Source organism: Vipera ursinii (genome assembly GCF_947247035.1).
Source record: "Vipera ursinii genome assembly, chromosome: 9".
Taxonomy (NCBI): Eukaryota; Metazoa; Chordata; class Lepidosauria; order Squamata; family Viperidae; genus Vipera; species Vipera ursinii.
This window is the reverse complement of record NC_139523.1, coordinates 15,606,814-15,677,133: the sequence shown is the minus strand read 5'-3', so window position 1 is coordinate 15,677,133 and position 70,320 is coordinate 15,606,814. Positions and strand designations below refer to the sequence as shown.

General features: G+C 42.4%; 3 protein-coding genes and 1 long non-coding RNA gene across 9 annotated transcripts; 2 read left to right on the top strand and 2 right to left on the bottom strand.

The window, feature by feature from the left end:
- Positions 1–22,942: 22,942 nt before the first annotated feature.
- FABP3 (fatty acid binding protein 3) lies at positions 22,943–33,886 on the top strand. The gene is made up of 4 exons (XM_083370012.1): positions 22,943–23,142; positions 29,750–29,922; positions 32,718–32,819; positions 33,696–33,886. The coding sequence occupies exons 1-4, from the start codon at positions 23,070–23,072 to the stop codon at positions 33,747–33,749; spliced, it is 402 nt and encodes a 133-aa protein (XP_083226138.1). The 5' UTR covers positions 22,943–23,069; the 3' UTR covers positions 33,750–33,886.
- Positions 31,254–33,950, bottom strand: LOC310644726. The gene is made up of 3 exons (XR_014493363.1): positions 33,836–33,950; positions 32,838–32,929; positions 31,254–31,334 (listed from the first exon to the last, which is right to left on the bottom strand). It is a non-coding gene; the product is annotated as an uncharacterized lncRNA (long non-coding RNA).
- Positions 33,951–38,169: 4,219 nt separating this feature from the next.
- On the bottom strand, positions 38,170–44,603 carry ZCCHC17 (zinc finger CCHC-type containing 17). Of its 2 annotated transcripts, none has more exons than XM_083369727.1 (8): positions 44,523–44,603; positions 43,903–44,000; positions 43,124–43,181; positions 42,424–42,524; positions 41,800–41,891; positions 40,565–40,665; positions 40,142–40,266; positions 38,170–38,980 (listed from the first exon to the last, which is right to left on the bottom strand). In XM_083369727.1, exons 2-8 carry the CDS (start codon positions 43,942–43,944, stop codon positions 38,813–38,815), a joined length of 687 nt encoding a protein of 228 aa, XP_083225853.1. In that variant the 5' UTR covers positions 43,945–44,000; positions 44,523–44,603; the 3' UTR covers positions 38,170–38,812. The 2 variants fall into 2 exon arrangements, with proteins under 2 accessions (XP_083225853.1, XP_083225854.1); XM_083369728.1 differs by having other exon boundaries at positions 44,516–44,591.
- Positions 44,604–44,817: 214 nt separating this feature from the next.
- On the top strand, positions 44,818–69,814 carry SNRNP40 (small nuclear ribonucleoprotein U5 subunit 40). 5 transcript variants are annotated; one of them, XR_014493369.1, is made up of 14 exons: positions 44,818–44,999; positions 46,856–46,985; positions 47,439–47,532; positions 47,991–48,156; positions 49,255–49,377; positions 50,297–50,417; positions 52,185–52,267; positions 52,686–52,747; positions 53,437–53,540; positions 53,803–53,959; positions 54,597–54,644; positions 64,207–64,273; positions 65,462–65,701; positions 69,553–69,814. XR_014493369.1 is itself a non-coding variant. In XM_083370050.1 (10 exons), the coding sequence occupies exons 1-10, from the start codon at positions 44,853–44,855 to the stop codon at positions 53,850–53,852; spliced, it is 1,080 nt and encodes a 359-aa protein (XP_083226176.1). In that variant the 5' UTR covers positions 44,818–44,852; the 3' UTR covers positions 53,853–54,590. The 5 variants fall into 5 exon arrangements, 1 of the variants encoding a protein (XP_083226176.1); XR_014493370.1 differs by lacking the exons at positions 64,207–64,273; positions 69,553–69,814 and having other exon boundaries at positions 54,597–54,648; positions 65,462–65,967; XR_014493371.1 differs by lacking the exons at positions 64,207–64,273; positions 65,462–65,701; positions 69,553–69,814 and adding an exon at positions 57,123–58,182 and having other exon boundaries at positions 54,597–54,648.
- Positions 69,815–70,320: the final 506 nt, after the last annotated feature.

The window sequence follows — 70,320 nt, the reverse complement described above, 5'->3', positions numbered from 1 at the left end:
GGGCGACTGGGCGGGAGCCGGGCACACCTGGCTTCCAAGGGGCGGGGCGCCTAATTAAGGCAGTGGGGGTCACGTGACGAGCTTGAGCGGTGGCGAGGGCGGGGAGGGGGGGGATTCGGCTCCTTGGGATGCTTTTAATGTGTAGCGGCCCAGGGTTCTTCAAACTTGGCCCTTTTATGACTTGTGGACTTCAACTCCCAGAATTCTTCAGCCAGCGTGCCTGACTCTTCAGTCAATTCCTCAATTCTGGGAGTTGAAGTCCACAAGTCATAAAAGGGCCAAGTTTGAAGACCCCCCCCCTGGTGGTGTAGCCTGTCAGTCCGAGACACGTGGGAGGTGTGACGTCACTTGACTCGCCTTCCTTGTAGGGGCGGGGTATGGGTGATTGGTAACTATGAGCTTGTCGATCAGAAGGTCGGCAGTTTGGCGGGTCGAATCCCAAGTGCCGCATAACAGAGTAAGCGCCTGTTACTCGTCCCAGCTTCTGCCAACCTAGCAGTTCGAAAGCACGTAAAAACGCAAGTAGAAAAATAGGGACCACTACGGTGGGAAGGTAACAGCGTTCCGTGCGCCTTTGGCGTCTAGCCATGCCGGCCACATGACCACGGAGACGTCCTCGGACAAGCGCTGGCTCTTCGGCTTTGAAACGGAGATGAGCACCGGCCCCTAGAGTCGGAAACGACTAGCACGCATGTGCTGGAGAACCTTTACCTTTACCTTTAGGCAACCTCGGCTCTTTTATGACTCATGGACTTCAACTCCAGCTGGCTCAGGAATTCTGGGAGTTGAAGTCCATGAGTCATAAAAGAGCCGAGGTTGCCTACCCTTGGTTTAGACTAAGCTATAACCAGGATTGATGCTCTTCACCACCATGTCGGGGATTTCCCCCCCCCCTTTCACCCTTGGCACCATCGGATAAAATCGTGCTTTTTCAAAGCTAGACTATCCGTTGCATGAGCAAGTGGCGTAGGATAGGATACCTGCACATGAGAACACAGGTCCTGGGGAGATTTGAGGTTACTGGATGTCTTCCAGCACTGTTTCCCCTGTTTTTTGGATATCAAAATAAAAGGACTGTGAATGCTATTTTATCCTGGAGAAATAGCAGGATGAATGGGTAATAAAAATAATAAAAGTGGAAAGAGAAACACGGGTCTGACTCTACTCAAACCTATGTTGCAAATCGGCCGGGTTCACACATCATGCTACGTCATGGCTTGGCCCATCAGATTCTACCACCCCAAAGGTGGGACTATTTCAGTACAGTATATATATCTTTGGTTGTACATAGAGAGGCAGTTCGGTGTGCGGTGAAGGCACCAGGCTAGAAACCAGGAGACTGTCAGTTCTAACCCCACCTTATATACAAAGACAGCTGAGTGGCCTTAAGTCAGTCACTCTCTATCAGTCTTAGGAAGAAGGCAATAAGCAACGTCTGAAAAACCTTGCCAAGGAAACTGCAGGCTTTAGTCCAGGCCAGGGGTGTCAAACTCAATTTCATTGAGGGCCGCATCAGCATTGCGGTTGCCCTCAAGGGGCCGGGTGGGTATGGCCAGGGTGGGTGTGGCCTACTGGGTGGGCGTGGCTAGAGTGTGTATGACCTACTGGGTGGGCGTGGCCAGGGTGGGCATGGCCTACTGGGTGGGCGTGGCTAGAGTGTGTATGACCTACTGGGTGGGCGTGGCCAGGGTGGGCATGGCCTACTGGGTGGGCGTGGCCAGCTCTACATCGTTTGCATCAAGGGTGCCTATGGGGGCCTGGGCAGGAGTGGGACAGATCTGAGGGTCTCTGGCAGGAGGAGGGTCTCTGGGCCAGGGCCAAGGCAGTGGGGGCCGTTCCCTCACTTTTTCCAGGATGGCTTTGCGGGCCGCATGAAACCACTTCGCGGGCTGGATCCGGCCCCCGGGCCTTGTGTTTGACATGTCTGGTCCAGGCAATCACTAGGAGTCAACCCTGACTTAAAGGAACCTAAAAGAAAACCATGACAACGAAGGAGCTAACAGGTACAAACTGCCCTGCCACAAGAGAGAGAAGCACCTTTATCCTTTTTCCAATAGGAATGTTTATGCTGCAAAAGAATCCCTATCCCATCTATCCTTGGGCTGGGTCCCCTTGCTTTCAAAATTTCACAAACCATTTGTCTCTGTGTATAACAAAAACAATTTCAAACAAGAAGATAAAAACTAGCACAAACTGATAAAAGGGTAAAAGAAAAAAAGTGCAAGAAAAAATAAAATAAAAATAGAAAAGAAAGTATAAAATGGCTTCTGATATTTTTCACAGAAGTTATAAGTATTTTTTATTTTATTTTTTATTTTAATTCCATTTATATCCCGCCCTTCTCCGAAGACTCAGGGCGGCTTACAAGCTTAGCAGTAGCCTTCCTTCTATGTATATGCCTGCTTATTAGGGCTTTCACACACACCCCCAAGCGGCATTATTACAAAGTCAGCTTAATTGCCCCCAACAATCTGGGTCCTCATTTTACCTACCTCGGAAGGATGGAAGGCTGAGTCAACCTTGAGCCTGGTGGGACTCGAACCTGCACTAATTGCAGACAGCTGGTGTTACTTAAGGAGGCATTAGCCCACTGCTCCACCAAGGCCAAGTATGTTTTGACCCCACTTTCTAAAGTTACATCTTGACTCTCTTCTTTCTATAATCTATCCTGTCTAATCATCAGAACCATGAGTTAAAAGTTGATTTTTTATTTTTTACACAAAACAGTCATAAAAGGCTCCCAGTCACCAATAAATTCTCTAATCAAAGAAATCAATTTATTCATTTCAGTAAAATCTGTCAACCTCACCAACCATCCATCCCTCCAGGGTGGGTAGTCTCAAATCTTTCCATCTCTGTACATACAGTAATCTCACTGCTGTGATCATATATTGAATTAATCTTCTGATGCTTTTTTTTCTAACCGTTTATCCAATAATCCCAAAAAGGAAAAGTTCTATATATAATTTGTTGGGCAAGTCCTGATGCACACAGATTGCTCAACCCAGTTGGCAAAACAAAGGGGCTGAGTTTACATACTGCACAGAACCAAAAGCAAACAAACCCCATAATAATGTAGCATAAAGGCTACATCGTTTATGGTTCAAATACATAATGTAGGTGGGTTTTGTACAGTTCACAAACCAAGCCATTGTCTGGATTTGCAGAGCCAGGATTATTCTTAGCATATTGTATGAACTTAATTGCAAGCTGTTTGCTATTAAACCCAGCAAAGAAGTATGCAAAATCAGTTGCAGTCAGAATGAGCAACGGGGGGACTCACGTCAGAAACAGCAAAATTGATATAACAAGAAGAAATGCCAGGCTGGAGGGGAGGGGGGAGGGAGCAAGCAAAGATTTCATGAGCAATGTGAGTTGCTGAACCTGAAATCAGACTACAGTAGAAATAAGACTGTAATAGAAATGGTTGGGGGGGGGCTGGTCAACCTCAAATGCAAGTTATTTTTTCTCTCTCTTGCCAACTGCCCTCAAGATCTGTTCCACAACCACCCAGCTAAGTGAATTCTGCTTAGCTGCCGGGACTATATTTAGAGTCCTATGAAAGGAGTTAGTGAGTTGCCTGGAGCCGGCACAGTATCTAAAGAGGATGTCAATATAACAGCAGTCAGGGATGAAAAATAACCAAGAGCTTTAAGTAAATCCTTTGGAATGAACTGGGTTTTACCCTGAAAAAATTGCCACCAGGGCTAGAAGAGTGGGCAGTGGGCTGACTTCTGTGAAATGAGGGTGAAAAGATATGTGTGGATGGGTCAGGGAGAAGGAGAAGTCGTTGTCTTAGGATTGTTCATTTAACAATCATTCAAAGTTGTAACAGTGCTGAAAAAATGACTTACGGCTGGTCCTCAGGCTTATAACCATCATAGTGTCCCCGAGGTCACATGATTGCGACTTGAATGCTTGGCAACTAGCGTGTATTTACAATGGCTGCAGCATCCCGGGATCCTGGGATCACCATTTGTGACATTCTCAGGGGTTTTCCAACAAGCAAACTCAAAGGGGGAAACCAAATTTGCTTCATTACTATGTGATTTGCTTACCAACTGTGACAAAAAGTCATACAATGGGTCATGATTCACTTAACAACTGCACTGCTTAGTGACAGAAGATCCAGTCCCATCTGTGGTGATAAGCTGAGGACTTCCCTGTATCTTGCAGGATGCACAGCTAATGGGGGGGGGGCGAACAGATTTGAACCAATCTAGATTTGGTAAGGGAAAGAACTGCTGACTTTAAGAAAATCACTTTTTAATCTGTCACTTTTTCATAAACCCTACTAGGAGTTTTTAAAATATTGCTGGAGGAGAGTCATGTAAGACTATAGTAGCCAAAAATCATGAGTCTGGTAGCTCCTTTTCAGATTAACAAATTCCTTAAAAGTTATACTCCCGAAAGCTTATGCCTCTTAATAAAATTTATTAAACTGAAAAGGTGCTATTTGGCTCCTTTTGATTTTAGGACTTTAAAAAAGATTTTAAAACAGGTTTAAACATTTAATACTCGCATTTTGGAAATAATAACAGACACAGGATAGCCTTTCTCACTAACAACACTATTTATAACTAGTGTGAATTCATGCATAAAAATACCCAGAAAGGCCAAGGAGAAAAAAGTAGCATTAACATTTTACCAAACACTACAGAATATTAAGAAGCCAATAGCTGAAAAGTGAGATAACTTTCAATATTGCTCAACACTTGTGCATTGATTCCTTTGTGTCTTGAATATGGTATACATAAGACTTCTTCAGAGGTATCTGGGTCATTGATCCTTAAACTTTCATCCAGATGTTTCTGCTGGCTGCAAGTTTTGCATATTACAGTCTCTCCCCCTCCCCTCCCAAGTCTGGAAAGGACCACACCTGGGAAACTTTGTTAGATTTGCATATATAGCTTGGCTATAGTTGAGTTTAACCTTCTTTTGTTGAATAAACTATTGCAATATCGATAAACCACACTTTACAAATTACAAGGGTAGGTTCACACACAAGGTGCTAAGCGAAAAACCAACAAACCATGTGGCAATATAGCATCATGTGTGAAGTGAGAAATGCAGATATGTTTGGGATTTCAGTTACCATCAACCACAGGTAGAAGGGCCAAAGGCAAAGAACTGTGGGAAGCGGTGGTCCAGAAAATCTTGAGACTGTCTGCCCTTCTTCTAAAGGTAAAGTTTTCCTTCAGGACCTTGGACAGTCCCATCAAGCCAGTAACTAGCTTTACCAAATGGCCAATTTGATTGTACCTTCAGGGTCTGTTCCTTTCATGGAGTGTAGGTACTTTAAAGGTAACCCTCTTTAAGAAGGTAGGAAATGCTACTTGGCTGAATGCTACTTGACCGATTACATTGCCTGGATTCATTTAGGCCCAGGAAGTTATGGTGAGTGTGTCATAGACAAGGTAAAGATAAAGGTTCCCCCACACATGCGTGCTAGTCGTTTCCGACTCTAGGGGCCGGTGCTCATCTCCGTTTCAAAGCCGAAGAGCCAGCGCTTGTCTGAGGATGTCTCCATGGTCATGTGGCCGGCATGACTAGACGCCAAAGGCTCACGGAACGCTGTTACCTTCCCACCGTAGTGGTCCCTATTTTTCTACTTGCATTTTTATGTGCTTTTGAACTGCTAGGTTGGCAGAAGCTGGGACGAGTAACAGGCGCTCACTCTGTTACGCGGCACTCGGGATTCGACCCGCCAAACTGCCGACCTTCTGATCGACAAGCTCAGCATCCTAACCCACTGAGCCACCGCGTCCCTTGTCATAGACAAGGAGCCCTTTGATTGCACGAACTTCCTGCTGGTTCTAGCCCAGAGCCTTGGACATGGAAATCTCTAGTCTGAGGGCCCATGTCTAGCGCAACTAAAATTTCTTCTTGGTAACTATGATGCCTCTGTCCTTCTAAATCAGGATTTCCCCCCCCCCCCGGGAAGCCTAAGTCATGGCAAGTCCCATTTTATTTGTTTGATATTCAACCAAGGGTGCACAGTGCACAGTGGCACACATTATGCTTTTTTCTCCTATTTTTCCTTATGGCAGCCCATAAGAGAGAGCATCTGGCCTAGAGTCGCCCTGTGAGTTTCTGTGATTAAGGATGGACTTAACCCTTACCTCCCTGTCTCTTAAAGGTGATGCATCCTCTGAAAAGTCTGAGGAAGACTATCAGGCCTGTCAAAGGCCATGCAGACTCTGCAGAACAACCCTCTAGGTAAGCTAGAAGAGCTAGAAACAAATATTACAACTGTGAGTTCCAACAGAAGTCAAGGTTTCCTGGGTCCAAGTCTGATGAAGACAATTCTTTTTTTTTTCAGTTAGTGAGTGGGGATGAAAATGTCTACTAACCCTTGGCACTTGTTTGGCTTGAAGACTTTTGATACAAGATTTTGATATATGTGATTAAACACAATCAATTGACTGTGTGATGGCTTAGTTGGAGCCTATCTGGAAAGCCATATTGTGGCTCTTTAGGTTTGACTAAGCATTTTCTGTAAATCCATCTGCTGTGGATAAGAAACCAGCATTTTTTTTAAAAAAAACAAAAAACTTCTCAATGCAATAATCAACCCAGCCTTAACATATTGTGCAAACCCAGGCATTCCATACAGTGTCAAGAACAGATTTCCATTTCCTGTCTCTCTAAATGTACTTTTGCTTCACTCCTGAAGACCAGATTACCTAGAAGGCGTAAGAATCAAACCCTTCTCTTAAACAGAACTGTCAGGAATGCCATCTTATTGAATATGCTGCTTGGGATTCCTTCACCTTACAATCAAAACTGGTTTGTTAAAAAAAAAAGTCACCCATTCTTTTATTCTGAAGAATGAAGTTAGGTTTGCAGCCATCCTATCTGTCATTTTGATTCGGCATCCATTTCTCTAATTTAAGAGCCCAGTCCTACTGCCTCTCTTGGAACCCATTAACTTCAACGCCAACCCATGTTCTTCTCGGTGTGTGTTTTCCTTTGTTTAAAGCTTAGCAGCCCCAAGGACAGTTCTCAAAACCTTGAATGGGCAAAGATTCAACCTTGGAACCTGGAAAACTCACCAGCATCCTTCCAGGAAATTGCTCCTAAGAAATATTTGTTTTCTGCTCCACCCGAGAACAATTTCGGAGTAGCCATGGGGCCATCCCATAGCTGCTGTGGGGTGCCTATGTGGAAAAGAACCGGGATGTGCAAAAATAAATAATCGATAACCTGTTGCTCAGAAATGACAGTGGGGGGGAAAGCAGGGAGTGGGGATGCTGGGGAGAGAAGAGAACTAAACACAGCCTTGCTCGGCAGGGAGGCGAATCTAACAACGCTCCCCCACCCCACCCCAGCAGCTGATAACAACCATGTGTAGCAGAGGCAGGCTCCCAGAGTTGTGCCAACTGAGAGGCAGGGCAGGAGGAAGACGAGAAAGGAGAAAAGGGGGAGATTTATGCAAGGCTGATGGGAAACAAGGAATTCAGCTTTCTTCCTTTGAATTAGGAGAGACGGAAAAGGCAGAGGGGGGGAGGAGGGGTAGCCCAGCTTACCTGGCCAAGGAGAGCCACAAAATGTATGCCAGCTTCCCTCCTGCACCCCCTTCGAAGCAGTTGGTAGATCCGGCAGGCGTTCCAGGCAAGCAACTCACAGTCTGCTGATACCCAAAGCATCTTGCAAATTGAGGAAGAGGGATGCTCCGGGAGACCATGGAGACCGATTAGAGACAGGGGGTCCACAGGCTTCGAGGCAGATTCCATGACTTGGTTGCTCTTCTCTTGCTCCCCGACCTCGCCTTGAGAGCCCTCCTTGGAGATCAGCCCTTCCATTTTTCCACAATTCCCTTGGTAAGTATGCCAGCTTACTGCTTCTCTCGTTGGAGTAGAAGGAGGAGGGGGTTGCACTTTCTATATAGGAAGGGAGGGAGGGAGGGTGGACTGTGGTAGGGCAGGGTATAGGTAACTGTCAACATTATTCAGCTGCTTGGCCGGATGCAGGGAGGAAGCAATCTGTTGATGAGCCAGTTGGTTAGAACACTAGCCTCCTTAAGGACAGAAGAACAAAAGAAGATGAGGAGGCAAGGTGGGAAAGAATAGGAAGGGCAGGGGTGTGTAACACAAGGTGAGGAAACTTTCCACAATGCAGCATTTGACTGCCCAGCTGCTTCCATCTCTCTGGGTGCATTAGGAGTTTTCATGAGATTCTCTGCCAAGATTCCAAGCAAGCATGTTGCAATTCCCAAAAGAGAGGCAGGGAAGGGCTGCAAAGCTCTTCAAGGATGAGAGGGAGGGGTTGGAAGGTTTGGGTGTGGTGTGGAGGTTGGCTTAGCAATGCTCATCTGTTGCTGCTAGAGAAGGGCTCTTGTGACACCCCCCCCCTTAAAGGCTAACCATTTCCAGTGCCACGAGGATGGTTTAAGAGCATCAGATGGGCAAGGCTGGGGCTTGCTTGGCACATAATTACAGATTATCCTGGATGGCTTGATGTGGAAAATGTGTCCCTGGATGCTTTGGTTTCACTTCAATGGGCTTTTATGCAATTGGGTGTTTGATATTAACCAAGGCTTGGAAAGTCCAGGGCATATTGAGAGAGGCCATTGTGCAAGTCCCCAAAATTAGGCAAGGTAGCAGAATTCCATCTACCAAGCCCAGGATGTTTCGTGACAATATGTAAAAAGATAATGCAGCCAACCAACAAAAACTACTCCTTTAAATCCCATTTATTTCACATGCATACAGTATGCGGGGTGGGTTTACACATTGGAGTAAGCCCATTCTTTCTTGGCTTGGCGTGTTGTGTGATCTCAACCATAGTCTCTTGTTCTTTTACCAAAAGCCAGCCTCTTAGAGGCTGAAATGAATCCAACAGCCAGCTCCTTTCATACTATAAATGTGCATGTCAGAAATCCACCTTCCACCCACTCTTGCCCTATTTAAGCATTTCCAATTTCTTCCTCTCACTTTTCTGCTCTGGATCTGGAGGGAAGCTTAGAACCGTGCTGACATACCTTAGTCTCACCTTCTGCAAAGGAATTTTCCTCCTCATTGTCCTGCTCCTAAGCTTTCTGAAATTGAAGCCCACCAACTGAATTGCATAATCCAAATATGTGACTGTGCTGCCTGGGTCATAGGTAATAGGTTTCATCTCTGGCAGATTAGTTTTTTTAATATGCAGGCAGGCTATGTTTTTTTCCCCTTTTTTAAATGTCTGTTTGCATGAACTGCAAGCATTTTGCTGCCCCCAAGGACCTTATGTCAATATACAACTTTAAAACCAATCAGTTGCGGGCTGCTCAGACAGCAGAATCAAACAATAGCTAATAAAAATGAAATACCTTGCTTTGTTCACAGAAATTTGACAAGCACGCCAGATGATGCTGCCTTTCATTTTTGCCCTGTTGTATTTCCCATAACTTCTCCCTTTTTTAACTTTTGTTGTCCTTATCGGAAAAGTCAAATTAAAAAGAGAAAGATGGATCAGCAGCCCAACCCTTTTTGACTGCTGGCACTAAGGGCTACCAGTAGGAAAATGCCAGCAATTTTTGCACCCCTGCTAAGCTTAGACCAAAATGAGCTAAAATTACCTCTCCAAATTAATTTTCCTTCAAGGCTCACATCCACAACCAGGTTGCTGACATAGAAAAGGGGGTGATCTACCAGCTTTGGCTGCAAGGGCCTATGCAGCATAAGAAGGTAGCGGTATCTAATTGTCTTTGGCTTTTCTAGAAAACTAAATGGATTGAACCTGGTTAATATTTGAAGGAGAGACCACTAAAAATTGGAAAGTTGGGGGGAAAATATCCTGGAAGAAGAGAGTGACAAACCACTTCCAAAACATTGCTAGGAATACTGTATGATGTGCCCCAAGGAAATCACCAAGAGTCAAGCTCAATTTGAAGACATTTTTTCCCCTATAGGGAAAGATTTCCCACTCATCTTACAAAGGATGTGCAGTTTTATAAAGAAGAATTGGCATATTGAACAGAGCTCTGAAAGAACTTGTAAATGCAAAAGCTACTTGGCTCAACTGCCTGCTGATGTAGGAAATCAGGTGGATACACCATCTGGGATAACGAGGGATCACCTGGCCCCTAAGCTTTAGAGAACGAAAACCCCACAAAAGAGTGACTGAGTTGACAGATTGCATGAAGCCTTACGTGACACTAGGATTTCCCCCCCCTTTGGCTTAGCTTGGGTTAAGCCAGTTATAGTGGCTGGGGACCATGGATTATACTTTAATGGGGGGGGTTGGGGGGGAGGTTGTGCCTTCAAGTCCGTTTTTAACTCCTGGTGATTACCTGGACGAAGGGTCTTCAAACCTGGCCCTTTTACAACTTGTGGACTTCAACTCCCAGAATTCCTCAGCCAGCAAGTATGAAAACCCCTGGCCTGGACTAATCCCTGCAGTTTCCTTGGCAAGGTTTTTCAGAAGTTGCTTACCATTGCCTCCTTCTTAGGGCTGATAGAGAGTAACTGATTCAAGGCTACCCAACTGGCTTTGTATATAAGGTGAGATTAGAACTGACAGTCTCCTGGTTTCTAGCCTGGTGCCTTCACCGCACACCGAATTGCCTCTCTATGTACAACCAAAGATATATATATACTGTACTGAAATAGTCCCACCTTTGGGGTGGTAGAATCTGATGGGCCAAGCCATGACGTAGCATGATGTGTGAACCCGGCCAATTTGCAACGTAAGTGTGAGTAGAGTCAGACCCGTGTTTCTCTTTCCAAAAATGTTATTGGCTGCCTGGACTAGTCCCTGCGGTGTTGTTGGCAAGATTTTTCAGAAATTATTTGCCACTGCCTCCTTCTTAGGGCTGAGTGAAAGTGACTGGCTCAAGGTCATCCATCTGGCTTTGTATCTAAGGTGGAATTAGAACTCATGGTCTCCTAGTTTGCTGTCTTAACCATTCCAAACTGGCTTTCATACTTTATTATTACATGGAAATCACACCCCTATGGCTTTCTCAGCAAAACAAGGTTAAAAGCAAACATTATTGCTTAGTATAAAATGTAATGCCAGCTATTTATTCTCCTACTTATATCCTGGAAATCTCTTCCCTTCTGTTTGGTTTACATACCGTTTCTTGCTATTTGACTCTTGAAGACATACAGTATAGGGCTTGTGATTAATCAACATTTCACAACATTTCACCAAACGTGTGAGTTCTTTCCATTGACACCATGTCATGTGAAACATCTATCCATATATATTCATCTCAGCTGACTTGTTCACTCACTGTAAAGGATGTAGAGAAAGAATCAGTTCAGAAAAAAGCCAATAAGGATGATCTGAAGTATGAGGAGAAAACCCTATGGCCTGAAAGAGAGGGAAAAACCTGACCATATTCTTCTGAAAACCCACCAGATGTCACCTAGAAGTAGGTAGTGATTGTAATAATAATAATAATAATAATAATAATAATAATAATAATAATAATAATAATAATAATAATAATCCTTTGTCAAAGTACAACATGTGTATATTGAGATTAGCTGACCCTCCCCCCCTTGTGCTCTCTCCCCCCAACACACAGTGACAACAAACCCTCCATCCCACCACACCATGTGAACCAACTACACCACACACCGGCCTCCAAGTCAATTCTGCATAAGATTATGTCCCATTTAAAAGCCTAACAGCCCACGGGTAAAAGCTATTTTTCAGCCTGTTGGTACGGCTGGCTATACTCCTATATCTCCTACCGGATGGTAGGAGAGTAACGAGATACCTTTTACAACTTGTCACTTATTCTTTCCACTTTCCACAGACAACTGGCAATCAAATGGGTGATCGAATAACAATAAGAAGAAGAAGAAGGGGACCTTGGAGGTCATCTAGTCCAGAGGTCCCCAACCCCTGGGCCGTGGACCGGTACTGGGTCACAGCATACCAGAAACTAGGCTGCACAAGTGAAGCCCCATCCATGGGATGCAGGCAGCACATGAAGCCACGCCCCCTCCGGTCCATGAAAAAACCTCTCCCCACAGAACCAGTCCCTGGTGCCTAAAAGGTTGGGGGCCTCTGATCTAGTCCAACCCCCTGCTCAGGCAGGAAACCCTATACCATTTCAGACAAATGGTTGTCCAGCCTCTTCTTAAAAACTTCCAATGTTGGAGTATTCACAACTTCTGGAGGCAGGTTGTTGCACTGATTAATTGTTCTGTCAGGAAATTTCTGCTTAGTTCTAGATTGGTTCCCTCCTTGATTAGTTCCCATCCATTGCTTCTTGTCCTGCCTTCAGGCGCTTTGGAGAATAGCTTTGACTCCATCTTCTTTATGGCAGCCCGAGATATTGGAACACTGCTATCATGTCTCCCTTCGTCCTTGTCTTCATTAAACTAGACATACCCAATTCCAGTGACCGTTCCTTATATGTTTTAGCCTCTGGTTCCCTAATCTATTTCTCTTTACTGCCACAATTACTTCCAGGGCCGCAATTAAGGAAAGAGGAACAGGTAGGCTTCATTCAAGAAGAGAATAAACAAGTCCATCTTATATTTCCTATGGTGAATTCTTGATGCCCACTGAGCTTGATTATATTTTTGCAGACATTTTATTACCCAACTAGGTAACCTTGCACTCCTGATGTTACCTAGTTGGGTAAAGAAACATTGAAAGCAAACAACCTGAGCTGAGAGACCACCAAAAACTTCATAATTCACTCCTGAGTTACAAATATTCACTTCAATTTCCCAGAGTGCTCAGATTGTCCAATGAAGCATCACTCATGGAACAGTTTTTTTTAACTGGTAACTTTTACAGGTGCAAGGATCTGAAAGAAACTCCAGCAGAAGCAGGCCCTGTTCAAACATGAGGACTTAAGAGCTGCTTGGGTAAACCAAAATGCTGGTGCGGACTTTGGCTGGGATCTCAAATAGTTTTGATTTAAAAAGATTTCTTAAAAAATAACTATACATTGGGAAAGTGAGTATTATTTTTTTTTAACTGGACACTGGGATGGAAAATCTCAGAAAAGGCACCAGTGATCTATCGACTTCTCCCTCCTGTGGCACAGTCACTTTTCATGTGACTTCCTTCATCAAGAGAAAAGGGGAAAGCTTCCTTAGAACACAAGTTTGCAGACTACAGTTAGTAGGAGGGCTTCAACAGCATGCCAAAAGCAGATGGTGAAGTGCCTAGAAAAGCAGGGCGAGCATCTGGAGAAAGAACAGCTGAGCAGGATCTTCTTTGAATTGGTGGGTGGCGGCAGCTGGCAGAGTGATCCTTCAAGGTTTTTCCTTCAGCTGACTACCCCAATTATCTCGTCTGGGAATAGCAATAAGAACGCCAGCCTGCATCCACGAAGATGTGCACACATACCAAGAGACACACTTAATAGGATTGTATCACAGAAGCTCCCATTTTCTGGGTCTATCTGTGCCCTCATCATCTAGATCAGGGGTAGGCAACCTTGGCTCTTTTATGACTCGTGGACTTCCAAGCTGAGCCAGGCTGGCTCAGGAATTCTAGGAGTTGAAGTCCACGAGTCATAAAAGAGCCAAGGCTGCCTACCCCTGATCTAGAACAATGTCCCTCAACCTGGCCCACTCTGTGATGTGTGGATTTCAACTCCCAGAATCCCCCAACCAGCATAGCCATTATTAAGAATTCTAGGAATTGAAGCCACACCTTTAAGTTCTCTAGGTTGTCTATCCTGATCTACGTAAAGGTTGAGGAACTCTTGGGTCTCCCGATATAGTTGACTCCTAGTTCCAACACAACAGGTGGCTTCAAAGACTGGGTGTTTTTCGCTTCTATTTGGGGATGTTGCTGCCATTAGAAGAAAAGAATTAGGTTTGATCATAGATGAATAAGTTCCAGAATAGAAAGATCTTTTTTATTTTCATTAAGATCCAGAACTGGCCAGAACTAAGAGCAAGAAGAAACACGGGAAGGCAAGCATACATTATAGGAAGCCATAATTTGCTTACAAAGTTTTACTACAGTCGATGCAGAAGTCAGGTCCAATCCATATAAGGTAGCCAGCCTCGTTCATAAAATTTATTCAGTTCCTATCAACCCACTTCACGAGTCATTTGTTTTGATTAAATAAAAGAAATCATCAATCCATATCAGAATGTTGATTCAATCTGATCAAATTGCTTTTCCAATAAATGTCCCTGAAGGAAAGGCTTTCCACTGTCTTGGCTTTTGAAATAAATTAATGTTGGCTGTCATTTCAGGGGAAGTATGACTGAAGTGGAGCCTGTGCTGGATTTTGCATCATCAGGGCGCACTGGCCGAAGAAACGCCTTGCCGGATATCCTGGGTTCACCGGCTGGCGTCAGCCCCACCGACTTGCCCCTGAAACTGGCAGAAATGTCTATTAACTCAGGTAGACATCCTCCTTATTTGCCTCATTTCCTTCATCGCTGGAGCTCTTTGCCAATGGAGTAGTTCCTTGTTTCTTCATGTCCTCTGTCCTGGATTGGGAGGCCTTGCTCATTGCTCATTCACACTTTGATCACTTCCCGTTTGGATAACTGCAATGCACTCCACATGGGGCTGCCCCCTGGTAACCCAGAAGCTCCAACTGGTACAGAATGCAATGACACACACGGTGTTGGCTTCTATAGTTTGTGCACAGTGCTCTCCGGTTCCAAAAGCGGCACTGAATTCCAGTTGCTATTGGTGCAGGGGAGCATCCTCATAAAAGAATCTTCATCTCATTACCAGCGTGTTGCCGAGGCAGTGAAACATGCCCAGAGTGTTCTGGCTTGACAGTAATTATTTATCTGAGAGAAGAATACCTCCCAAACAGAGTAGATCACATGGAAGAGTCAATTCTGGACATCAAAGGCTCGCTGGACTCTAGCAGGCCTGCTGCAAGGCCACTCTCTCCCTTCCATGGCTGGCAATGGGCCTTTGTGGCTGTTTGTGCTTTGGCTGCTGGACATTTACCCAGCTGTAACTTATTTGTGGCTGTGAGATTTGGCAAAAAGATGATTAACTTTATGAAAGACTGAATATGGTCTTCCGTGGGTATGGCTTCCCTTTCGTAAGGAGAAAGCAGTGGCTGATTTGCTCTATCCCAGACATGTCAAACACAAGGCCCGGGGGCCGGATCTGGCCCACGAAGTGGTTTCATGCGGCTCGTGAAGCCATCCTGGAAACAGTGAGGGAACAGCCCCCACTGCCTTGGCCCTGGCCCAGAGACCCTCCTTCTGCCAGAGACCCCCCCGATCTGTCCCACTCCTGCCCAGGCCCCCATAGGCACCCTTGATGCGAACGATGTAGAGCTGGCCACGCCCACCCAGTAGGCCTTATGCACTCTAGCCATGCCCACCCAGTAGGCCACGCCCACCCAGGCCATACCCACTCGGTCCCCTTGAGGGCAACTGCAATGCTGATGCGGCCCTCAATGAAATTAAGTTTGACACCCCTGCTCTATCCCATCCATGCTTAAGACTAACAAACTGAGATCTGTGGTCGAGGCTCAGTGGAAGAGCGCTTTTGGGGGAACTTCACCAATTTGTCAATAAATCACAAGGCATGGCTTAGCACAATGTGTGGATCTCATCCATGGTGTCATTTTCTAGTCACCTATTGACAGATGCTTTCTTTATATTTCTCTGCTTTTCTTTCTCCAGACAGATCACAAGAAATACAGTCACCAGTCACAGAGGTGCCTCCACCACCATCCCAAAGTCCAGAGTTGAAAGATACCTCTTAACCCATCCTCTTGGAAGTCAACTGAAGAAGGAGAAACTTCCTAACATCCAAAGAAGTTTGCCTGGAGTTTGCTGGAGTTACCTGGCGAAACTTGTCTTAACATCCCGTGGCATGAAGGAGAAACACAGGAGGATGGAACAAATAAGCAACCACACACTTTATAAAGACCTGGGTGGGACTTTAGGGACTTCTTCTTCAGAGGGCACTTGAAGAACTGCAAGACAAAATGGAAGGGGTTGTTAGAGATTTAAGTTTGTTTCCACAGCTCTGATGCAGAGAGCAATCATGAAGTCCCATCAAGTTGTTTTGGGGTCACCTAGTTCAGAATTGTCTTGGTTGAAAGCTGCAGGATCCCAGAGTTTCAGCCAGGGGCCTTGTTGAAGCTCATCTGGAGATGCCCAGAACGTGACATGGGACCAGCTATGTGCAAAACAAAGGCTGCTCCACTGAACTTCATCCTTAACTGTGCATCTGCCATAGATTTGTGGGTCCAAAATGTTATTCAAAGATCCATGAGCTGTTGTTATTTTTTAACAATGTGTATTTTTCACAGTATGCATCTGTCACTGTGATGTTTGGGAGATTATGTGTTGGTTTCGCCACCAGGTCTATGGTCCTTTCTACGAAACATTTTAGGTGAGAAGTCAGTATCCCAGCTCCTTCTATCCTCATTGAATGCCTCGCAAGGGGGAAGTTCTTTCCAAAGTAATCTGCCTGTTTTGGAAATTGCTCTGGCTTGTGGAATAAAACAAAAAGCGTTTCACATAAAGGAAATCAATATGGCTGTTATTACCAAAGGTGGCTGTCATAGCCTTACCTATGAGATTTTCAGATCAGTACATAAAAAAAATTGGACAGTTTATAGTCATTTTAGAGATCCTTTAATTCTCACCAGAAGTAGAATATTGGCTTTCATACTTTGGAAAAAGTGCCATTGAAATGGAATTCCAATTGGTACTTCTTGATGAATGAAGTTTTTGGTTAACAGATGGAGAAGAAATTTTTTCCATCTAGCTGTTTTTATTTTTAGAAATCAGTAGGGAAGGACACATGTGGATAAAATAGCTTTTGCTAAAATCCAAGCAGCATTTTAAGACCTGAAAGGCCAGGTTAGGGAAAGACCAACATGGAAGAAATCTATTTCATGTGGTCGCTAGGAATCAAAAATCACTGGAAGGCACCTGTTATTTATTTTTACATTTATTTATTGAGGCTTCTAGTCCCCCGTGACTGATTGGCTTCCTCTCCAATATGCAGAAACAGGATTAAAAGTGTTCTGTTATATACAGTAACACTCTCAAACAAATTAATAACAGATACCCCTTCTCCAAAAAACTTGCACTATTGAAAGATCTGAAGAAGCCAGTTGGGGACAGATCATAAAGGAGAAAATCTGTCTAAAGTTACCAGTCCCTGCACTTACAACTGTCACCGCATCCAGACAGTCATATGATCAAAATTTGGGTGCTTTGGCAACCAGAAATTCTGGTCTGAATTGTGATTATAAGTTGAGGACCACCTGTATGTGGTTACTAAGAGTTGACACCAACTTGATGGCACATAAGCAAACAAGCAATCATCCCAGAAGGATCCCAAATCATATTGATCACTTGTGTGCAAATATAAGGAAAAAAGGATCATTAGTAAACAATTGAATTGATGAGAGGGTGCAAAACCTTTTCAGCTGTTGAACATAAATGAAGCACAGAGATTGTATAGTCCGAAGGATTTTTTTTATAGGTGCTGTCTTTAAAGATCGGATTTATAATAATCGCATTAAGACAGGTTATATTTAATATATTCCATTCGTAATAGAAAATAAAATCAGGAGAAAACAATCCTGAAAAGTCAACTGTGTTTAAAAATACAACTTACCTTTCGGGGGGGGAGGAGGGGAAATGCATATTTGCCCATTTTTTTTGGACTGAAAAACCACGTCTGGTGAGGATCTGTTTGTGCAAAACTCATTAAATTTCCACTGTTCAGACAACCATCTGCCTTTCCTGTCTCAGTCCCACTATGAGTCTTTCTTTTCATTGTTGGAAGCACCTTTATTGCAAAGTCAGGGTGAAGTAATGCTTGGCTCAATCAGGAACTGTTCCTTAACCTGGCACTGTTCAGATTACATCGGATTTTTTTTAAAAAAAAAACCCTCCAAGAATCCCCCATCTGGGGGTGTCAGGTTGGAAAAGCAGAAGAGTAATGGCCAACTCTTCAGCCTGAGCATGTCCAAAATTTAAAAAATGCCTTAGTTGAATCTGCTGATGAGTCATCAATCCAATTTGGTCCAGTGGTGAAGGCACCAAATAAAAAGAAAGGGACCATGAGTTCAAGTCCTGGCTTTGCCACAAAAGCTAGATGGGTGACTTTGAGCTACTCTCTCTCCGACCAATTCACCTCACAGGGTTGTTGTTGTTGTAGGGAAAATAGAGGAGGAAGGTGTGCTGGAAAGAATAGAATAAGAATAGATGAATAGGAATAAGAATAAGAAAAAGAAAAATAGAATAGAATAGAATAGAATAGAACAGAACAGAACAGAACAGAACAGAACAGAACAGAACAGAACAGAATAGAATAGAATAGAACAGAATGGAATAGAATAGAATAGAATTAGTTGGAAGGGACCTTGGAGGTCTTCCAGTCCAACCCCCTGCTCAGGCAGGAAACCCTATACCAGGGGTAGGCAACCTTGGCTCTTTTATGACTCATGGACTTCAACTCCCAGAATTCCTGAGCCAGCCAAACTGGCTCAGGAATTCTGGGAGTTGAAGTCCATGAGTCATAAAAGAGCCGAGGTTGCCTACCCCTGCCCTATACCATTTCAGACAAATGGTTGTCCAATCTCTTCTTAAAAGCTTTGTGTTTTTGTTTGCCGCCTTGAGTTATGAGTAAAAAATAACAACAGCTGGATACAAATAAATATAATAAAATCAATAGTGCCCCTGAAAAAAAGAATTCTCCATCTTCCTCCCCAACACACAAATAAGCCACCTTGAACAGTGGCACTTAGTGGCAGTGCCAAGCCTGCAACCGAGATAAAGGCTAGGCCTCAACTTCAGAACTAATGCACGCCTGCCATTCAAAGAGGCCACCTCATGCCGTTCCCCAAGTGTGTGAGCTTTGGGAAATGGGGTGATTGACCCCACGGCCAGCGGTCCCTAGGATCTGCCCATATGCCGCTTACCTTCAGGCAGTTTCTCTTTCTGTTGATAGGCCTCAGCGGCCTACCTGAGGCAGCTCTGGGTCCCAAAAGGCCTTCATTCTTGAAGCGGCTTTGGAGAATGCTCTTCCAGCCTCAGAAAACCGCCCCAGAGAAACATCCCCATTTCCTCGTGATTTTCAGAGGCTCTGGAGGCTGCACAATTTCCAGAGGCCACAGGAAAGCACACCCCATTTTTGTGCAGCCTCTGAAAAAGAGTCATTGACTGAGATGGGTGGTCATGGAACATGAATGAATGAATGAATGAATGAATGAATGATTGAAAGAAAAAACGCCAGGACAGGGTGACCTTTCAAGATGTTGCTATAGGTTGTTGGTGAATGCTGCCATGTCACTCAAAATGTTCTGGCATGTCACCTTTGACACACATTATAGATTCTCCACCACTGATCTAAAGGTTTATTTTTTTCCAAACAGCTGAGTACAGAAATATGATAACACAGCCTAACCGATAGGTGGTGCTGCTCCTCAAATACTTCCCAATGACTTTTGACAAGCCGATAACCTTGGTTTGCTTTTCTTGACCAAGAAAGAAAGAAAACGTTTTTCGCTAGATTTACTTAGTTTTTCACTATTTGGGATGCTGTGTTTAATATTGACTTTACTCTGCCCTCACTTAAGACTGTCAATCTTCAGATATGGGTGGATTGCCATTCCCATAATTTCTGCTTAACCTATGCTTGTATCCTGTTTTATAACATTTCATTCCATTAGATAATAGTGGCTGGGTTCAGGCCCCACACCAGGGGTCTTCAAACTTGGCCCTTTTATGACTTGTGGACTTCAACTCCCAGAATTCCTCAGCCAAGCTGGCTGAGGAATTCTGGGAGTTGAAGTCCACAAGTCATAAAAGGGCCAAGTTTGAAGACCCCCTGCCCCACACTATACTCTATGTTTTGCACACTGCATAATCTAGGTTCACCTGACATACTAAGCCAAGACTGCACTAATAGTGAAGGATATTGTGAGAACCAGGTCGGTAAGGGCTAGTGCAAAATGTGACTGTAATTGCACAACAAATTAAGCCCAAATGTTTATCACACCTTTTGCTCCCTCTCCAACCTCTTTAACCAAAAGGAGTCTTTGCCCACCACTGACCTTCAATGCTTTATTTATCCTTGAACCGACAGAAAATTACACCAGCATAACATTTCTTGTCGCTTATTGTGTCTCTATGGCTACTGTTTCGAGTCAACACAAGCACCTGAGTTCCCTTTCAGGTGAAAGGTAACCAAGCCTAATCGATTTGACCCACATGTATGGCTGCCCTTGGAATAAGGGCAGTTAAAGTGAGGAAGGAGCTACTGCGACACCGATATAGCTAAGGGTGACTTTATTTATATCCTGCCTGTATTATTTTTAAGAATAGCACGAGGCAGCATATATACCTAATATTCCTTCCTCTTCCTAACTTCTCCCACTATAACCACCCAGTGAGGAACAGTGAGTGGCCCAAAGTCACCCATCTGACTTTCACGCCCAAGGCGGGACTAGAACTCACCATTTCCTGGTTTCTAGTCTGATACCTTGAGTAATTTAAGAGTATCAAACTCCTGGGGTGGGGATAAGGTGAAGGCCCCGACACAGGGACGCAGCAGGAAAAAGTTGTTACTCTAGTTCAGTGCAAGGTTCCTGGGCCGTTCTTATTGAATGGCGAGTTGATGGCAATAGTAACTAAAGCTTCTGTAATTGCACGTGGGGAGGGGGGGGAGATTTGAGTGACACTGCATGCCCAGCTTTGGTTGCTTTTGAGTTGCAGCATTACTGGGAGTTGCTTGCACCCAAAAATTAGGGGAATTTTTTTTTTGCTTGACCTTAAGTCTAGAAACCTGGTATATGAATCTGCAGAGATACGGCTGCAATCTATTTGCTAGTAAATGTGTCTGCCTGGGAAATGCCATACAGCAGTTAAAGAGCAACTGGCGAGGTGGAATGTAAGATATCACCCCAGTCGTGCTCATTAACCCACTACAGAGGTTTAACATTTAAACAGACATCAAGGAATATTAAACCACAAACCAGCTTTTCCAATGAGCTGTTGTGACCCAAGTCCCTTGCGAGTCTTTCCCCCTTTCCAATTATCATGTTAGCTGCTGCTCAAATTAATGTTCGGGCAGCAACATTTGTGTAATCAGCTTGTTCAGTAGAGGTGCGTTAAAAAGTAACTATGCTGGAAGAAGCAGAGGGAATAGTTAAGAAGCCAGTGGGGAGGGAATGAAAATAGCTGGGCTTGTGAAGTCACTCCGGCCATTACAGAAACCTCTCTCAAGGTGGTGTCCTCCAGATATACTTTTCTCAACATTTCCTACAACATTGCTGGGCTATTTGTGAAGGCAGACAACCTAGGGCACATGTCTTTCCCAACAAGGTCATTTTGTACCAGTGATCTCTCCATGGGCTTCTTTCCCAGGACGGGCTCCAGGCCAGTGACGGCACAAGAAGTCAGATGGCCTCTTCCAATTCCTTCCCCAGCAATGGTCTTTAGCCGTTCCACACCAACCAGCTGCAGAATTTTTTTTTCCCTGTTCATTCCCATATTTATCAGACTCACCAAGCTGATTTGCATTTAAAACTATATTTCTGCTTTTGGCATTTAAGTCCTAGCTGTGAAGGAGCAAGGTTTTATGGAGTCTCTTTTACGCAGTGAGGGTGCCTGAATTTTCAGGAAGCTGGAATAACTCCAACTAATAGGTTTTCTCCCCCTCCCCCATTGTAAAAGTAAGAGATTTTGAACCAGTGTCCTTAGTAGCTGAGCCCAGTAAGTGTCAGTCCAAAAGCTAGCTCTAGTTCAGAGGTCTTCAAACTTGGCCCTTTTATGACCTGTGGACTTCAATTCCCAGAATTCCTAAACCAACATGCCTGGCTGAGGAATTCTGGGAGTTGTCCACAAGTCATATAAGGGCCAAGTTGGAAGACCCCTGCTCTAGTTTCTCAGGGTAGTGTTAAATTAAACCAGATGGCCCCACCTAGTGATGAGACAATATTCCATAACAGGTAAAATAAGAATTCCTTATAAAGAAAACATCTAGAATTTAGTTGGAGTGTAAGCTGACCTTCTTATCTGTACGCCCAGGCAAAAAAAAAAAGGTAGAATTTTGATTGCATCTTGACTTTTCTGACCACATTCTGGTCAACTTGCCTAAATTTTTAGGTTAAGCCTCCTAGTCTAAGCATGAAGCCATCTGAACTGCATCTAAATTGCAGCAGGGGACTTTGTTTTGTGGGGAGTATATTTTTTATTGAAACAAAATAAAAACCTAATATATAAAGGGGGGGGAAAAGTAAATGTTACAGCTTATTACTCTTCTTGCGGTAATCTCTCCCGTTTTAAACATCCAAACCATAAATCCCAAATTCAGGTGTTTTTTTTACGCAAAAACCTCTTAAAACTAAAGGCTTCCAGTCACCAATAAATGTAAAACTTTGGAGGTTACCAGGAGTCATGGGGCATTCTGCCAGCAGATCCCACCTCCGTTGCTGTTAAAAGTAAAACTGGATAAAGATCAAAGTCATTATACCTGTTAAGCTTAAGGTTACCCTCCGCAATGCAATTTATTCAGCAGAAGCAGTAACAGCGCGCCCTGGGAAGCCAGGGGCCCCACCAGATTTCACCGCACAATTCCCAGCAGCCCAAAACCAGCATAGCCATAGCTAGGATAGTTCCCCGCTTGCCCTCTCCCACCCCCCCCCAAAAAAAATCCTCTTACTGCCCCCTCCCTCCCTCCCTCCTCCCCCGTTGAATCCTAGCCCGTCTTGCAGCTGTGAAACAGGGCAGGGTTGCGCTGGCGAGTTTCTGAAACAAAACCCCCAAAGCGGCTCCCCACGATTCGAGAGAGGCGCGGCCGCGGCTTAGGCGAGGCTGCAGGGCGACGGATCCTGCCAAGGCGGCCAAGGCCTTGGCGAGACAGCGCTCGCATCCCGGAGCCGGGCGAAGCAATGCGGCAGAATTCCCACACCCTTCTATTTCAAGAGACCAGAGAGGAGGAGGAGGAGGAGGAGGAGGAGGCCGGGGGGAGGGAGGGAAAGAGGAGGAGGAGGAGGAGGAGGAAGAAGAAGAAATAAAAGACGAGCCCCGTCGGAAAGCGCGCCTGAGCGAGAGACGAGAGGTGGAGAGCGAGAGAGCGCGTGCTTGCCTGCCCCGGCCGCGGTTGCATTTCGGAGGAGAGCGAAAGAAAAGAGCATTTTCAGAATCGCCATGGCGGAGGCGTTTGTCGGTGTCTGGAAGCTGGTCGAGAGCGTCAATTTCGACGACTACATGAAAGCGCTCGGTACTGTAAGGGCAGAGATTTGGGGAAGGGGTGGGGGGTGGGTGGGTGGGGGAGAGAGAGAGGGAACCGGAGCCCGGCGCTCGCCTTGCAGAATCAAAGGTCGCCTTCGCGACGCTTCGTCCCCGGCTTGCTAGAGTTTTGCTAATTATGGTGCTTGTGGTTAGGTTTCCGCGGGGGAAGCGGTCTCCGTCCATCGTGGCCTTTCGACTTAAAAATAAAATAAAATAAAATGGGGTGGTTTGGAAAAGGACGGGGTCTGGGTCTCCCGCTTCGGGTCGTTTCCCCCCCCCCCCACGGTCCAGCTTATAAGGTTCGTAATTATTTCATTATTTATGGGAATGGTCTCGATCCACAGTCTCCCAGGCACGGGCAGGTTCCAACGATAGGAGACATTCTGAATGGCCCAATGGATGGGGATGGCTGCAATTCCCGCAAATGATACACAGGGTGTATCCTGGTGGGGCTGGCAAGACGGAGAGTCGAAGGGCTTCTGCAAAAGGCGGGTCCTGACAAGCCATGAGAATGGGAGCCACCTGGTAGGGGGAGCAGAGTGTCCCAAACAAGGAGGGCCCCCACCAACAAGTCCCTTCCTATCCCCTCTCAAAATGGGAGGGAGACTTATTAGTAGGTGCTCTGGAAAGCTGAGCTTGTAGGTGATAATTATCCAGCACCTTGAGTTGCACTGCAGTGGCTGTGGTGTAATGAGTCTGAGCAGTCAGCCCAGGGGCAGCTGTGTGTCCTTCCCCCCCCCACATAATTGTTCCCAGGTGGTCTTCAAGGCAATCCCAGTAAGCGAGAATAAACTCTGTCATATGACAAAGGCATGAGTGACTGTCCTTGGTGTCGTTTGAGGCATGTGGACACAATGCAATGGCACCTTGAGATTTTCCATTGCTCAGAGATAAAGCAGCAAAGAGATGGGTTTGCAGGGTTAGGGATTCAGCACTGTAGTACTTAGCATTACCTGAGCTACTCATTGTGTAAACTTATGTCAGTGTGGTAAATTTAATTGGAACCCTCTTTTGGCCAGTCATGCGCCTGGAGGATCTCTGGCTTCTCCTCCCCACCCACTCAGCATATGGTGGTGATTTCTGCAAGAGGAACTGTGGTACATGAGGGCAAAGCATGTATTTCACTGAATGAGAGGGGGGGTGTAGAGGTGGGGTGATTGTTCATGTGATGTGTCCTTTTCTGCCAGAAGCTGCTCTGATAGGGCAAGACTGCTGCTACTGCTGTTGCTTCTTATGAGTAAGCCTGGGACCCTGGAGGGATTTCTTTCAACTTTAGGGAACGGATGTACTCAGTGTGTAGTGAGGGAAGACGGTGTGGGAGCCATGGGGGTATTTGCTCATTCAGCTGAGCCTGGTACAAATTCTCCCCCCCCCCACAAACACACACCCCTTTCTGGGCCTGATCCTGCCAGAAGTAAGACTTCTCTGACCTCTTAACTCCTGTGTAGCCTTGGCCTTAGGCCAACTTTGCACAGCTCTTGCCGAGCTTCATTGGGTGCGGTTTTTAATTACTTTTCCAGATAGAAGATTAAAATTCTGGCTTCTTCCCCCCCCCCCCCACAATTCTTGTGTGCTGAGTAAGGAACCTTAACCAGGTGGTCCTACTATGGTCAGCAGACTTTATTTCTACCTAGAACAAACATGGGATGATTGCAGAACAATGAGGAAACATCGGTATTCATCTCCAACTTTTTTTTTTATTGAAGTTTTAACATACAATTTTTCTTTAAAAACCCCCCTCCCCCTCCCTCCTCCCTCCCCCCCTAACCCTCCCCCCTCCCCCCACCCTCCCCCCCACTTCCCAGAGCTAAGTACAAGGTATATATAAAAAAAGAAAAAACAATCATAAACAACCATATACTAATAACCTTAAACTCTAAAATCCATCACTCTCTGGCTTGTATAGGATAAAACAAACCTTAATAATGCTAAATATAAATAAAAAAAATTAAAAACTAAAATAAAAAAAAGAAGAAAGGAAAAAAGACTCATTCAAATGCCACATAAAAGTTCTTATCCCTATACTTATCCTGGATAAACTCAATCCATTTTCTCCATTCCATAATATAACGTTCTTGCGAAAAATCTTAGGCCAAAATCTACGCCATCTCTGCCAGGTCAAAAATCTTTAAAGTCACTCTCCTATAATCGGCAGTTCCTCTTTCTTCCATTACTGAGCTATCAAAAGTCTTGCTGCCGTAGTTAAATTTCACATAATTAGTGTCCACAACCGTATTCATCTCCAACTTTATATTACATATGTATCCTGTTGTTTGTTCAGCAGCCCCAGAGAGGAAGCTGAGAGTTTCTTAATTTTAATTTTCCTTGATGACACTCTTGTTGAAGTGGGTGGGATTGAGAGAGAGTGATTGGTCAAAACGCCCTCAGGGAACCTCTATGGCCGAAGGTGAGTCATCTTAATAATAATAATAAAGTTGGAAGGGACCTTGGAGGTCATCTAGTCCAACCCCCTGCTCAGGCAGGAAACCCTATACCAAATGGCTGTCCAGGCTCTTCTTAAAAACTTCCAATGTTGGAACATTCACAGCTTCTGGAGGCTGGTTAACTGTTCTGTCAGGAAGTTTCTCCTTAGTTCTAGGTTGCTTCTCTGCTTGATTAGTTTCCATCCATTGCTTCTTGTCCTGCCTTTGGGCACTTTGGAGAATAGCTTGAGTTCCTCCTCTTTGTGGCAGCCCCTTAGATCTTGACCACTCTCTCAATTTTTTTTTTAATCCAGGTAATTCTTGACTTAATGCTTACTGACTGTTTGGGGGTTACAACAGACTTCCCCAGGGCTGTCTATGAAGTTCTAATATAGCTGGACCCCTCACCCGGGTTATGAGATTGCATTCTAGGTGCTCTACAACTGACTGTGTTTGTGGCCAATTGCAGTATCTTGCGGTAGTAACCTATTGTCCTAAGTTGAGAACTACCTGTAATTGAAACATAAATCTTACCACTCTGCTCTGGGTAGCTCCGTTAGCCCCCACTGGTATAGCTAGCTCACTTACAATTCTGCATTTACACAGGAAAGGTCGAAGCTTTTAGCTGATGGTGTGTATTTTTTTATTACAAAAAAATAGGAAAGCAAACATACTGCCATAATATAACAGGGTTTTTCCATTAAATTCTGCTGAGTGGATCCCAGACGTTTGCCAGAAGCTACCAGTGTTAGAGTAGAGTTCATGAATACAGCAATGAGAATGATTTATGAGGTATTTGTAACCTATCCGTATCTGCAAGGAAAATGCTGGCAATTCATCCAGACCTTTATGGCAGTTTTCATTCCTTTTGACTCTTTTCAGACCCCTGTGAAGCAGTGGAGGCTAAAGCTTTAAAGGGAAGTTTACTTAACAGCTGTGCTATTAGATAGGTAACACAATAAAAAAAATCTCTGATGGAATGAGGAGGAGGTACATTCTCTCACTTTTTATGAACCATAATAACCGTGACAGACTCTAGTTTAAACTGGAGGAAAGGTAGAAAGTTTGTGGAATCTGGGACCTTCTAGTGCAGGGGGTCTTCAAACTTGGCCCTTTTATGACTTGTGGACTTCAACTCCCAGAATTCCTCAGCCGGGCACCCTGGCTGAAGAATTCTGGGAGTTGAAGTCCACAAGTCATAAAAGGGTCAAGTTTGAAGACCCTTGTTCTCTAGTGCTTGATTTCCAAGCAGTTCTGGTACCAAAGTATGTGTCAAGCCCAAAGATGACTCAGCAAAATCCAATGGAGTCCAAAGCTTTATTTGCTTACGCTTAATGAATCTTGCCAGACTAAGACTGTAACCCTCTGCTCTGATAGATATATCCTGAAAGATGCTAGTACATGGCTATTTTGAACCTCTTTCCCCCATCCAGCTTGGGCCTACTCAATCTGGCCATTCTCCTGGAAAGCTCTGGGAACTATCTTTGCTGCTGCTCCAGGGGCAGACTCCAAATGTTGAGAAATACACTCATACCACCTCATAAATGATCTCACTGCTGATGGCCAGCAAACTTCTTGAGTGAGTCTTTTGCTACTTTCTCCAGCTGCCCAGTGCAGAGAAGAGAAAAATTGGCATTTTGGTCAGCATGCCTTCTCCCTACAATTGCAACCAGGGAGACTGTGCTGATAATAGTGCTTCAAAAGAAATGCCAGAGTATTGTCTTTATATTGTCTTTCTTGCTATCAGCAACTTAAGCCAGAAGTCCATATTTACATAGGCTTATTTTTAGCTCTCTTGAATGTGAATCCCCTTAAATAGGGCTACATGGTTAAAGAAGCAAGACTGTTTAATATTTGGAGGCCAGATATGGTGATCCTGTATTAGCCAGAACCTGAAAGAGGAGATAAGTCATTCTCCTTGGTGAATAATTTGTGTAGACTCTACGTGCATATTTCCTTGTTTCCAACAATAAGAGGTAGGCTGGCTTTCCCTATCTGGTGCCTTCTCCGGATTGTTGGACCTCATTGCTCAAGAGCAGCTTTGGGAAGGGAGATTGCTCAATGGCAGAGCATCTGTTCGCATGCCAAAGATCCCAGCTTCAGTCCACAGGATCACCAGGTACAGCTGTGAAAATCCGGCCCAAACCCTGGAAAGCTAGCATTAAGTCAGTGGGGCCAAAATCAGACTGCAAGGCGCAGCAGTGTGAGACGACTTTACGATCTTTGGCTAAGTGGGGTACAATTTGAGAACTGAAGTCTTAAGAGCCCCAGTTGGAGAAAGCTGGATTAAACTTAAACTGTTTCTCACGGGGACTTGGAAAGTCAGGGAAAAGGGCAAGCTGCTACAAGCGGGATTGAATTATGTTTCTGGGCTGCTTCTGTTCCCCTCAATCAAAAGCGTTTGTGTGTTCTTTTAGGCTTGAAGGGCAAAAAAAAAAGGACATCAAGAAGAAATGTTGGGACCTCCAGTGTATCCCCTTGGGTCACTTAGCCATTCCCCCCAATTCCATTGTTGTTGATTAGCCTCTATCAAAGGACCCCTTCCCTTCCACATGATGCATATTTGAACAGACCCCCTTCCTTTTCCAAATTATTTTAAGCAGATATGCAAGGGAATGACTTCCGGGGCTTTGGGCCTGCAAAGCAAGTGTCCTTCCCCTTAACTTCACTCCTTCCACAGTGATGTTTAGTTCTCCAATTCTGTTGCCTAAGGAAACTCCAATTTTAATAGCAAGGTTGACTTATGGAGAAAAACCAAGCAAAGATTCTTTGTTCCTCTGGTGAATGGAGAGGTCAGTATTCCTCATGCTCATGGCTAGTTTCTTTCCCTAGTTTCTTTGTTCCCTTACTTTTCCTTTGAAGGGGCATTGAGCGGTCTTTCTGTGCTCACAACAAGCGCAGGTCCAAGTAGCCTTCTTGGGGGATCTCCCCAATCTAGTCAGGCTCTTGAACGGTTACTGCCCCTTGCTCCTTGATTTTGGTATAAATGCAACTCTTATGGCAGCTGGAATACTGAGCATTTGTCTGACTGGGCAGGGTCACATATGTGAGATGGGCTGCTTTAAAAATTGGATGGGCGCACGAAAGGACAGCTGCTTTTCTGTAATAAATAAATAAAGGAGCATGAAAGAACAGCTGCTTCCTGCTGAATAAGTCCATTAGATCAGGCAGCAAAATGCAAAAAAGGCGAGTCCACAGCTAAGGAATGCTAAGTGCTATAAAAGAGCCCTTACATTCATGTAAGAGGCTCTTCTCTAGGTCACACATCTTATTCAAAGAGCGTATTATCAAGCAATTCTGTGGAGAGACCAAGGGCTCTTTGAAGTCCGCTCCATGAAATGGTTCTGTGCCAGGAGGGGGGGAAAAGTGGCTTGGCAGCTGAAAGGCAGTTCACATTCTTTGGGTTAAACCCTTTTTGCTGCCTGACAAAACTTCCATCTTCCGTTCAGTTCTGCTTGGATTCTGATAAACAAAGACTTTTCTTTGGAGAAAGGGAAAGTTTTTTCAGCTTTTCAGGATCTTTCAACTTTGCTTCAAGAAGCTGCACTTGACATTACTGACGTTACCCTTGCTGAAAAGTTATGATTGGTATTGGCTGTTCTACACATGCTAAGAGATGGGTTTCTTTTAACTATTGCTGGATAATGGAACATGGCAGATTTACCAGCCAAACCCAAACAAACCATGCTAGAGTTTAACATATAAGTCAAATAAATTATGGCTTGGCTTAGTGCAGTATGAGTCCTACATTCTACAAATATTATTTATAATTTAGTCAAATTATAGTTAACAAAATCATGGCTGAGTGTGATGTATGAAGCCAACCAGTTACAGAAAGATCATCTAGGCCAGACGTGTCAGACTCGAGACATCACATGACGTCGCACAAGGTATCAGGACTGTGTTGCCATTGCCGGCAATGGGGTGAGTGTAGCTTCCGCATCATGCATCCAGCTCATGGGCCAGCAATTTGACACCCCAAACTAGGCAGACTAGTTTGATTCCTTTTTTAAAAAACAACAACAGAATTATAGAATAGTAAGGAAGGGGCGCTTTAATCTAAAGTAGAATTGGAGAATCTCTGATTAATTTGCAGTAGCTAACAATGTTTCCATGTTTTTAGGCTGCTAAATATTTGGTTTATATTTTTGGCCTCTTTTTCCTTTCTTATAGGTGTGAACTTTGCCACAAGACAAATTGCCAATCTGACCAAACCCACCACCATTATTGAGGTGGATGGTGGGAAAATTACCATCAAAACCCAAAGCACTTTCAAGAATACAGAGATCAATTGCAAAGTGGGAGAAGAATTTGATGAGACTACAGCAGATGGCAGGGATGTCAAGGTAAACATCTGATCACAGTTGGAGCAGTGATGTTTGCCATTCCCTTTAGGATCTACTGACAGTCTAGACAAGAACTTCAACATCAATTTTTCACTAGTACAGATTTTTTTTTGTCCATCTAAATTAACAGTGACTGCTCCAATTCGTGGACATCCTATTTTGGCTTGTTTGGCTCTTTCAAAAAACAAAAAACAAAAACAAAAACAGCCAGAACCAGTGGTAATTGCAAAAAAGGTAACAGATTAATTGCTTAGTTTCTGATATGGAATATCACCACACCTACATGAGAAGTGTAGATCTTTATACCAAATTAATTCCCTGTCCCACAGCACCTCAAGACAGCTCACAAATAAATTAGAATACTATGCAGTATATGGTATATATTGTGTTTATCGTATTACTATTATGTGCCTAAAATACATAATACAATTTTGGGGCAAAATAAGATCTCTGCTGATAGATGAAAATTGTCACTGGGCAAATCTCCCTGGGTGTGAGCTTCTCTTAGTTGTCCTTTGTCCATTTGTCATCAGAGTCATTTTAGATACTATATTTCAGGTGTCCTCTCTTCTACAATAAGACAGAACACCTGGAATATAGTATCCAAAATGACTTTGATGATAGTTGGAAGATTGAGCTGGGACAATTTGTCCCTTCTCTCTTTTAAAACTAGGAGTTAATCTAAATTCATGGACGACATACCTGGAAACAATTCTTCTCCATGGTAGTCTCTCTCTTTTTTAATAGAACTAACATATGGTAAGACCTCATGCTTCATGATTTTTCTCATGGCTCTCAGATTGGCTGGTGCTGGTTTAGATAAACCTTTAGCCTGTTCTGTTCAGCCTTTTTGAAATCTTACATGGATACTTGGGAAAGTCTGTATTGTATTGTGTTGTGAAGGTTTGCATATAGGGCTTTTTCTATTGATCTGCAGCTGCAAGAACATTCAAAGTGTGCAGTGTCTGTTGACAAAGTCTGAAGTTGAAGCCCTTTGTGTATTTTATGTGAATAGCCCAGAGTGTCACACCCACACTCCCTTCTTTGATTGGGGGTTTATTCCTAAGTAAACACTGAAGCCAATCTTAACTTGGATACTTATTCATGAAACTGAACTCTTATCAGAACTTTGATTAAAATAAGCCCATTCATATGGCTTTCATCTTCCTGGTCCTTAAAAGGAACTTGTGCTACTGGTTTTTAAAAAGTAGTTGTAAATGACAGCCTGACAGACCAAAACCTTGAGATAATTATTTTTACTAGCTTAAAATTATAAACCCAGAGTTACCCTGTGATAAAATGGGTGGCCAATAAATGTAATAAATGAAATACCTACCTTGACTATTCCATATTTCTGACTTGACAGAAGAATCTTCATTAGAGTTCAACCTTGCCAGGATATTTAAACAGTGCTAGAAAAATGTTTTTAAAATTAGGGCTGCAGGATGCCATAAAGCTTCTGTTTTCAGTCTGCGTTGGCTATAGAACATTACTTTATATGACAAGAATGTCAGAAAATAGTTTCAGAGTAGTTATTTCTTTGGATTAGTAGGCTTTTTACAATTAAATTGCATATACTTCCATTAACTGATATCATTCTTCTGAAAAGCACCTATATCAAAGGCTTGCTAAAGTCCATTGTTATTTATTGTGATTAACAATTAATAAATTAAAAATACAATTTAATTGGTAGACAGCTGTTCTGAGAATATGAGTATCAATGGAAATATCCTGTGGGCTTTCCATAAGAAGTGCATATGTATTGTTGTGGTGCTTAGTGGACATTCAAAGCAACTCCGGCAATTTGCTAATAGCCAGCAGAGGAAAAACAGCTTAGAGCAGTTTCTAAAATGTGGCAACGTTAAGATATGTGGACATCAGTTCTCAAAATTCCTCAGCTAGCTGAGTTGAAGTCCTTCATGCTAAGTTTGAGAAACACTGAGATAGAATGACACTATAGAAGCATGGTTCTCTGGGGGATGTGGCCATAATAATAATAATAATAATAATAATAATAATAATAATAATAATAATAATAATAATAATAATAATAATTTGGAAGGGACCTTGGAGGTCATCTAGTCCAACCCCCTGCTAAGGCAGGAAACCCTATACCATTTCAGACAAATGGCTGTCCGGTCTCTTCTTAAAAACTTCCAGTGTTGGAGCATTCACCGCTTCTGGAGGCAGGGGGTAGTAATGCCAGTCCTCTATCTTCCAAAAAGACCTTATATTCTGCAACTAAATTGCCATTAGCCACAAATGGCATTGTGGCTGGAGTAAAAAAAGTTTCTTGGCAGGACGGTTTTAAGGAGAATTGTTTATAGTGTTGTCTCCTAAATGCCTCATCCAAGACCTTTAATTTCTCTAAGATTCCTTTAAGGACTCATGGAAAAATTTACTTCCTTAGCTAAGCCGTTCTCTCCTATATTGTTCAAGGATCTTTAGCAATCCTTTTTCTGGTAATTGCCCCATTTTCCATTGATGCAAAAGGAGGAAAGATAAGGGAGCTACTGAGGTTGGGAAAGGCTTTTAAATGGATCCATGGTAGAAATGGAAAATATTTACCATTCTCTCCAGAGACATAATATAACATGCAGTTATCTAATCTAGGCTTCTGGGCTTCTTTGAAAGGCTATTGTTATAAATGAGTAATGCAAACACAAGCAGAAAAACGGGCAAGTCACAACTGCAGACTCAATTGTCTTTTTTAAAATCTTGCATAATCCCTTTTTCCATTCACAATCCCCAAAGTTGTCTGGCTATGAAATGCGTAAGATTGTTTCTTTCTACAGTCTATTGTGACACTAGATGGAGGGAAGCTTGTTCACGTACAAAAATGGAATGGGAAGGAGACCTCACTCGTTCGAGAAATAAAAGATGACAAGCTAATTTTGGTAAGAGACCCAACATACCTTTCTTCCTTGGCGGTTGGTGGCTTCTATTGTAGGAAGAAGTTCACTTGGAAATGGTTGAGATTGGTTATATCAGCAGTGCCCAAGCATGTCTAGAGAATGAAAATCAACTAGGATTAATTGGGAAGTCTGAATTATTTCCCCTTTCAAATGAATAAACCGTCAAAGGGATAATAAAACCAAATAATGCACTGTGCAGCATCCATGGTTCAGTTACCTGGAAATATTTGATTTTCAGATATTTCAGAAACTCGCATTGTGCAAAATGCTTCAAGTTCAAAACGCTTGCTTTACAGTGAGAAGTGGATTATTTGGCCCATTCTAGAATGTGCCTTTCAAAGTAGTCCAATGATTGAAACTGGGTCTTTTGCACTCCAAAAGTGTGTTTCATATTTGAAAACGTTTTCGCAATCCTGCTAGAAATATCTTCAGCATCAAGGAACACTTTTAAGCACAGAATTGATCAACTACTGATTAAGAGAATTGATCGACTCAATTCTCTGGGGAAGAGAATATAGAATTCTTGGACAAAAGCTAGAGTAAATACTCTTCAGGTTTAGTCTCAGACAGTCTTTATTCCATTGCAAAAAGGTAGGGAACAATCTTTTATTCATAGAGAAATATAGGGACGATCCAACCACTATATCATAATTTGGTTTATTTTGATTAGTATGCAGAGCAGGTCCAGCTCATTTTCTAGCAAAATAATGGTTGATGCCTTTGTATATTGGGCAAACCAAGCCTGTCATAATTTACAGTGCAGAAAAAGTGGTAATTTTCTTTCCTATAGGCAGGTTTCCTTTCTGCAGTCCAGATAAAATAAAAGATCATTGTCTTACGTATCATTTTCTCTTTCAGACCCTGACAATGGGTGATGTGGTCTGCACTCGCACCTACCAGAAAGATAACTAGAGAGTTTCTACCTCCACCCTACTACTATTTTTCACTGCCAAATTGCTGGTATTTCTGTTTCTCCTTTCTGTGTTTTGTACACTTACTGAAATTTTGGAGACCTTTCCGTATCCAACTTGAAGTCTCTTCGTAAGTGCCAGTCACCTTGACCTTTATGGAGTTTTGGGTGTGCACATACATTTTTTAATATTGAAGAGATCTTTAAAAAAAAACCAGAATAATAAAGTGAAGCAATTGTTACAAAAATGCCTAATTCTGCTTTTATCAGGATTATGAGTATGCCTGGTTTAAAACCCCACATTTCCATCAAAATGGAAGGTTAGAGTCTACTTATCTACCCAGCAGAATAGTAGGATTTCAAGATTATTGTTACAGTTTCATCAACTGCAGGAGAATGAATGTAACCACAGTCTGCAACAGCTTACATTACAACAGTGGCGTCTTTTGGCAACAAAACAAGCGTTTTTTATGTTCATGCCGTTGCATGTCTAAAGCGCTATTGGGAAATCGAACACGCAAACCTGCATTAGACCTCACTGTTGCCTGTTAGCAGTTGGCATCAAAGTCACAAAATCTGCTATATGGAGGTGTGCTTGCTTTCTGTTAAACTAACATATTCTATTGCTTTACAAAACAAAATACGTGTAAGACTGATATTGGATTAGACTCGGCCAATCTCATCTGTGTATTCTAAATCAGTTTTCCAAAACTATATATTCCATTGCTTATCAGTCAAGTCTGTTCTTCCCATCACAAATGTTACTAAAGATCTGGAACAAGATAATCAAGATTTCTCCCAGCCAGCAAATTTACAAGTTGTCTCATTACTCTGCTGGCTGCATGGTGACCTGACAATCAGGGAACCACCTGCTTTATCTACTAAGGCAGGTTGATTTCAGAATGAGATCTCTTGAAGATCTGAATTATGGATTTCCTTTTCTAGTGTGGAAGGTGTAGTCCCTGTACTTTTAAACAACACAGCATTCATAGACCCTGTTTTAGATGTCTTTATAATGGCTATCATAGTCCTGTAACTTTATTGGGCTTGCTTGTATATCACTTGGCCCTAGAAACATGAGTATGGCTTATTTATCAATTCAATTTTAGGAAGGCACAGCAAAGAAAAACCAGATTGTTGGGGGCAATTAAGCTGACTTTGTAATAATGCCGCTTGGGAGGTGTGTGAAAGCCCTAATAAGCAGGCATAGACATAGAATGAAGGCTACTGCTAAGCTTGTAAGCCGCCCTGAGTCTTCTGAGAAGGGCGGGATATAAATGGAATTAAAATAAATAAAAATAAATAAAATACAGCAGTGAGCAAACTGGAATCACTCAGACACAAACCTCTGGGTGGAATGAACAACTTTTAAAGTACATGGACAGGTTTGGAAATATGTGCCACACCAGATTTATTTTCTCCTGCTGTCAGCAACAGTATTTCCAAAGCACTGCATCATTCCTGGGATGGTTATATCATTTTTGACCAAACTTTCTTGCTCCGTTGCTTAGTCAATGTCTACAGATTCTCCAGTGTTTGTATTTGAGGAAGGAGTCAGTGATTTTAAATAAAGCACACCCAAACAATAGCTCTTTGCGTAAAGCACCATCTCCTAGAGCAGTATTTCTCAATCTCGGCAAATTTTAAGATGTGCGGACTTCGACTCCCATAATTTCCCAAGCAGCGTTCAGTTTCATGCGTCTTAAAAGTTTCCAAGGTTAAGAAATGCAGTCCTAGAGTATTTTATTTGAGAGATTGGTTACTTCAATATATTTCCAATGAGTTTCTCATAGACAAATGATCAAATTTTAATGTAACAAAACAAACCCCGCATCCCACCAGGCTCAAGGTTGACTCAGCCTTCCATCCTTCCGAGGTAGGTAAAATGAGGACCCAAATTGTTGGGGGCAATTAAGCTGACTTTGTAATAATGCCGCTTGGGGTGTGTGTGAAAGCCCTAACAAGCAGGCATATACATAGAATGAAGGCTACTGCTAAGCTTGTAAGCCGCCCTGAGTCTTCGGAGAAGGGCGGGATATAAATGTAATAATAAAAAATAAAAAATAAAATTTGTTTTTGATTGTGTTGATCTAAATTGCATTGGACATTTGAAACATTTTATGCTTTCCTTCTGGAGTATCGGCACGTGAGTCAAAAGTAACAACAGTGGATTTGAGCCCTGCTTATATCAGCACTATTGATACCAATGTTGTATCCTCCTGGAAGACGAGAATGCCAGATATGTATTTTGAATCTGTCACCAACTAAATGTTCTTAAGCATTACATTAAAGTTGCAGTTCTACATCTGATGAAGTTAGCTACAGCTCAACAACTGATGCCTTTTAATAAAATGTGTTCTTATTTTTGGCTAGCATGGACTAATGCAACTCTTCTCCTACAGTTTCTACACTGGATAAAAGAGGCTTGTTCCAAATGTTAGGATAACTTAGCAAACAGATACAAAGTTAGCAATTCATGGGAAGATCTACCTGACTCACCAACCTCTCCCTCTTATCTTTGCAAAATAAAAAAAATTAACTGAGATGGAGAGAGGAACAGTTCTGGGTATTTATGCCTTTATTCATCCAATACATCTGGTCAATAATTATTTTGCACACTGCTCTTGTGGGAACAGGTCTATGACTTAGGTATGCACCTAGACTCATGGCTTCTGCTGGAAAAGTAAGTTGTGGCTTTGGCTGGCATGCCAGTTGCAGTCCTACCTTAGGAGAATCCTAACTAGTGACTCATGCCCTTGTCACCATCTGCTTAGGTTACTGCAACACACACTATATCTGAAGATCATTTAGTTTTCAGTTGGATCAGATTGCAGGAGCTGGTGTGTCAAATGGTGGGATATTATACCAGTAATGTGCACTAATTGCCAAAGGGTTCCCAGATGTAAGTGAAAATGCTAACCTATATAGCTCTACATACGATTTGGCCCTTAATTATGTGCAGGACTGCATTCTCCCATTGGAATTAGTCTGGACAATTTGATATACTTAGGAAAATTAGCTGCACCCTTTGGAATGGGGGTAAAGTTCTGCGACACTGTGTGGCTGCACCAGTTCTTTGGAACAGCTTCCAAGTGCACACCTGACAGGCTCCAACCCTAACTGCATCCCGGAATTGCTCAAAACAGATAGCACTTGGGTCTTAATATTAGTTGTGTTATAATTTGGCTATTTTGTTATTCTGTTTTCATTCACTGGTGAACCTTTTAAGTGGTATATTTTTGTTATTGTGTATCATTTCTTATGTATCTTGTAGAAATACACTACACAGAGGTACTTTGCTTGAATCTATATTCAGCAAAGCGGCCCTTCAAAGATTTAGCAGCTCTACTACAGATCCCAATTTAAAAACTTTATGAACCAAGCTGAAAACTTTTAAGGATGCACTGCTTCTCCTTGTAACACAAAGAGCATATAAGGCTACACTGTGTAGAGACTCATGTCATCAATGTGTATTGAGCCGATCACAGAGTAAAAAAATTCGATAATACACAAGCAGTGGTTTGCTGTAAAGAACTTCTGATGGTAATATAGACATGAACAAGGGTTTTTTTGGCAAGTACGGTTCATGGAGTGATTGACAAGATACATTTCTGAGAAACAGTATTGTGCTAGAGGCATGATCTGCAAGACAGCTACTTTACCTAATCTTTGATCAAAGAAAGTTTAATTACACACCTCATGTAAATTGCCTTAGATTTCCCAAAGGCAGAAATACAGGATATAACTAAAAGCATAAGCTTCAAAGCTGCCAGGATAATACAGGAAAGCTGGCGCTCCCACAGTTATGTCACCGACTGCACCTCTACAGTCTTAATAGTTAAAATAATATAATGGGAGGAAAATGTACATTTTTTCCCAACTTGGATTAGGCTCCGGGTGTTTCATGGACTCGTCCATATAGGGGTTTTTTTGTTAACAAAAAAGTCACTATTGGCACTGATTTCTGCCAGGCTGTACTTCAATTTCCCAATTTAGCCTAGAAGAGCCCTGGAATTGAACAGCAGTTTCCTCTCAAGTAACAATGCCCTAAAATATAATGGTCAGTATAAGGGCAGCACACTGCCTTCAGTTTCATTTATGTGAGCCCTACTCAGGGAATTTTCTGGGGAAGGGGAGCAAAATAGCTCTATGAAGGCTCACTGAGGTCTGGAGTCTATGTTTCTCCTCTCAAACCCACCCAAAGCCTGGGAAAAATAAGCTCCAAAATGCAGCATCATCCACTGCAACAACCATCCACTGACTGTACCCTTGCAGCCTCAAAAGCTAACCAAGTATAAAGTGAGTGGGTTTCCAGACAATGCTGACACCCTTGTTTTTGAAGCATCTCACAATAGGAAAGTGAGACAACTGGAAGAGTTCTTATTTCTGTCCCTTCCCCCAAATCCAAGCCTACAGTAAAGAGAACCCCACAAACCAAAACTTTATTCATTGTTCAGAGGTAAACACTTGGCTCATTTCTCGGTTTTTAAGACAACTGCTCCTGTACCTGGCTTCTTCCTCCTATGGTATTACAGGACAAATGGGACAATGGGAGTGCAGTGGCACGACCTCTTCTTCAACCAACGTGTCTCTCTCAGGGGAGAGAGAGTGCATCATTCACAGTTCCTTCTGCTGGTAGGCAGGCAATAACTGGCAGATGCTGAGTCAACACACCGCTGCTCCTGAGTGAGGAAATGCACCGATTGCCAGCTCCGTACAAGTTTCTGCAAGATGGCTCTAGGTTGCTCCAAAGAAGCTGGCTAGAATCCAGGCATGAGGAGATGAAAGAATGGAGTAAGATTTCAAAAGACATGAAGTCAACGTCTGGGACAAGGAACCACCCAGTGGCATGCCAGCTGCTCCTTCCTTTCCACTTTATGGGAGGGGAATAGCCATCCTTGTGATAACCCTTGAGAAACAAAAGTAATTTTCAAAGGAGGAAGAAGCATGTTATCTTAATGCATCCTGCTGGACCAGTTGTTCTTTCTTCCAACTGATGACCAGAGGGAGTGGAAGCCACACTCTGCAATGAGTACACATGCAGCCCAGAGTCCGAGTCTCATTCTCATTCCTTGTGCTTTTTCTTATGATGCTTTTTTTTACTTTTCCGAGATGGACTGGCTTTTTCCTTGCATTTTGCCTTCTTCCGAGCTGGCTGATTCCCATTGTTGGAATTGGTGTTGTCAGAAGCCTCTAAGTCTGTGTTCTTACGTTTCCTTTTTTTCTTTTTATCCTTGTCAGGAGAAAAAAACAAACACACCTCTTGATGAATTCTGTATGACAAAACAAATATATCACTTCAGGTGGTCCTCGACTTACAATCACAACTGAACCCAAAATTTATGTTGCTAAGACTGTTGTTAAATGAGTTCCCCATTTTATAACCCTTCATGTCACAGTTGTTAAGTGAATCATTGCAGTTGTTAAGGTTGTTAAGTGAATTTGGCTTCCCCCGTTGACTTCGCTAGGCAGGAGGTTGCAAAAGGTGATCAAAAGGCCCCCTGATACTGCAACTGTCATAAATTAGTGAACCAGTTGCCAAGCATTCGAATTTTGATCATGTGACTGTGGGGATGCTGCAACGGCTAGGTGAAAAATGGTCATAAGCCACTTTTTTCAGTGCCGTTGTAACTTTAAATGGTCATAAATGAACTGTTGTTAAGTCGAGGACTACCTATATAATACAGCTACTTCTTTGCAGTAGTAAGGTCCGCCCACTCAAAAAAGGTTAAATTGAAATAGAAATATACGTAGAACACAAACTAAACTACATTATGAAAAATGGCATCTAATTATAAATTAAGCGTGCTCTATGCGTGCAGAGAAATTTCGGTATCTTTTGATGCCAGAGCTCTGTGAAGTGTTACAAATTCTTATCTATTTAACAGCATAGCTTGTTTACGTCACATTTGAGATGCAGCTTTAAGAAACTGGTACCTTTCAATGAAACATGAAGGCCACTCTTTTAAGACAGCAAAGTCCACATCCTGGACAGAGAGGCCCCGCTGGTTTGAAAGAGGGGTCAAAAAGGCACTCTCTGACCAGAGGGGGAGGGATATGACACCACCCATCTCTTGTTTACAACAATCCATTCAGCAGTCCCAAGAAGGTTCCCCACCCATTTGCACTATTCAGGCGAGCCTGAGGCCACAGATAAACCTCCAAGTGGCCTCAACATCTCTCAGAGGGAGTGCTAAAGACCAGATGACTGCAAAGAATATAAATCCTTCTGTTCTCCACCATTCAGTCAGGACTGAAGAAGCTTCTTGGATGAGAAGCGGAACGTCTTCAAGAAGAAGAAGAAGAAGAAGAAGAAAAAGGAAGCCCAGTTGTTTCTTGAAAAACCATCTTGGAGACAATCATGACCTGGATGACTGAGAATTTCCATAGATACCTTTTTCCTTTTCTTCATCGAGTGGTGAGCTTTCTTTTCATCTTCTGCAGGGACGGGTTCATCCTCTGGTATAAGGGTGTATTTTGTCCCTCCTGGCTGCATGAAGCAATCTTTGGCGAAATGACCTGCAACAAATGAATTATATAGATACATAAAATAAGGCAACCTTTTTCAGGATTCCTCTTCTCCATTTCCTCAAGATTTGTACATGAACTCAAGATGCTATTTATACCTAAGTGCCTAAGTCTCATTACATTTATATTCTCCAATTTCGAGAAAAATGGAATAAAATGGGATAAAATACTGTAGGCCCACAAATAAAGTGTAATTTCCTTGGTTTCTCAACTTCTTTCAAATCCCTACCTTCTGTAACGCTCTGAAAATGCACAATGAATGACAAAAATTAAAAAAATAATCACATACCTGGACAACCACACTTCTTACACACAGTGTTCAAAACAGCTTCTAGAGTGATCTTCTGACTGGTATAATCTCTAAAGGAGCATTTTTTCCGTGCCTCTTGACTGCGTAAAAACACAAGAATTTTAAAAAACAGAAGCACCATTAATATTGGTAAGGAAAAACCTGGTTGTATTTGGAACAATGAACACATTCTAAGTTATGTCAAGAAAATTAATAAAGATAGCTTCATGATTCCTTCTAATTTATTGTCCATAATCAGAAATCTATGCAATTACAAAATTACTTTAGCAACCTTTTTATATCACTCAACTTCTCACCGCAGTTTATATACTAGAAAAATACATTTCATAAAATACATTTCATAAAAGCGTGCTAAAAATTACAAATGCAGCCCAGGACCACCTGCCTAAACAAATGTGGATTTCAACTCCCAGAATTCCACAGCTACATTTTAAAGTTGCCAAGATTGAGACACAGGTCTACACAAAAAGCCTGCCAAAACAACATGGTTTTCACTGCTTTGAAAATCCACATTTGTGTACAAATAAGTAATAACAACAGAAGTAATGAAACTCATTCACCAACAGAGCCAAGATGGGCGGTTAAGAAGTGTGGGAGATTAATAAAAATACTTTAGCTGAAATGGCACCATTTACACGTAACACAATCTGCATAACTGCAAAAAAAAACCTCACCATCCAAATCATCAAAGATGGGAAGAATCCAACACCTTGACATGGTGTAATCACACTTATTAAACATAAAATGTTGACTGGCTATTCTAAGGGTGGGCAGAAAATCAACAGAAAGAGTGGAATGACATGTTTTATAAGACTGGATGAAATACTGAATAGAAATCTTCCACACTACATTTTGTTGTAGGATCTCTTGGTGCAGTGGTCCCCAACCTTTTTGGCACGAGGGACTGGTTTTGTGGAAAACAATTTTTCCATGGACAAGGGCTGGTGGTGGAGCACACAACCTAGATCCCACGCATGTGCAATTTACAGTAGGGTTCACTTGCTCACCACTAGCCTCCAGCTATGTGGCCTGGTTCCTAACAGGCCAGAGACCAGTATAGGTCCACAGAACAGGGGTTGAGGACCCCATCTTGATGGTTTCTTCTACTGAGCTCAAAACAATTGTTGGATTTCTACACTTTCTTCATGACAATTCATACTAGAAAGACCTTTGATATAGAAAATAAAGATTAGAGGAATGGAGATTTCACTTACTCAAGGACAATATTATTGGGGTCTAAGTCCTTCCCAGTTCCTTGGTTAACAACTTTCATGGAAAGAGATAGTTTCAGTTTGTCATCTTTCTTCTGAAAACACAAGGCAATACATTTTGATTTTTGTTTCATTCCCAGATACCCAAGACAAAAAGTGATGTTGAGGTTATAACAATCACTTTATGGTACTATACTTTCATCATGGAAACGTATTAATATAAAATATATTAGCTACTCACAATGACCTTTCAGATAGTATCAACCTATCTATGATTTAAGGCAGAATGTAACTGGGTATTTCAGATTGAGTACTTGAAATATGTAAACAAGTTTGATTGTCTGAGTTGCATATAGCTACAAATGGATCAACTTTGAACTCATTTGAGATGTCTTATAACCGCATCATTCATAAAACTAATTCAATTCCATGTTTATTTAAAATTCCAATGAAATTAATGTTTTCTATAAGACTTTAAATTTTCAGACTGCACACTTTTTCAGGAGCTCTGACTGTGAAACTGTAAGGCCGGGATATTATTCCTCTTTAATAAAAGTAGCTGTGCAGTAAATGCTAACTAGGAAATCTTTATTTGGTAGATATCAGTAAATGGAGCAACAAATTTACCTCTTTTTTTATAAGTTTCACCCACACTTTTTCTCCAACCTCCACCATCTCTGAAGGTTTGTCCACCCTACAGTTTGACATTTGGCTTTTGTGAACAAGACCTTTGGCAATAAGAGGAGAGAAAATATTTTATTTTCTGCTAGAAATCAATAATTTTCTAAAACTCCCTATCTTCTTCAAAGAAACTACTCAGTTTTGTTTTCTACTCATTTTCCCATAACACAAGTAGTTCTCAACTTACAACAGTTCATTTAGTGACTGTTCAAAATTACAACAGCACTGAAAAAAGTGACTTATGACCATTTTACGTCTATTGTAGCATCACCATGGTCACATGATTTGGATGCTTAGCAATTGGTTCACCTTTTGTGGCCTTCTAACCATCAGCTTTTCTGACCTTCTAACAATCAAAGTCAATGGGGAAGCCAGATTCACTTAACAACCATGTTACTAACTTAACAACTGCAGTAATTCACTTAACTGTGGCAAGAAAAGTCGTAAAATGGAGCAAATTAACTCTCGCACTTAGCAACATAAATTTTGGGGTCAATTGTGGTCATAAGTTGATGGCTAGCAGTATAAGCTTTGTGTAAGCAACCATGATTACTTGGGAATGGGAACTTGTAAGTGAAAAAGTAATACAATTCACTCTACTAACAAAAGAATGTCAACCAAATAGTTACCATATAATTAATCAAACCTTGTTTTTGGGTTCCTGGAATTTTTATAAATGCTCCATATTCTGTCACAGAAGCAACCTGTAAAAAACAAAACACACAACTACTCACAAAAGAAGCAACATTTATTAAGAAGAATAGACCTGGAAGGAACCTTGGAGGTCTTCTAGTCCAGTCCCCTGCTCAAGCTGGAGGACCTAGACCACCTCAGACAAGCATAATGTCCCCTTACCCTGCTCCCAGTGAACAACAAAAGCTAGCACAATATTCTCAGTTCTATTTGATACTAAAGATCAAGCATCCTCTTGAGATATCTGTTTGGAAATATCAGAGGGAATACTTACATAAATATAGGTCTACTACTGTGCTATTTCTTTCACTGAATCTTATCCAACTAAAAAAATGTCTCCTTAAACTAAAATTTTATGAATACTTGGGAATAAACATTATCCACTTTGGCATGGCTAAGTTGTGAATATATTTATATTATTTATTTATTTATAGAAATTCAGCACCAAACTGCTACGGCACAATTCTGCACTATTTCTGCTACTGTGTTATGTTAATCAGGAAGCTTCATCAAAGCCACTTACTCAGTTCCTAAATCTATTGATTAGAAACATCCTAGTCACTTATATGAAATATTTTTTTTAAAAAAAATGGAGTCATGTGTTTATTGGGGGAAAAAATCTTAGTATCTATTCAACCTATCTGAACTTAAAACCTTGCTAATTGTGAAAACACATTTTTTTGTTACGTATTCAATCTCATCTCTCTGAATATTAACTGTTTGGAAGCATACCTCTCCTTGGAAAACAGCATAGAGTTCCGGAAGCTCATCCATTGCTTTCAACTACCACAAAAGGAGCTTATTCAAATCTTCTGGTCAAATTTCCTTTTCTATATTATCCGTCGGCAGAAAAAAAAAAAAAAAAGTTGATGGAAACATATTACAAATAACACAAGTCAGTAAAGAACAGTCCAAGGCCAGGGGTCTTCAAACTTGGCCCTTTTATGACTTGTGGACTTCAACTCCCAGAATTCCTCAGCCAGGCATGCTGGCTGAGGAATTCTGGGAGTTGAAGTCCACAAGTCATAAAAGGGCCAAGTTTGAAGACCCCTGGTCCAAGCTCTCCTTTTCCATTGCGGTCAACGTGTACCTTGTTCCCCCCTCACACACACACACACCCGGCAGCGGATGATGGGAGCCGTAACCCTAACCCTTTACTTCAATTTCACGTTCAGTGTTGAACTAAAACTACCATTACCTCAGCAGAAAAACCCTCGGGACAAAGTGACAGGCGTTGTTATTCACACACACACACACACACACACACACACACCCCTTGAGAAGCCCAACTGAAGAGAGATTTAAACCTGAAACCGCCTTTCCCGCCCTTCTTGCCCCGACTCGCCTCTTACCGCCGTCGGGATACCGATCAGGACTCCCCTCTAAACAGCCTTCCCCGTTTTCCGCCGCCCTCAGCGCACGGCCGCCTTCTTCCCCCTTTCAGCCAATGGGGAGACAGAATAAACCCAGGCTCGAGCGAGAACCTCGACCATTCAGCGTTCCCCGTGTTAAGCAGGGCGACGTCAACGCCTACGTCCTGGACCTCCCGCCTCTTCGCCCGCGTCTTGCACCAATCGGCGTCGGGAAGGGCCGTGCGCTTTGCATAAAGGCGCCAATGAGGAGAAGGAGGGCGTGGCCTCTCCACTCTGGGCCCCGCGCGGCGGCGTTGTTGAGGGAAGGCGATGATCGACCCACAGAAACGGAAGGCTCCCGGGCCGGATACGGCTTTGGTGGCAGCGGCGGCAGCTGCTAAGAAACCCCGCCATGAGCTCATCTTGGGGCCGGGTCCCGGAGCCGGGCAACCGCCTCCGGGCGCCTTGTTGCAGGCGGTGAGTTTCTCCGGGGCACGCTGCTGAGGTTTCCGGTAAAATGGATGTTGGAGGCGGAGCGGTTGGCCAGCTTCTTTTCCCCAGAATGGTTTGATCGTATCTGTCGCTTTTGAGAGCAGGCAACAGAATTTCATTTTTAATGTGTGCCAGGGTGCTCACAGTAATAAATAAAAAAAAGACAATGGTTATCTTAATTAGGCAGCATTTCCTAATTCTCATATCTTTCTGCTAAACCGGTTCAGAATTTTCTTCTGCATTATTATCAACACTTTAGCTCAGGGGGCTTCGAACTTGGCCCTTTTATGACTTGTGGACTTCAACTCCCACAATTCCTTAGCCAGCGTGCCTGGCGGAGGAATTCTGGGAGTTGAAGTCCACAAGTCATAAAAGGGGCAAGTTTGAAGACCCCTGCTTTAAGCTTAACATTAGGTTACCCACTTGCTGTGTTTTTGGGTACAAGGTGATGGTGGTAATAATAATGCAATGCCTTCTACAGTCTACACCCATCAAATAACATCTTCCTATGAGGTGGTTGTTGCTTTCTGAGCTTGGCTGTTTTCCTGCAGATGTATCATAACCCAACTAGGTAACATTATCAGTGGTAGAAGGGAGTGGGGATTGCTCTCTGATATTACCTAGTTGGGGAATGAAACGTTTGCAAGAAAACAACCAAAGTTGACAGAGCAGCAAGGATACCACAGTTCAGTCCTGAACTACAAATATTCTATTAGAACATCTGCCTAACCCAGGCCCTTGGGAAGGACTCAACAGATGGATAAAATGACAGATCTAGTCTAAACTTCTGGCTGAATGTGCAACAAACCATAATAGTCACCACTATATTAAACTTCCGTGCTGCTGAACTCTGAACAATGATTATCCTCTATTACATTATTAAACTTTCTATTAAAGATGTTGACTTGTTTATACATGTATTTGCTGCATTTTCCCAAATGTTGCTTATTGAGTGTTATAAGAATTTGTTCAATTTACATAGGATGTTTAATGCCCATATTAACATATAAGCAAACATAAAAATGATGAAAAGTCTTGATTCTATTTTAGTTATTTTGCAATTATTTTCCATCATTTCTGATGAGAAGAAATGACTCAGTATGATAGTGTGTAGAAAAAGGATTTTCATCATAGTGATGGTAAGGCTTTTCCAGAATGGGTCTACCAACGGGTATAAGGTTGGCCCTGGGTAGACCATTTCTTATATTTAAATTTGGAGATTCCACATTCTTAGAAAATTGTAGTGTTGGAAAAAGTTAATTTCAGCCATTGAATCCAATCATTAGTTTAAAAGAGGTATTCAAATTAAAGCATTCTTGATAGATGCCTGTCTAGTCTTTGCTTGAATGCATCCCCAGCAAGGAAGCTCACAATCTTTTGATTTCACAGTCAAATTGCTTTTATTCTTTAAAATGTTTTTCCCTTAATATTCCTTGGAACCTCTTTTCCTGAAATTCATGTTTTTATTCTGTCTTATTCTCTGAAATGAAAGAAGTAATCTTGAACTTTTTCTGTGTGATGCAGAACAAATAATAACCGTAAGCTTATTGATCTCTCTTTTTGCGCAAATGCTGGTACTAATAGAATAAATATTTATAAATTTTTAATCCAATCTTTCCTCATTCATTGCAGTTGGACCTTTAGTTTTTACTACTTTAGCCATAGCTGCATGTTGTAAGCACTTTCCAATGATTACAATATTTTTCCTGTTTTCTTAGTAGTAGTGCCTGGCCCTTTTCAAAATATATAGATCAATTTTCTTTCTGACTTAATTTTTTTCTATCAACAGTTTGTGTTTGTTTATGTCTTCTGGAATATGTTGCATTTTCTTTTTATTTTAGGGCCCTCCGAGATGTTCCTCCTTGCAAGCACCCATAATGTTGCTTTCTGGTCATGAAGGGGAGGTTTATTGTTGCAAGTTTCATCCTAATGGAGCCACCTTAGCCTCAGCTGGGTTTGACAGGTTGATATGTAAGTCGATTCTGTAATCTGTGATAGGCTTGTTAAAGCTTACGGATTAAGTTAACTAACTTTATTGTCATTTACAAAAGAATGCTTTACCTTTTACATCAGACATGTCAAACCCGTGACATCACGTGATGTTGCGTGACATATCAGCTTTTTCCCCATTGCCGGCAATGGGGTGGGCGCGGTTTCATTGTGACACGTCCGGCCCATGGGCTGGCAGATTGACACCCCTGTTTTACATCATTTAGATTAACCAGCATTTTACTTTCTCTGTGCTTCTGTCTGTTGCTAAATATGTCAGTTAAGATAGATATTAATAGCATTTTCACTACTTGCACTCTTATATGCAATAACATCTACCTAATTGAAGACTATTAAATGCCTTTGATTTGAAATGGTTGTTTGATATATTCCAGTTTTCAGGGAAAATACTAAGGCTTGATCCTCTCATTTCAGTACTATGGAATGTGTATGGTGACTGTGATAATTATGCCACTTTGAAAGGTCACAGTGGAGCAGTTATGGAATTACATTACAATACTGATGGCAGGTTGGTGTTTAATTTTTTTTTACAGTTTGTAGAATATTCTGAAATATTTCTCAGATTTTGAAAACAAGTAGTGGTCCCGTGATTTGACCAAGAAAACTCAATAGGAATGCAGAAAACTACCATCACATCATATTTATATGTTGTGTTTTATTGTTTCTGTGATTTACTGTTGCTTTTCCTCTTTTTTTTTTAAAAGGATCCTTGAATTTTTTTAAAAAATATTTTGTTACTAAAATCCTCAACTAGCTAACAAAGTGTGTGTGTATATATAAAATTCAAAAAGCACATTACAGAAAAGAAAACTACATGTTTTGCAATAAATGGCTCAGTTTTTAAACAAGAAATAAACCATGGTCATAGCAAATAATATGCTTTAGGGTTTACATTGGATTGATAACTTTTAAGTGTTGAGAAGTACCAGCTTTATAAGATTTGTAATCAGTTGCCTTTTTTCTCAGCATGCTGTTCTCGGCCTCCACGGATAAAACAGTAGCAGTATGGGACAGCGAGACAGGAGAGAGGGTAAAAAGGCTTAAAGGACACACTTCATTTGTCAACTCCTGCTATCCAGCAAGACGTGGGCCTCAGCTGGTTTGCACAGGCAGCGATGATGGGACAGTGAAGGTCAGAATGCTTTATCGTACTCTTGCAGAATAACAGTGAGGGCTAGTTTGGTGTAGTTTTAATTACAGAGCAAGGAACCTGGAGACTGAGTTCTAGTCCTGCCTTTTGGCAAAAAGCCAGCAGAATGACTAGCCAATCTTCTTGGTTGTCTGTTAGAAGCCAATGACTTTCAGCCTTTTTCAAATAGGTGGTGCCATTTCTCCCCCCTCCCCTTTGTTTTAATGCTTGAAATTGTGATACTGCTTATATATAACCAGCTGCCTGCAATTAGTGCAAGTTCGCATCCCACCAGGCTCAAGGTTGACTCAGCCTTCCATCCTTCTGAGGTAGGTAAAATGAGGACCCAGATTGTTGGGGGCAATAAGCTGACTTTGTAATAATGCCGCTTGGGGGGGGGGCGAAAGCCCTAATAAGCAGGCATATACATAGAATGAAGGCTATTGCTAAGCACATTGGTTTGTGCTTAAATTGTAAGCCACCATGAGTCTTCGGAGAAAGGGCGGGATATAAATGGGATTAAAAATAAAAATAAAAATAAATAAATCAATGTTATCTGGAAGGTTTGCTATCTCCTCCCCCCCTCCAATAAATGCACATATAGATTGGTCACCTATGTCAAAACAAGCCTGCAAGAGAAATACTTGGAATTTTAGGAGAAAGTCTGGGGTGTTCAACCTTGGCAACTTTTAATACTTGTGGACTTCAACTCCCAGAATTCCTCAGCCAGCATGTGCTGGTGGTATTGTCACCAAAATATTATGTACAGATGGGTTCTTTGTCCTGTTTGTCATCCATATAATGAATTTGAAAAAGGGCTTTGTTTTGGCGGGGAGGAGGATTTCCTTCTGGATGCATGTCTCTTCTCAACCATACATGCTCCATCTGTAGATCTTGGGGAAGGACACACAGTGTAACTGTATCTTCATTGCTCCTTCCCTATACAGTGATTTACTGTTCATAATTAGTAGGTTTAAGAGAAGTCCTGATAAATGTCACGCAATCTTAGCGTGTGTGTGTGTGTGTGTATATGTGCGTATGTGTGTGTGCGTACACACATACGCACATACATACATACATAAAACACCTTTTTCTTCTCAGCTCTGGGACATCAGGAAGAAAGCAGCTGTTCAGACCTTTCAGAACACCTATCAAGTATTAGCTGTGACCTTCAATGATACCAGTGATCAGATAATATCTGGTGGTATCGACAATGATATTAAGGTCAGTTGACTTTGTCCAGGAAGTGAAGCTCCATATATTTTAAAACTGATTTGTTTTTTCTCCTTCATTTAGTGCTGTAAATTTTTTTTAAAAAGGCAGCACCAGGAAAAATGGGTTAAAAGCATGAATGGTATGGAGGTTTTCTAATTTCCTCTGGCATTTGAAATGTAAATTCTTTTGTGAGGGTGAGTAGGCAGTGCTAGTTCACTCTGATATTTCAGGTTTTTCTAAAAGCAGGAATAGAAAATAGGTTTGGCTAGATGCCCCATATGTAGGCCATGAATAATGTGGGGCTGCGGGGGGGGGGAATCTCCTTCCACCCCTCTAAAATTGTATTTTGGATTTTGTTCCTGAGCATGTGATTGTTTTTAGTATAGGTAATCCTTGACTTACGACCACAATTGAGCCCAAAATTTCTGTTGCTGAGCAAGACAGTTAAGTGAATTTTGCTCCATTTTGCAAACGTTCTTGCCACTGTTGTTAGGTGAATCGCCACAGTTCTTAAATTAGTAACGTGGTTATTAACTGAATCTGGCTTCTCCATTGACTTTGCTTGTCGGTAGATGATCACATGGAACCATCAGAACGACATGCCGGTTGCCAAGCGTCTGAATTTTGATCATGTGACTGGGGATGGTACAATGGTCATAGGTAATGAAAAATGATCATAAGACACTTTTTTCAGTGCCGTTGTAACTCTGAACGGCCGCTAAAGGAATGGTTGTAAGTTGAGGACTACCTGTAGAACCAATTGCTAGAAAGTAATGCCTGTGTCTGGAATATTGGCATAGGCTAGGGTCTTTTCACTACAACATAATGTGACACTTTTAGGGCCTCATTTTATTTATGGTAATTACTCCTTAGTTTCTGGTACATCTTTCCAGTGTAAAATGCCAGACTTATGTTAAATCTCTTAAAGGTGTGGGACCTTCGTCAGAACAAGCTAACTTACACAATGAGAGGACATGCGGATTCTGTCACCGGTCTCAGCCTAAGTGCAGAGGGCTCTTACTTGCTTTCCAATGCCATGGACAATGCAGGTAATCGCTTTTTCCCTATTCTCTTTCCCATGCCTCCAGGTACGGCATCCTCATTGGTTGCTCATTAGTGGCAAGCAAATGAGAATGTTGTACATCTATTTAATTAAAAGCTTTATAAGGCCACCCATCTTGTAAAACACAGCTGTGGGCAGCTGACAACAATAATAAAACTATGAACAATGATAACAAGAAAAAATGGGCCAGATCTTTCATTTTGTATCCATTCAACAACAATTTCTGGGCTTCAACCCTACTGTCCAAGTGCCTGGAGGGAAAGTCAGCCTTTTGGAATAGGTTCCTAGGCTTTGACTTGCAAAGGGCAAGAATGAAGAGCAATGTTTCATTCATATAACTAAAAGCTCTGCATCTGTATAGTAGGTATATTCGTATTTCCTCCTTACGAGCTGCCAGGATAATAGCAGATAATCTATTTGTCGGAAGCTCATTTGCAGATACACTGCTTTCTGGCCAGCTGAATTTTTGGTCTCACCCTTGTCAACTTAGCCAGTTTACACCGGAGGTCCCCAACCTTTTGGGCACCAGGGACCGGTTCCGTGGGGAGAGGTTTTTCCCTGGACCGGTGGGGTGTGTGGTTTTGTGTGTTCCCTCCATCCAGCGGATGGAGCTTTGCTTGTTTGTGCGGCCCGGTTGCTGGCATGCCGCGGCCCGGTACTGGTCCACGGACTGGGGGCTGGGGACCCCTGGTTTAGACCCCTGGTGTGTCACGTCTATACAGGTCGTCTTCAACTTATGATCACAATTTGGACCAGAATTTCCATTGTTCAACAGGACAGTGAAGGGAGTCATGTCCAATTTTATACCATTTTTTTGCCATAGATATTAAGCAAATCACTCTAGTTATTAAGTGAATCACACAGTCATTAAGCAAATCTGGCTTCCCCCATTGATGTGACTTGTCAGAAACTGGCTGGGAAGATTCTAGATAGCGATTACATGACTCCAGGATGCTGTAGCCTTCTAAATACATGCCAGTTGTCAAGTGCCTGAATTTTGATCACATGGCTGTGGGATGCCACGATAGTCATAAGTATGAGGACCGGTCATAAATCACTGTTTTCAGTGCAGTTGTAACTTCAATCGCTAAACAAATGGTTGTAAGTCAAGGATGGCCTGTAATCACATGGCCATGGTAAATAGTTGACTAACAGCACTCATGGTTTTAGGGCAGGGGTCTTCAAACTTGGCCCTTTTATGACTTGTGGACTTCAACTCCCAGAATTCCTCAGCCAGCCTGCCTGACTAAGGAATTCTGGGAAGTCCACAAGTCATAAAAGGGCCAAGTTTAAAGACCCCTGTTTTAGGGCAACACTGGTGTACAGATGAAAATTAAGGAAGAGAGAGAGGATTGAGTGACAACTTTCTGGTGGAATCCAAGGACTAAAAAGAAAAGATAAAGAACAATTAAGAGAAAATCCTACAATGATTGTTATGTCATTTCCTGGTTCAAAGTGAGAAGTAATTTTAAATTATCCTCTTTGATTGACCAATAATGGGTGAAATTTGGCATTAGTGTTGGCTTTGAGTATTTGGTTTTAAGCTGTCCTCACAGGGATCTTTAAACTTGTCTGTCAGGCAGAACTGAGATGATAAATCACGTTACACGTTACAGCTTTATTTGCTGTTATTGTTGTTATTATTGCCTTAAAATTAGACTTTAGCAGCTGGCTGGAAATTAAGCCTGCATTATGAGCCAATATCTAAATAATTAGCTCTGGATGCTACATGTTGGTTTTGGTTTTGTTCTAGTTCGCATCTGGGATGTTCGGCCCTTTGCTCCCAAAGAAAGATGTGTGAAGATACTCCAAGGGAATGTGCATAATTTTGAGAAGGTAAGTGAAGTGTTAGCTGAAACATTGCTTGTTTATGGCTGGTAGCTGAAAGTTAATTGTTGAATAAATGGCTTTTAAAATTCGGGATTCTTTAACTGTTTAACAAGGCCTGTATTGGAGATTAACTTGTGGCGTGAAATTCCAATTAGAGCTGCTGCAAAAGATCTCCCTTTCCCTCAATGCGGTTGTTATTCTCTATGAATTAGCCATCTTGACATTCACAATCTATTTCACAGTGAGATAACAAGATGCTTATAGTTCTGGCAATAAAATATGGTATATAACTGCAGCCTAAGGTTTCAGAGAAAAACCATTCCCAAAGTATTGTTAATATCGCAAGCCCTGGTCGATTTCATTTCAAATAAAAATAAGAACTTGAAATATGCGTGGAATTGGACCGTATTTTCTTGTTTGTTAGAACCTTTTGCGATGTTCCTGGTCACCAGATGGAAGTAAAATAGCTGCTGGATCTGCAGACAGGTAAAAATCTGTTTTAAATGTTTAAGGATACTTAAAAGGATACTTAAAACCAAGGTGATCCAAAGAGTGTCTTGGTTGGTCTCATTTGTAGTGGCTACCTTTTTTTTTAAACTGTATTTTACTTAGTCATTTGTCTTATATGTTCCTTTTAGCTATAATACACAGAACTGTGTTTTGATCTGCAGGGTATAATAATTGTTGTGCCTGCAACAACTTTGCAGCAGTACATATAGATTCATGGATTCTAACTCCAATTATACAGGGTCATGTTAAGTAGCTCCAATTCACTGGTCTGAAACTAGCTTCTGAGGTTGGCAGATTAGGTTAGGGCAGGGGTCGGCAACCTCGGCTCTTTTATGACTCGTGGACTTCAACTCCCAGAATTCCTGAGCCAGCTATGCTGGCTCAGGAATTCTGGGAGTTGAAGTCCACGAGTCATAAAAGAGCCGAGGTTGCCGACCCCTGGGTTAGGGCCATACTGGAAACTGTTTAGTTTTCTACTAACACGACAAATTCATACTAAAATGCAAATCTAAACACTTTTCAAAAGATTTTCCGGTGGTATTTAATGTGGATAAAACAACATGTGTTCAGCAGCTTCTGTATTGTATGTTGTTTGAGAATCAGAAGGGAACTGGTCTCCTATGTGCAGGGGGTGGGCCTTTATGCGTGTTTGTCATCATACACAGGTTTGTTTACGTGTGGGATACAACCTCCAGAAGAATCCTCTACAAGCTTCCAGGCCATGCTGGTTCAATAAATGAAGTTGCATTTCATCCAGAAGAACCAATCAGTAAGTCCTTCCTACGCGTGGCCAGCAAACGTGAACTAATGTGCCGATTTGTGAGACTAGCCTTTTCAATAAACTGTTAACATACCCCGAAGAAGCCTTTTCTTCCTTGCTGGTTCATTGCTCTTGCCTTGATGCTTAGCTTATAGATATTTAAAGAAATGCCTTAAAAGACAGATATTTAAAAACTGGTAAAATTAAATGAGCCCAGAATGGATAAAATGGAGCCTTTCACTTTAACCAATTCTGTATTCCTTTCCATTAGTACTGTCTGCGTCTAGCGACAAAAGACTGTATATGGGAGAGATCCAGTGAGGGTGGAAAGAAGAGGACCACGGATTAATTTGGAAGATTTGCAGAACTGGATTGCTTCCATCCAATTTGAAAAGAAGAGGAAGACGACCCATGAAGAGACTACAATTGTAATGTTTCCTAGGCTGCGTTAAACCGTCATTTATATCCTGAAAGATCTTTTCTTGAATTCTTTAGCCATATTTACAGAAGCCTGAAACACACGGCAGCCCGGCTCCATAATTTTGATGGATGTACAAATGCTTTATTTTAGAGTTAAACACGTGCTCTGTTTTGAAATTGTTTTGACCACGGTAAAGTGGGGAAGTAGCATTTAATTTTGCATGCTTCCCTAAGATTCGTATGTCATTTTTATATTTAAAATAAATGAAATGCCTTGTAAAAATTGCAGGTGGAATTTATTGACATATACATCTTTTGTCAATATATAACAGTCCAGGGCAGAAGACTGAGCTAGATACAGCAGTTACTGTATTAAATAATCCTACAGTGGGTAGCAGCGTGCTGGTAATATTTCATACAGATCTAATTAAGATTGTTTTTATTGGATTTTTTTAACTCAAAAGGATAGCCTAAACTGAATTGCAGAATCACTTTTCTAGTCAACAGTGAGTATATAACTCAATCTATCCCATTCAGAAAATGATTAATTGATAACAATGATATGCGGTATGGAATTGTGGATGTATTCATTCACATAAGTGGTCTGGTTCTTTCTCAATAAACCGTCTCTTCTTTCCATTACAGGTAGTCCTCGACTTACAACCCAAAATCTTTGTTGTTGAGTGAGACATTGTGAGTTTTGCCTCGTTTTATAACCTTTTTTGCCACAGTTAAGTGAATCACTGCAGTTGAAAAAAACATAGTAACACGGTGAAGTGAATCTGACTTCCCCATTGTCAAAAGTTCTCAAAAGGGGATCATAGGACCTTGGAACACAGTAACAGTCATAAGCATGAACCACTTGCCAAGCATCTGAATTTCGATCACGTGATCATGGTGATGCTACAAACTTCATAGGTGTGGAAAATAGTCATCAGTCACTTTTTCCAGCACCATTGTAACTTTGCTTTTCTTGCTGAAAAACAGTTGCTTTTTCAATTGCTATCAAACTTCGCTTGACAGGATTAGATCAATGGGGGAAGTGTTTGAAACATCCGTCTTCTGCATAGCACAGGGGTCTTCAAACTTGGCCCTTTTATGACTTGTGGACTTCAACTCCCAGAATTCCTCAGCCAGTGTGCCAAGTGTGAAGACCCCAGGCATAGCAGATAACTGTCCTTTTAATGTACAGGCATGAATCAACGTTTCTTAATTTTTATCTCTTTGTGAAAAGCAGCTAAACTGAGCTGCCAATTTGTGTGGAAAAACCATTTAGAGTTTTTTTGGGGGGAGGGGAGGGAACTTGTGTACTATTGACAACTATTTTCTTTCATTCCCCAGGATTTATAGGATATGTTTACTGAGTTATATATTAAAAGGGTGTGATAAAATTTTTATTATGGCTGCTGGACAGCCAGATGTTTAGATTGGATTTGGCATTTTTGTCTGTCTATTGAGTCCTGTTATTATTACTATTATTTCCTAAAGGGTAAATACAGTATTGCTTTTGTTTGTATAGCAATTCTATGTCATGCACGATCCCTTTATATCTAGAACTAAGGTAGAAATCTGTTTTAGTTGTTTTTGTTTACATATGGTTTCTTGCCCTTGTTCGCTTACTGCTGAGCTGATTTATTGAGTAAACCACAGTTGGTTTAGTTCAGACAGTATATAAAATTGTGAATCATGGTTAGGATCACACAATAGGGTCATTTAGTTGTTTTATGCTTTCATGCCTAATGGTTCCACTTTCAAACTGCTTCTGCTATCAGAACATTTCACATTCTTCTGGAATATACCTTAAGAAGTTATTGTGGAATAATTTAAAGGTGTTATTCCATCTGTAGCACAATAGGAAGCGGTTTATAGCTGCCTTGACTTTAACCCCCAATCGTAACCCTAAATCAGGGGTTCCCAGCCCCCACTACTGGGTCTTGAGCCATTTGGAACTGGGCCAGTGGCAGGCGAGCGGACACATCCCCACTTGGCAAGTGGCAGGCGTGCGTGCTCCATTTGTGCTAGCCTCTGCTTACGCAAATGGAGCTGCGTGTGCGCTTCCCACCCCCTGCTCCCACGGAACCATTTCTTCTCCCTCCCCCCCAGTTCGCAAAACTGGAAAAGTTGGGGAACACTGCCTTAAATGTACCGAGAGTCCTCTCTACTTTATAGGAATCAGTTTCCATTGCTTTTTTCTAAGCCTGTCTAAATCTGCTTGAAACGTCCCGAATGGGACACTTCATTGAAAATAAGATATTGATCAATGAAGATTATAGGAGAGAGAATTATTGTCTAGGTATGAAAGCTGGGTCTATTAAAGGCAGGATTAATGGATGATGATGATAATTGCTGTTTATATTGATTGTTGAAGAGCAAGAGTGGGTCTCCTGGGGTGTGTGACTAGAGCAGAAGTGGGTTTGTGGGTTCTTAAATTATGGATAAGTCTTTTTTGAATCCAGTGCATGCTGCAGGCTTCGGCCCCCACCAGAAACGCTGCTTGCAAAGAACAGATGTTACTTTCTTAAGGAAGAATTGCATCATATCCTTTCAACTACATAGCACCCATTGATGTTCCCCTTACCTTTTCTGGAGGAAAAAAAGCATCCTAAGGGACATAGGAACGTAGTGAAGGAGCCTCTTTGTTAATCATTCAATAGCAGGATTTTAAGGTTGGGGTGGGAGGTCCTTTGCAGCACCAGACAAATGAGTGAAAAAGATCGGCGAATTTGCTTTGACGTTGATCGAAAGTGACAGTGCCACCCAGACAGGCTAAAGTATTGCAGCTTTCTGGAAGCTTTTTCATGTAAGCAATGAAGTTCCATGTTAGTACAGGAAACCTAATCGGTTTTGGAGTGTCCTTGCGTGGAGAAGAAGGACCGATGCGTAATTCTAATGGGAGCAGTAGAAGAGCATCTCTTCAGACTGTTGATGGCTTTGGGAAACCCAGAAGTTTGCTTATTGAAAGGAAGCCTCCCAGACGCTCATTCAGAGCCAGTCTGTGCCTGCAACAAAACACTGCTCCCTTGAATAATTCAGCTCACACTTCCCGCCATCCAATCTACTATTCTTTGTTCCAACCCTTCTGGTTTTCAGTTCCCTGTCTTCAACGTACAGTTTTCCAAGTTTTTAAATATTCGAATCTTGGACTGATTATTTCCTTTTTCTTCCTTTTAGGGTTCTCCTCTCCCTCTCTCCCTCTCAGTTAGTACAAGACTGCCATTATCAGGTGAATGCAATGAACAGCACGTAAAAGTGGAGTTCAACTGCAAAAGCCTGAAGGCTTCGTATTAGCATCTCCCTAGTGCTGGGAATGTTATTTTTAAAGAGTAAGCATATTTATGATTGTTTATATCCAATTTTTTTATTTTGTGGAACGCAAGGCAGCATACATAATGTTCCCACCTCGTTTCCCCCCACAAAAAATAATAATAATAAACCGAGATGGGTTGGGCTGAGAGGAAGGGATTGGCCAAAACCAGCCATCCGGCTTTCCTGCCTAAGGAACTAGAATGCATGTTCTCCCGATAACACTTTCGGCATCTTATCCACCACGCCTGCACTGTTTTAGCATTTGCTCCTGCAAGGTTGGTTTTTTTTTGTTTTGTTTTTTGTGGCAGCTGAGCAGATGTGGCTTTCAGACGTATACAAAAAAATAATAATAAACTGCATATGATACACAACAAAATGATGATAATGCTTAAATGTTGACCTCCTTTAGGATATTGTTAACAAACTTTCCATCTGTCAGTTACAAAAGGCCACGCTGGATCAACATATATACTATGTCGATCAATTACAGCATCCCAGATTCTTGGGAAGAACTCGGTGTATGAAGGCCAACCCCAACTAAAGAACTGCCAGCGGTGATTTTACATTTTTTTTTGTCTGTATAATTACGCTTATAATAATCCTTTGATTAAACAATACCTTTCTATCAAGATCCCTGAAGTGTGTCCTCTCTGTAGCAGCACCTGGCCTCTGGAATGAGGTTCCCCCCCCCTGTCCTTAGATCCGAAAAGTTGCCTTGCTACTGATGTTTCGAAGAGGCCTGAAGACGTGGCTCTTTGCCCAGTCCTTTGGTGATGTTGATTGACACCCCTTTTCTTCTTTCTCTTTGTTCTCATCGGGGGTTTTACATCTGTCATCTTTGTTCTTTGGGGGTCATTTTGCTGGTTTTTTTTTTTTAAAAAAAAACAATTTTGCTCCTTAATGCTGTGAGTAAGGTGACATATACATTGGCTAAAACAAATAAGATTCCAAAGCTTCAAGTTTCCTGGCCTGGGATAAGCCAGATTAAATGGGGTCTGCAATGGAAAAGAAAGAAATGTCCCATTTTTCTTTGAGAGGAAGGGGAGGGCCCCTTTCTTCATATCTCTCCCCCCCCCCTTTCTTATCCTCAGGAAGATAATTCGAACGGAGTGTCCCTGCTAGTCCCTTTACCCACTCCAAAATAGGAGCCTGATCAGCCTGCAGCTTAATTCAGTTCCATTAGCCTGCTCCCAGAGCAAAACGCTTGAGGCCAGCTCCTCCTTTTGCTAGGGCACCCTGGCTAGGTAGCTGCTTTTCCACATAATTAACCAATATAAAATCATAACAGCCAAACAATAAAATGCAGGCAGTGTGCATCTTATTAATTAAATCGCCCAGACAGGGACTGCTGGAGTAATTAACTGCTAAACAGCAGAAGGAGCTTCTGCTTAAGCAATTTAGCGTTAGCAGGAGAGCTGGGAGATGCTGAGCGTGGCCCAGCCCCGTGGCAAGATTAAGCTGAGCCTCACCAAGCCTGCGTTGGGCCACAGTGCTAGCGCAGAGTGAGGAGGATGGGAATTGTAATCCAACACAATGTGGATTTGACCAGGTTGGAGATAGCTGTATTTTAAAGTAGTAGATGTCCTTGGAGTGAGAACTAATTTTGCCACTTGCAAAATGCTGATTATCTGTGTAATCAGATAATGCTATATTGCACCGAGTTGCCCTTTGTACGAAGGAGATGAACACTGTATAAAAATGACCTGCAATAAAATGTACAACACAGAAGACTGGCGTACAGTAGCTCAGCGTTTCTCAGGCTTGGTAACTTTTGAGATGATGTATGCTGGCTGTGGAATTCTGGAAGTTGGAGCTCACACTTCTTTTTCCCCTCCCCAAGTGATCCCAACCTCATATCTCAGTAAAACACAGCAGCTACATTCACACATAAGCCAGGCTTTATTTTAAAGGCCATTTGTTAAAAGAAACTAGGAACAAGAAAGTGCCAGTCTGGCAAACAAGGAAAGTAATTGCAACACGGGGGGGGGGGGGGGAATCCTGCTTTATTTTCTTCAAACCATAGCCATAAATCATGTCTTTTGAATATTGTTTTTAATGTGATTGCTGTATTAGGTCCGTACTTAATACTATTTAAAAGTTCCTTTGTAACGGGTATGTCATATCTGCCTGAAGGAAGGATGGATCAGATAAGGCTTTGAGGATTTTGTCATCCAACCCGGGAGCAGAGTTTCATATTGTTGTGAAAAAGAAGAAAAGGTTTGCCTGTAAGGCTAAATCAAAAGCATACCAATTAGGGATTCCACTTAGGTGCTCAAACGTCTTGATGTCAAAGCACCCTTGGATTTTAATGCCAATAAAGTCTACTTCCACCATCATTGATGGAACAAAAGATGTTTAGAAATCCAATGCTCTATTTCAGTTTCCAATGTAAGCTATATAGTTCTTACAAGATGTCCATGAACCTGCCTGCTTGTCATGAACTGTTCCAGTCGGGCAGTTGTGGGGAAAGGAATGAGGCCTGGGGAAATGCAATCCTAGATAACTTTTGCTGAGCATTGCAATTTTGGTTGGATGTCTTCCGCTATGTCTTTCATCAAGCCCTCCTGGGACCTCAAGATCCATAGAAGATGGAGTAACCTTCCCATTATTTTCGGTGCTATATTGTCTTATTCAAACTTAGAAGCGAGAAACAGTATAAGTAGCCTGGGAGTAGAGAGACATCTTGGCTGTCATTTGAAAAAACAGCCCAGGAAATCTCCAGGGATTTACATCAGCATGCAATTCTGGCACAGAGAAAATTGTTTTCTTAACCAGCTGCGTGGTTTGGAAGGAATAATTTGCTTAAAGATATACTCCACTTTAAATTAAATCTACCCAGGGATCTACATAACCTCATTATGTTAAGATTTTTTTTTAAATGGCAGCTTCAGAAGGGTCCTTAAAGTATGGTCAGAAACGTCAAGATGGTGGTGGTGATGGTGCCATCAAAGTGCCATTTGTTTTGTGTGTGTTGCTCTTTGATGGCACCATGATTGCCACCATCTTGATTTTTTAACCTTACCCTGCAGACACACGTCGTTGGATTCCCACTTTAGAAAGGGAAAGAACTGGACAATTTTCATCAATCCCACCATTATTATTTTCACAAATAAGATGGTGAACGTGCCCAACATGCCTTCCTCCTGCTTTTCCCACAACAACCCTATGAGGTGAGTTGGGCTGAGAGAGAGTGACTGGCCCAAGGTCACTAGCTGGCTTTCAAGGCTAAGGTAGGACTTGAATTCATGGTCTCTTGCTTTCTACCCTGGTGTCTTAACAACTAGACCAAACTGGCTCTCTCAAGTGATGGCCATCTAATGTACCTCTATGGCAGGGGTCTTCAAACGTGGCCCTTTTATGACTTGTGGACTTCAACTCCCAGAATTCCTCAGCCAGGCACGCTGGCTGAGGAATTCTGGGAGTTGAAGTCTACAAGTGATAAAAGGGCCAAGTTTGAAGACCCCTGTTCTATGGAGATAAGATGATTTCAAAGTGATCTCCTGTCAGTGGCTATCAGGCCATCTTGTGGTGAATTCTCCCGATTCACACTGTCTATGTGGTCATGTGGTCTGGCATCTTCTGCACTTTTAACTCCGTTGGACAGCCCTTTTCTGGCGAACCTTCCCACTCCAGATGCATTCTTAATTAAAGGGTGATCCTACGAGTTCTTACTAACTTTTCTACCTAGATGAAATCTCTACACAAGAAGGAACAACCAATGATCCAGTGGCCTATTTGCAGTCCCCAACCCTACTCTTTTGTCCCTGGACCCACCTCAAATTGTGCTGCCAAACAGTAAGATTGCCTTTCTAAAAAAGAGATTTCAAGTCATTTTTAAAGTATTTTAAGCAATTCCCTGAGGTGACGATTGTGCACAATCCCTTTCCCTTCCCTCTTCTCTCCAGCCAAATGACTGGACTTTGAAACTTCTGCTAGTCCTACCGTGACAGCCCTCTGGGTTTGGACGACCCCTTAACCCTGCAGAAACTACAGTACAGACTACAGTTAATGAGCTATGCCAAGTGGAGGGGGAGGGAGGAACGGGGAAGAGAGGGGATCAATCCTCCCAGTCCTGTTAATCAACGAGGATGGCTTCACCGCCATGTCGGAGAGGGGAGATGACCTTCCAAGCACAGCCCTAAGCCATTGCAACTAAAGCATATGGAAGGGTCTTCAATTTCCTGGAAGTTTTCTTGTGCAAATGCGGCTTCTGTCGTTCACTTGCTCGGCCTGTACTCAGTGGCAGGTGTCATCACTGGCTAAAGGAGTCAACTTTTCTTTCCACGTGGGATTCATGTGCCAACTGATTATTGGAATCTTTTGCACCCTCACCTCCAAGATGCCCTTCTTCCCTTTTTTTTAAAAAAAAAAAAAAACAACTCCCAGCAGAAGTAATAATGTGGAACCCCTTTTTCATTGTTCTTTCCAGCTCAACAGAATTAGAAATTATGTAAAGGGTCTGCGGACTGTCTGTTAGCAGCATTATTCCTGGTGTAACACCCATATTTGATGTTGGGGACAGGAGAAATTTAGCAAAGGGAAAGGAGGGAGGGAGGGAGGAAGGGAGGGGAAGAGAGGGAGAGAGGGAGAGAGAGAGAGGGGGGGGGAGAGTGTTCTAAAACAGACCATCTGAAAACTTACTGGTCTAGAATGAGGCAACATGCATAGTGATGGGTGCCCCTAGGTTTGCCCGTGTAACACCTTTATTGTGCAAGGTGCACTGGCTTCTGATTCCTTTTCAGGTGCAATTCAAGGTTTTGGCCATCACCTTAAAAGCCCTATATGGCACAGGGCAAGATTATCCACAGCAGAGTTCCCCAACCTTTCCAGAGGGGAAAGAGAGGATGGTTCCGTGCGAGCATCTGGCAAGCATGCACGCACAGCTCCATTTGTGTGAGTGGCCAGCAAGTGGGGATGTGCACGCATGCTTGCGCATGCTTGCCCGCCACTTCACCGGCCCAGTTCCAAAGGGTTGATGGCCTACTGGAGGACATCTACTCATCCTACCATATCAGATAAGGTGGGCACACTCCAAGTCCATTCCCTTATATTGCCATCTGAGGGGAGCTAGGAAGCATGCTTTTTTCCGTAGCAGCCCCTGCCCTATGGAACACCTTTTCCCTGACATTCGACAGACTTCCACTCCCTTAGCCTTCCATAAAACATTGAAAACATAGTTCCCCCCCCCACAAGTACTGGGATAAGATGAGGTGACTGCCTATTGGGAAACTTGACTTGTCACTTTTGTTTTTAATGTGTTGGGTTTTTCTGGTTTTAATATGGTTTTTATGTTATTTTTAAAAAGGGACGCGGTGTCTCAGTGGGTTAGGACGCTGAGCTTGTCGATCAGAAGGTCGGCAGTTTGGCAGGTCGAATCCCGAGTGCCGCGTAACAGAGTGAGCGCCTGTTACTCGTCCCAGCTTCTGCCAACCTAGCAGTTCGAAAGCACGTAAAAATGCAAGTAGAAAAATAGGGACCACTCCGGTGGGAAGGTAACAGCGTTCCGTGCGCCTTTGACGTTTAGTCATGCCGGCCACATGACCATGGAGATGTCCTCGGACAAGCGCTGGCTCTTCGGCTTTGAAACGGAGATGAGCACCGGCCCCTAGAGTCGGAAACGACTAGCACGCATGTGCAGGGGAACCTTTACCTTATGTTGTTTTAATTCCTTATGGGGAGCTGACCAGGGCTTGCTATAAGATACATAAAAAAAAACTGGCTGGATTAAGTTGAGAGCTGCAGGAAAGCAAACAATAATTAATAAAAAGAAATTCCCTGGTTTTTGCTGGTAAGTAAGGAACGAAGTTGCAAGGCAAGCCCTGCCTTAGAGCTGGGTCATGACACCTGGATGTAAAGGAGGGTCTCGTACGGGACCATAATTGTGTGCAGGCTTGCCACATCTTGTCCCATTTGCTTGTTCCTAGACCATAAATAAATGTTGACGAATCAATTTGATCGATTGTCCTATTTTGCAGCAGACAAGCCTGCTTTGCAGCCTCTAAGGCTTCTACCAGCCTACTTATGCTGAACGTTACTCTGAACATTTAACATACTTTTATCTTAGAGCCATTGGGCTGTTATCCAACCACCGTGGAAAGGAATGGAGAAAGCAAATCAGGGCTGGGACTAAAAATTTCACTTTGCTATTACAAAAAATAATCTGAAACTACTATGTGCTGTAAAAGCAAACGTGCTATTCCAGAAATTGCAGCTTTGAAGCAGCTTTTGTGTAAGCTTTGGGAGCAATGCAGTGATGCAAAGTAAATGAGTTTTGGTCAAATATGCTGGGATTTGATTTTCTATTTTGTTTTTTTTCTTTTAGGGGAGGGAGTTACATTTTGAAATAGTTGTGTGTTGTTTTTTCCGCACTCAGCAATGAGCAAGAAATGGATAACGGGATCCCAAACCCTAAGGAAATAGATGGTCAGGAAAACCCATTCAAATTAAAACTCGGCTACCTTTTAAATATGTCTTGATTCTGTTGACTGAAATGCAACGTTTAGCTATTATGGATAATATATTTCAATCTTGATTAAAGGAAAAAAAATGGATTTGAAATTAATTGGTACAGCAAGCTTTACAAAAGGATAAAAAGAGGTCACTTATTATGGCATTTATTGTAATAGAGGAAAAACATGAGCTGCCCCCAAACCAGAAAGATATTTAAAAAAAAAACATCTTAAATATGCTTGTGAATGTTAAGCAATTGTCTTCATCGGTTCCCACCATAGAAAAATGGGAAACTCTGCTGCTGAGTTTCAGTAATGTGTGGAACTACTGAAATTTGGCAAGATCATCTGGAGAATGGGGCGGGGTGGGGGGGTGGGGTAGGAAGCTGGATGAGCTTCTGATTGTAGATGTTTGTACGCAAATATCAAATGCTGCTGATCTTCCACAACAAAGAAATTTGGGAGATAATTAATCTCCCAGTTGTGCTCCTTCCATGCAGATCAAAGAGGGGAGAGAGAGAGAGGAGAAAAATGACCTATAGAAGCACACACATTTCACCCAGTTAGGTGAGTGGATTTATTTGTTTGTTTATTTTCTGTGGCCACCCAACTCAACCAAGCGACTCTTTGTCTAAAATTTTAAAACAATTTAGAACAATTTAAAAGAATCAAAGCAATAAAAATCATCCACAAGACAATGATTTGTCTGTAATATTTCAGAGACCTGCTGTGGACGTAAATGCAGATTTAAAAATTAACTATTATCTAACATCAAGACCAAACAAAAGAAGTGGGATGAAGGGGATCCAGACAGATGGCACTGCTCCCTGCCACACACACACACACACACACCCCTTCTAAGCCAGCCTTGTGACTACTCATGAGTAATATGGAAATGAATTTCTGACAAAAAGCGGTTTTCTTCAACAACCCAATGAACAAATCCACACCGTGTGGAGCCCTCTGAAGAGCTGGAGCAGACACGGCCTGTCCGTCAAGGCTGCTCCCCAAGGAACTAGCGCAAGGAGTAGGCAATGCACAAGCTAGTCAGGTCCGCTTCTATTGTCTGACAGTTTGCAAAATGAAGTCTGGATCTAAAGAAAGGAGCTGCCTCCCCTCACTGTGTGTGGGGGGGGAAGAGGTGGGGAAACGGGACAAACAGTAGGACACCCCTGTGCTGAAGACATGGGACAGATGGTAGACCTGGAGATGTCCTTGGCCAGAGACCTGCTAATGGACAAATACAATGTAAACATTAGCGCACTGCAAACATCAAGATGCTCCAGGGACGGTCGGGAGACGATGTCTCGAAGCCCCTGTGAAATCAGGTTGGCAGCTTATGAAAGATGCAACTCCATTTGCACATGGGCCTCACACACACACACACACACACACACACACACACACACACGCACATGCACAAAAGCCAAAGAAATCAATGCAGCATCCTATAGATACAGTATAAATATTCTTTCTTTGCTTGCAAGCCTTATTTCCTTGCATGTCAATTTACCAGGATTCAGAAGACAGCTTAATCACAAAGTACACAAAAATACAGAAAGACACACACACCATATACAGGAATGTTATGTCTAAATTAAGCAATCAATGGTTCCAACAATTAAAAAAAAACCTCATGGTCTCCTTGGGAGGGTGTCCAGAGATGCCTTAGGATTTACTCCCAGGAAATACAAGTGAGGCTGGTAAATGGAGCTTTGTTTGTTATTCAGTTTCCCCCATTTTTTTCTTTTTTAGGTATCCTGTGAGACTGAAGTTGCATCTGTAATTTTATTGCAAGAGGCCATTTCTGATTTGTGTTTGCACTACTGTACGGAGCACAATAGTAGGACAAGAAAGCAGTAATCAGCCAACACTTCAGGTTTCCATATAAATACCACCACCCAGAGCCCCAGCCCTGAGTGGAAAAAAGCTCATTTTCCCATTGATTCTCCCAAGGATCACAGCATCAAGCATTTGCCAAGGTGTTATGACCAGGTGAGAACTTAAAATGTTATTCTCCTTTCCTGAAGTCATTGTTCATCAGACCTGCAAAGTCAGGGGTGGATTTTGAAAGATGGTGCAATGGTTTTTTCCCCAGACTAATAAAGATTCAGGAGATTGTTATATAAACAGTCAGTTGCAAGCTTATCCATTCTCAGCAAAAGGCCTTACCTGTTCTCCAGTTAGAAAAGAGACAGACAGACAGACAGAGACTAAATTTGGAAGAGTTGTTGTAACCTCATCTGACTTATCTCAATAAATCTTTTTAAAGAGAACTTGGGGAGAATTATGCTTGGAAAGAATAAGTAGTTCTTTGAACCACAGTAACTGGGACCAGAATTTCCTTTGCTTAGTGATGCACAATGTCACATGATTGTGTGGTTTAGCAATGGCAGTTCCAGCAGTCTCTGGTTACCATGGTTAAACAAATCACCATAAGTTGTTAAGTGAGCACCTCACATGACTCTGACTTCTGACTTCTTGCTCGCTTCCCCAGTGACTGCATGAGAAAAGTCAGCAACAGGGAAGATTGCAAATCACAACAGTGTAACTGTGGGCCACTGTGATGGTGGGAAGTGTGGAACAGTTGCTGAGCACCTGGTTTGGGATCACATGAGTGGAGAGAAATTGTGATGGTTGGAACTTCAAGGACTAGTCATAAGTACCACTCATTCAGCAGCATTGTAAGTTTGAACATCACCAGGTTGTTTAGGCAGCTGCCAAAGAGCCAGATAAATGACTAAAGACCTGCAGTGATCTGGATTGTTTCCCACCACTTCATAATTTCTGCTAGGGCATGTAGCACTATATCTATCAAGGCTTTTGATACCATCGACCATGGTATCCTGCTGCGACGTCTCCGGGGGTTGGGAGTGGAAGGCACCATTTTACGGTGGTTCTCCTCCTACCTCTCGGGCCGTTCGCAGACGGTGTTGGCAGGAGGACAGAGGTCAACCCTGAGGCCCCTTGATTGTGGGGTGCCTCAGGGGTAGGTCCTCTCTCCCCTCCTGTTCAACATCTATATGAAGCCACTGGGCGAGATCATCCATGGTTTCAGGGTGAGGTATCATCAATATGCGGATGATACCCAGCTTTTCATCTCCACCCCGAACCAACCCAGTGATGTCCTCGACGTGATGTCCCGGTGCCTGGAAGTGGTACGAATCTGGATGGGGAAGAACAGGCTCCAGCTCAACCCGGCCAAGACCGAGTGGCTTTACGTATCGGCATCTCGTGTAGTCCAAGATCTTCCATCTTTGGTTATGGGGGGAGAGGTGTTGCCTCCCGTTGATAGGGTGTGCAACTTAGGCGTCCTCCTGGATGCACGACTCAGTTTAGAAGATCATGTTGGAGTCGTGGCCAGGGGGGCATTTGCACAGGTTCGCCTGGTGCGCCACTTGCGACCCTATCTGGACCGAGATGCCTTACGTATGGTCACTCGTCACCTCCCGGGTAGATTACTGCAGTGCTCTCTACATGGGGCTGCCCTTGAAGATCACCCAGAGGCTTCAGCTGGTGCAGAATGCGGCCGCGCAGGTTGTGATGGGAGCATCCCGATACTCCCATATTACACCCCTCCTGCATGAGCTGCATTGGCTACCAGTTGCCCTCCGGGTGAGATTCAAGGTGCTGGTTCTTACCTATAAAGCCCTACATGGCTTAGGCCCGGGATATTTGCAGGACCGTCTGCTGCCAGGAACGTTTTCCCATCTCACACAGAGAGGGCCTCCTCAGGGTGCTGTCGGCCAGACAATGTCGGCTGGCGACTCCCAAGGGGATTGCCTTCTCTGTTGGGGCACCTGCTTGGTGGAATCAACTCCCCCGGGAGCTCCAGATGGCCCCAGACCTTCGGTCCTTTCGCCGTGACCTTAAGACATATCTTTTCCAACAGGCCGACCTGGACTGATGATAATGGGGTTTTTAATTATGATTTTAAATGTTTTTATTGGTTTTAGTGGGACTTTGACACAATTTAATTTTTTTTAATATTTGTATTCATTTGTATTTTATTGTTGTTAGCCACCCTGAGTCCTTTGGGAGATAGGGCGGCAAATAAATAAATAAATAAATAAATAAATAAATAAATAAAGTAAGTAAGTAAGTAAGTAAGTAAGTAAGGTAAAGGTTCCCCCACACATGCATGCTAGTCGTTTCCAACTCTAGGGGCCGGTGCTCATCTCCGTTTCGAAGCCGAAGAGCCAGCACTTGTCCGAGGATGTCTCCGTGGTCATGTGGCCGGCATGACTAGACGCCAAAGGCGCACGGAATGCTGTTAACCTTCCCACTGTAGTGGTCCCTATTTTTCTACTTGCATTTTTTACGTGCTTTCGAACTGCTAGGTTGGCAGAAGCTGGGACGAGTAACAGGCACTCACTCTGTTACACAGCACTCGGGATTCAACCTGCCAAACTGCCGACCTTCTGATTGACAAGCTCAGTGTCCTAACCCACTGAGCCACCGCGTCCCACTATAGTTCAGGAAAATACTAAAGTCCAGTGGTAGCACTTATAAAAGTAGACCCAATTCAAGATCTTCCACCCAACTCTATCTCCCATTAAATAACAGGTTTCATTGGCCATAATCAGGGCTTTTTTTCTCATAGAACGCTCAGAACGGAGTTCCGGCACCTTTTCTGGATGGAACTTTGTAGGGTAGGCAAGGTGGGTTGTATGACATGTGTGAGTTCCGGCACCTTTTTCTTTTACAAAAAAAGCACTGGCCATAATTATACCCAATGATTCATAAATGATTCATGTATCTGGAGTGTAACGAGAGCACCAGGTTTGAGAAGCTTTTCACTAAGCCATAATGTGATTGCTTAGTTTCAGCTTGGCATGTTATATAAGTGTTGTGATTAATTCGATTAATCAGAGTTTACAGCAATATGTGAACCCAGCCAGAGAATTATGCAGTCTGTTGCTCTCTGTGGCATTCGTGTTACTCAAAATGTGACTTTTCACATTGATTTTACTTTGGGATCTACTACATTGATCCAAACTCATAAGGACAGAGAACAACTCATAGGTTATTTTGCACAATGTTCTAAATCAAAAATTCAGTTTGGTTGACTAATTGGTTCAGCGTATTTTAGGAAGGTCAACGTATGTCAGCCAGGCTATCGCACAAGTTGTTATGTGATTGCTGGGGGCATAAAACAGTACAGTACATGAAATGAATACAGAAATACAGTTTAAATACAGTTTAGTTGCTTTGGGAGTTCTGTGAACCAAGTCTTGACCAATAATTCTCCCAAACTGATGGAGATGGCAGGGTTTTTTAAAAGCTTTTAAACCATCAATAAGTTTCTCAGTGAAAGGGAGTTCCAACTCCACCATTTATATTCCTTTTCTTTCTCCCAAGAGGCTCAGTATATTCCTCCTGAAATATTATCACAATAACAATCCTGTGAAATAGATTGGGCTGGGAAAAATAAGAGAAATGGAGGAGAGAGAGAGAGAGAGAGAGAAAGAGAGATAGCAAATATTTACCACCCAAGGAGGGCTCTTGTATCTCAGCTGCAAAATATGGCCGACCACACAAATGTCAGCAAAGAGTTCAGAGTTTTCTGCAGTTTCCTGACCCTAGGCTTCACAACCTTGTGGAGATTTGAATCTGGACCTTCCCAATCCAGTTCTGGCACTCAGAAGCAGAAATCTTGCACAGGGAAAGTCAAGGAAATTGAAACAAGACCAGTTCACAAGGCAGCAGTTAGAAAATCAGAATGTCAGTGGAAACACTTTAGCTCTCAATTTGAAATAGTTCAGTTGCCACAGTGTTTGTAGCCTTGTCCCCCTTCTCTTAATAAATCATATTTATTTTATTTATTTTACTTCCAACACTGGAAGTTTTCAAGAAGAGACTGGACAGCCATATGTCTGAAATGGTATAGGGCTTCCTGCCTGAGCAGGGGGTTGGACTAGATGACCTCCAAGATGACCTTCCAACTTCATGATGATGGTGGTGGTGGTGGTGATGTCAAGTTCTCTTGCTTACCTGCAAGATCTTGGAATTGTGCAACCAAAGATCTGCCTACGTGGTCTTACAGTGGTAGAATCTGATCAATTCTGTTCTGATGGAATCCATGATCCAATAAATTTGCATTGTTTATCTTGCTGTTGTTGGCTACTTATGTCCAGTAGTTGTTACAGAGGGTGGGGTGGATATAGGGCCTGGCTTTTAAGCCTCAGTCTTCATCTCCTGGGCTCCCCCAGTCATTACTCATCCAACTTGATAAGAGTCTGGCTGCACATTGTCCTGACAACTGTGGCAACACAGTGTTGAGTTAATGGGAAAAGGGCCTTGGTGGTTCCCTGAAGATCTCTAGATATTGAAGAAGCTATGGAATTTCCTGGCTCCTTTTAATTACTTCCTACTCACAGTCAAGTGGCAGGCATTCATTTGCATATGTTTACTCCGTGCTGACTTGCAGAACAGGCAAAAAATAAAATATCTCTCTGCAGCCATGGTAACCCAAATGGCCAGCTTCCCATCTCCAACAATACACCAAGATGAGCTTTCTCTCCATCCTATTTGGGGAAAAACATTATCAGGATAATGAACTAGGTAGCCACTGCCAACCCTGCCCCAGGAATCCTGAAAATAATCCACACAAT

Bases quoted from the DNA above. Each gene is read 5' to 3' on its own strand.
- FABP3 (XM_083370012.1), top strand. From the start codon at position 23,070: ATGGCGGAGGCGTTTGTCGGTGTCTGGAAGCTGGTCGAGAGCGTCAAT. The intron at 23,143-29,749 runs GTACTGTAAGGG...CCTTTCTTATAG, and splicing joins CGACTACATGAAAGCGCTCG to GTGTGAACTTTGCCACAAGA. The intron at 32,820-33,695 runs GTAAGAGACCCA...TTTCTCTTTCAG, and splicing joins AAGATGACAAGCTAATTTTG to ACCCTGACAATGGGTGATGT.
- ZCCHC17 (XM_083369727.1), bottom strand. From the start codon at position 43,944: ATGGATGAGCTTCCGGAACTCTATGCTGTTTTCCAAGGAGAG. The intron at 42,525-43,123 runs GTTTGATTAATT...TTATTGCCAAAG, and splicing joins TCCAGGAACCCAAAAACAAG to GTCTTGTTCACAAAAGCCAA. The intron at 41,892-42,423 runs GTAAATTTGTTG...TTGTGTTTTCAG, and splicing joins TGAAACTTATAAAAAAAGAG to AAGAAAGATGACAAACTGAA.
- SNRNP40 (XM_083370050.1), top strand. From the start codon at position 44,853: ATGATCGACCCACAGAAACGGAAGGCTCCCGGGCCGGATACGGCTTTG. The intron at 49,378-50,296 runs GTCAGTTGACTT...AATCTCTTAAAG, and splicing joins GTATCGACAATGATATTAAG to GTGTGGGACCTTCGTCAGAA. The intron at 52,748-53,436 runs GTAAAAATCTGT...CATCATACACAG, and splicing joins GCTGCTGGATCTGCAGACAG to GTTTGTTTACGTGTGGGATA.